Source organism: Monodon monoceros, unplaced genomic scaffold (assembly GCF_005190385.1).
Source record: "Monodon monoceros isolate NGI ecotype Baffin Bay Population unplaced genomic scaffold, NGI_Narwhal_1 Super_Scaffold_3, whole genome shotgun sequence".
In the NCBI taxonomy this organism is placed as follows: Eukaryota; Metazoa; Chordata; class Mammalia; order Artiodactyla; family Monodontidae; genus Monodon; species Monodon monoceros.
Window position 1 is genome coordinate 63,550,642 of NW_021703780.1, and position 50,965 is coordinate 63,601,606.

The following is a 50,965-nucleotide window of genomic DNA, read 5'->3' on the forward strand; positions in this document are numbered from 1 at the left end:
GGGAGAATGTGCCCTTTGTCATTCAGTTTATTGGCAGAAGTTAGATCATAGTGGTTGAAGGACTGAGGTTTCTGTTTTCTTGCTGCCTATCACCCAAGGGTCATTCCCAGCTTCTAGAGGCCATCTGAATTCCTTGGATCTTTGGGTGGTGGAAGATCTCTTCTACCACCTTCAAAGCCAGCAGCAGAGGATTATTAGTACCTCTCACACTTTGAATCCGACCAACTCTCCTGCCCTCCTCTTCCACTTTTAAGGGCTCATGAAATTACACTGGGCCCACCAAAATAATCCAGAATAATCTTCCCATTTTAATGTCTTTAACTTAATTCCATCTGCAAAATCCTCTTTGCCATGGACTGTAAAATATTCACAGACTTCAAGGACATCTTGAGGGCCATTATCCTGCCTACCACAGCCTCCCTAGGAGACACCAACTCCTGTCTCTTCCCAGCCTGCCCTCTCCTGTGTTCCAGAATTCCTTCTTTTCCTTGAAATCCTGACCATCTTATGGTTCATGGAAGAGGTCAAGGTCTCTTTCCCCACCTGGCCCTTGTATGTGCTTATCCTTCTGACTGGAGCACTCTCCCCCTCCTCTCATCACCCCACTCACCCTTCAGGTCCCAGCAGTCAGCCCACACCTGCCCTACTCCAACTGGCTCAGCACAACTCTCTGCAGAGGAATTGAGTTTTTGAGTCTGCTTCATCACCACCTCTACCCTCCCCTATTTGTGAGTGGGTGAGGGAGGAGCCTGTTCTGTTCATCAGCAGATCCTGATGCCTATGGTAGAAGGAAGGGAGGAAGCAGGTGAGGGCCCCTTTGGGGAGGTTCAGCCCTCATCCCACTTCCAGGGGCTTTAGAGCAAGGGCCACTTAGGTGCCAAAGCATGTTTGAGATGTCACAAAGATGAAGGCAGCCAGGGCCCTCCCTCTACCCCCAGCCCCAGCTCAGGCCCCACAGGCTCAACCAGGAGCCCTAGCTCCTGACTCAGCCAGGTGGTCACCTCTGGGCTGCCCTCTCTGGACCACCCACATCTGCCCTGATGGCCAAGTCTTCTCCCACCACACTGGGGGCCCCTGAGGAGCCCCAGAGGAGCAGTTGTATTTATGAGTGGGATCCCTAGAGAGGAGGGGTCAGTTGGTGTGGGCAATGGAGCAGGGTGAGCCAGCCTGGGCCCCACCTGCCCAGCCATCGATGGGCACCGAGGCCTCGATGGGTGTGCTGGCTCTAAAAGTAGAAAAGGGGCACAGGGTCCAGACAGGCCTGGAGAGAATAAGACACACAGACCTGAGCCTGGCCCAGAGCCTCAGGCCATCCCCGCCCCAACAAGCCACCAGGCAAAGAGAGGAGTATGTTGGGTCACCCGCTCTGGGCAGGAGTCCCCTTTATTTGGGTTCGCTGCTGGGAGGCTAGACGCTGCAGATGGCCCTCAATATGGACCAGGAGGGCATCCAGCATATGCAGGACCCCAAGGAGTAGGGCACGGTCTGAGATCGGGGCCCGTCGTTTCCAGGGTGCACAGGGGTTAGCCGTCACCTGCGGATGCTGAGGATAGGACCAAAAGGCAGGAGTGAGAACAGAGGAACAGGACAGAGGTGTGGTGGGAAAGGGGACTTAGGGTGATGGAGGATCGCGGAGCGTCTGTTGTGGCCTAGTATGGTCATGGGGCCCATGGAGGCTGGATGAGGAATAGGGATATTAAAGAGGGAGGATGGGGCAGGGTACTACCCATGGGAAATGGCCAGGGACTGTTGGGTGTGGACAGATGTAGGGACGCTGGGGTGTGAGTGATGGGGCAGGGGCAGGGGGAGGGGTAGCAGGAGGCCCAGAAGACATGAGTGGGAGGATGGGTAGAGAATTATGAGCTCATTGGGTATGAACAGAAGTAGGAGGCTGTGGGGACAGAGCAGTGCCATGCTCACCTCACTCTTAGTGGCCTGTGAGCGCCGCCGTTGCATCACCGCACGGCTGAGCATCAGCATCATGGTAGTGGCGACGGTGACCCCAGCCACTGGGTAGATGCGGTTCACCCCCAGGGCCATCCAATGGCCAGGACACCCCAGGATGCCCTTGCAACCCTCCAGGCTGTTTGGCTGGCACCCCCAGGGCTGTAAGTCCAGCCCCACCTGGTACCACAGGGGCCGTGACCAGGTGTGGGTGCGGACAGGCATTGCTAGCAGAAGCAGCCATGGCAGGAAGGACTGTGCGTGCAGCATGACTGCTGCCAGTACTAGGGGCCGGAACCTGGGCGCCTGGCAACGGGCAAACACTCCTCCCCCAGGGGCAGGTGAGGCAGTAGGTTCCAGCTGGGCCCATGGCTTTCAGGAGGGGTGGCCTGGCCAGAAAATATGGGGCGGGGTGGGTGGGGCGGGATTCCAGGGCAGGGAGGAGGGCAGGCTTGGGGCCCAGGAATGAAAGAATGCCTCCTTCCCCCTCTCCCTCCTCCTCATCTAATATACATCTAATATGCTCTCCACCAGTGGCAGCACCAACCCCAGGCCAACCAAGCTAAGCACACACAGCTGCTCCCTGCTCCCCTATGCCCAGACTCAGCCCCGTGGTCCACATCGCAGCACAGTGAGCACTCAAAAATGTGGGTGCGCACTCTGAATAAAGCCTGAAGGCTCACCCTGGCCTGTGAGGTGCTCTGTGCTCTGGTCTCCCCTCCTGCCTCTTGTAGGCCTCCCTGGTGTTCCTTGAACACACCTGCTGTTCCCTACACTAGGAGCACTGTCCTAGAAAGAGAACTCTCACAGCTGCATTTCAGCTCAAGTGTCACCTGCTCCCTGAGTCTCCCTCCCATGACCATCCTGGGTAACACAGTCCCTTCTCTTTCACGTGACCCTGTTTTATTTATTTATTTGGCCGCATTGTGGCATGTGGGATCTTAGTTCCCCGACCAGGGATTGAATCCATGCGCCCTGCAATGGAAGCGCAGAGTCTTAACCACTGGACTGCCAGGGAATTCCTGACCCTGTTTCATTTTCTTCAAAGCATTTCCAAGTACAGGTATACCTTGGAGATACTGTGCTTTGGTTCTAGACCACCACAATAAAGCGAGTTGCACAAATTTTTCAGTTTCCCGGTGCATATAAAAGTTATGTTTACACTACACTGTAGTCTATTAAGCGTGCAGTAGCATTATGTCTAAAAAAAAGTACATACCTTAATTTAAAAAAACACTTTATTGCTAAAAATTGCTAACCATCATCTGAGCCTTCAGCGAGTCACAGTAGTAACATCAAAGATCACTGATCACAGATCCTCCTAACAAATAATAATGAAAAAGTTTGAAATACTTTGAGAATTACCACAATGTGACAGCGACATGCAGTGAGCAAATGATGTTGGAAAAATGGCACCAAAAGACTTGATTGACTCAGGGTTGCCATAAACTTTCAATTTGTAAAAAACACAGTATCGGTGAAGTGCAATAAAACAAGGTCTGCCTGTATCTGCAAGTTCACGTTTGAGGTTTACCTTCCACTCCAGTACATAGGATCACTTAACCAGTATTTACCAAGCACTTCCTTGTGCCCGGCGCTGTTCCTGGTGTCTGGAGGCAGTGTGACAAAGGGCCCTGACTTCCTGGGCAAGGTTTTGGGGGTGGGGAAAGGACAGATGATTTGCGAACACAGAGCAGGGCAGTGACACAGGCCAGGGTAGAAACAGCCAGGCAAGGGGTGCCTCTGTGACTTGCAGGGCAGGACAGCCTCTGTCCACTGGTCCAGCACAGAGCCCAGGACCTGGTCGGGACCTGCGAATGGCAGGCTCACTTGTTTCGGCAGGTGACGTGAGCCCAGCACTGTTGCAAGCTGTTTGTGGCATTTACTCATTTAATACTCATTGAGGAACCCATGAAGTGGGCACTATTACCATTCCTGCTCTCCTGATGAGGATACGGAGGCCTAGAAAGGTTCGACCCCCCCACCCTGGCCTCCAGTCACTCAGTATTAGCTGGCGTGAAGGCCCATTGCTGCCCACTGGGCCACATGCCCAGATGCTGGTGTTTTATGGTAGAAATCAACACGTGGTTCTTGGCTGACGGTGACCTGCAAAGCCCAGGTGATCTAATTATACAAATAAGCATTTTTCCCAGGTAAATCAATCATGCACATTCTTTCCTTTCTTTTCTTTTCTTTTTTTTTTTCTTCTGGTTGCACCATGCTGCTTGTGGGATCTTAGTTCCCCAACCAGGGATCGATCGAACCCTCACCCTTGACAGTGAAAGCGTTGAGTCCTAATCACTAGACTGCCAGGGAATTCCCATATTCTTACTTCTCAGTGCAGACCGGCAACACCTGTGAATACCCTGTGCTTCCTCAGCTGGTTGCTCAGGTGTTCACACCACACCCTCCAGGGGCTGCCCAGTAGCGCCAGGCCTGCCCTGCACCTCATCAGGGGTCCCTGAGAACAGGTCATTCCTGAGAAGCAGCTCTGATTACAGCTGAGGACACAGGTGCCGAGGGCTGTGCCTGGCTGGGGAGGAACTTGGACCTGGGACGCCCCCCTCCCTGGGCCTAGCCCCGAAGCTCTCCCTCCTGCTCCACACTCCCCCTGCCTGACCCTGCCCTCCCCGAACTTTCCCCCCAGCTTCCAACCCCAATTCCCATTTTGGGGCACAAGAAGGGTCAGGAGCCAGGGCTATGGACTATACCCTTGCCCCTGCCAAGGCCCCACCAAGCCACAGCAGAGCCTGGCATTGGGCAAACAAATCTTTATTCCTGAGGCTAAAAACATGCATGCTCCTCCAACTTGGCCAGTGCCTTATCCCAGGCCTAGAGCACTGAACTTGGAGTCCCAGAACCTCCATCCCTGAGTTATGTGCGTGCGTATGGAGGGGACTCCTGGGTGACATCTGGAGGCAGCCCAGGGGTAGGGGGTCCTCACGGGTAACCGGTCGCAACCTCCAGAGGTGGGCAGTCTCAGGCAGGGTGGCAGCACGGTCAGAGTTTGGTAACCTGGGCAGGGAGAGGAGGAGAGGCTCCTGTCAGTTTCTGAAGGACACGTACTACCCCCTCCCCCGGGAGCAGCTTCCTCTAAAGGCAGGAGGGGAAGGCAGTGGATCCACTGGGGGCAGAGCTAGTCAGAGCCATCCAGGAAGGGTGGACTTCCTGGAAATGGGGTCAGGATGGGACAAGCAGTAGATAAACAAAAAGAGCTCAGCAACAGAGGTCAGCTCACCAAAACAGGGTTGACGGGGCTGGACCTTGGGTGTTGGAGTGCAAAGATGACAGCATCGTGGACAGAGGCAAAGAGATGCTGCTTGGTGATAGATGCATCGAAGAAGTGCCCCGCCTCAAGCTGCGTGACCACGGGAGCTGTAGGCAAGGAGTTGGTCTCCCCTGACCCGCAGAACCCCCAGGAACACCCAGGCACTGGCGGAATGTCACCCTGACCACCACCCCTGAGGCTTATAGCTAAACCCCAACTCTTGACCCTTGACCCCTCCCTCCCAGGACACCTCTGACCTCCAGTTTCAGAGAAAGACTTTTTCCTTGTGCTGCCTGGCAGATTCTTTGGCCAGAATCCCCACCCCCTCCCAGGACTGCTCTTGCTGTGTCCACCCCACGCACAGTGGCAGGCGGCCATGTACACCTCCACCTCGATCTCCCGGAAGTCACGGAAAATCTGCAGCAGAAAAGGGGGCCAGACTCAGAGGGAGGCTCAGGGGCTCCGAAGGGGGACTTGGGCAGGCTGGGGGGGAAGGGAGTTCAGAGGGGGAGCTCAGAGGGTTGGGGGTTAGGCTCAGAGGGCTCTTGGAGCTAGTTATGGGGTCAGGGCTGAAGGGCCTTGTCCTCCCCCAAGGCCCTTCTTAGGGGTGCCCCCAGCCCCTTACATTCTTCAGGCTCTTGAGACACACAGTGTCCACGAAGGAAAGGGAGCTCAGGTCCAGGATGAGGCTGTGGAAATCTGGCTGAGGCAGGCCCAGGGTCTTCAGTGAGGACGTGTCTGGGGCCTTGGCATCTTCTTGACCCCTGGCTGCTGTATCCTCTAGCTCAGTCCCTGCGCTCACCTGCTGGGAAACCAGACACACTGCAAGGGCCGCCCACGGTGGGTGAAGGCAGGGAACATACACAGACGTGCAGAGACACACAGGATCAGACGTGTAAACGGCCACGTATATGGGGCATGCAGTGGACACATGAGGATATGGAGACAGGGAGCCTGTATGTAAAGACAGGAGAGACACATGGGGACACACAGGGGAGGGTGCCCAGACTCCGGGAGTACACACAGACACGCATCTACTGCTCTGTTACTTCCTGGGCCCATACTTAATAGGGACACTTAAGAAGGAAGGGCATCAGAGACCACACCCCATCCTCAGTTAGCCAGAGTGACTGACTGAGGATGGGGACAAACCAAAAGAGACACACGGACACACGCGCACACACAGATATCCTGGCACACTGCCTGAGTCTTTTTTGTGGGGAGGGGGGCGCCGCACGGCATGTGAAACTTCCCTGACCAGGGATGGAACCCATGGCCCCTGCACTGGGAGCGTAGAGTCTTAACCACTGGCCTGCCAGGGAAGTCCTGCCTGAGACTCTAATTGAGATTCAGTCCCCTTTGATCCCAGATTTTTCCCACATGCCCAATCCCTTCCCTCTGCCCATGAATACAGACTGCAGGGTCTTGTAGAATTCACAAATTCAAGTTCTTTGGCTAGGCCTCAGATTACAGACCAGAGAGCCACAAGCAGAACTCTATGGCATATCACTAGAGATCTCCCTGTAGAGCATCTGATCCATCACTCCACTCCACACATGGGCACTCTCATCCCTGCAGCTCATGGTTGGCCCCTCTCCCACCTCCAGCCTCACCTTGGCCTTGGAGCCCTCCACATCGTTGCTCTCAATGTCTGTGACACTGGTGTTGACATTGATGGAAATGGAAGTGCCCTTGGAGGCGGCAGCCTAGGCCAGGAAAGAGGTGTCCCAGCTGTCATATGACAACCAGGCCACACAGGCCTGGTGTCGTCCCCTGGCTTTGGGCAGGCAGGTGGACTAGGAGCTGAAGCTTGGGACCCAGGGCAGCCAGGCTGAAGGCTGTGGGGTTCTGCTACTTTGGAAAGAGGACTGTGATGGTTAATGCCACCATTGGTTTAGGAGGCAGGAGAAAAACAAGACTGCCCGCAGAACCCTGACCTGCAGGGTCACTGGGGGCATCAGGGAGAGAGGAGGAGGGATGAAGAATGAGGGTGAGAAGCCAGGAGGCTGGGAGAAAGGCCGGGTGGGGTCAGAAGGGCCCCTGCCTGTTTCGGGAGCTTATTCTCTTTCTGAAGTCGCTTCAGCTTTAGCTCCTGCTTCCTGAGCAGTTTCTTCTTCTGGGAGATGAGGTGGTCCACGTTCACACCGCACTAGAGCAAAGGGCAGGGCAGGGGATGTGGACACTGGGGAGGTGAGAGACCCTCTGCCCCTCCCCCTGTGGACCCCAGGCCTCACCCTCTGCTTCAGCATGTCACTGTAGAGCTCAGCGTTGGCAAAGTACATGGTGGCCGAGGAGCGGAAGACCTTCACACCCGGGACCTCCCTGGCCTGGGGATAGGTCAGGTTGGGGGTGGCTGAGCCCTCGTCCCTCCTAGCTGCATCTTGCTCTCTTTCTTTCCTCCCCTGTGTACCCCGGTACCTGCCATCATCAACCCTCTGCTTCCCAGCCAACAGAGGCCCAGTCTGTAGGCCATGCCCTCCCAGGAGCTGGTGGGGTCATCCTGACCCCTCAGCTGGGCCTGTCAGAGCTGCTGCTTCTTCCTCCAGGGCATCCTGAACCTCTCCCACCCCATCTCCCCTGTCCTTCTGCCAATACCCAGGCCAGGTTTCAATGGCTCTTAGCTTCCGCTTGGGTCTCCAACCCCAGCACTGGGGTCTGTTTTCTGTATGTGGACAGAGAGACCCTCTTCAACTGCCAGCCCAGCCAAGCCTTCCCCGGGTCCCACCCCGCTCATGACACTCCAGGTCTCTGCTCGGCCTTTGGGCCTGAACAATGTCCCTGTGCCACCCCCCACCTCCCTTTCCATCCAGCTGAGCTTCTCCACTCATGTCCTTCCCTCACTCTGCCTCATCATACTATGCTCAGCCTTCAAGGCTCCATCAGGGAAAATGAGCTCATTTTATCCCAGAGCCCCCACTTTTGTTCCCAGGGCTTGACATGAGACTTCTCAGGAGGTAAAGGACGGAGATTCAGTAACCCCACTGATCAGGTCAGCAAAGAGTCTCCCCTACATCCTCGTGCCCCAGATCCTACCCCTCTACATTCCTGACCCAGGGCTACTCTGCAGGATGGGGCTTGTACTGCTGCCTCTAAGACAGACTCCTCCCCCAGGCCCTAAGGCCCATACTCTTGAGTATGGGGGTCAGAGACCCAAATTCCTCCCTTGAAATTCCAAGGACCAAAGCAGCCTTAGCGCCCCACCCCCGTGTCCTTGCCAAGTACGCAAGGACCTGATAAGGGATGGCCCCGTCTGCCTCTGTCCTACCCCATCCACGCCATCCTCTGGCTTAGCCCCTGCCACTCACTTCCGAGTACTCTGCCACATCTCTGTAAATATCTGTGTCTGGCACCTGCCCCAGGACAGCGTAGTGGGGCCTGTGAAAGAGAGAGTGTGAAAAGAGGGGGGCATTAAGAGAGGGGGCAATGAGGGGGTTCTAAGGAGCCTTGGGTCACCCCCCAAGATGTGGGAAAGCTGGGGGAAACCAAAGTGGACCTCACTCCCTCACCAGCTGGAATGAGGGGGGAACCAAAGGGGTGACTCACAGCTGTGTGCGGACCACCACAAGCAGCAGGGAGAAGACTACCGCAACTGCCAGGCCAAGGTCCAGGTTCAGCAGGATGGTGGCCACAAAGGTCACCAGCCAGATAAGCTAAAAACAGAAGGGTAGTAGTCAACAGAGTCTAGAAGGGTCACTGGGGCTGAAGGCCCTGACCCCACCCCTGGGCTCCCAGGCCTCTCACCAGATCCACTCGATTTGCCTTCCAGAGGGAGCATATGTCGGTGAACTGCATCAACATGCCCTTCAGGTTCACAATGATGACAGCAGCCAGGACTGCCTGCGGGAGGGGGAGGGTCACCAGGAGCTACTGAGAGGTGCAGGATGCTGACAACCCTGACCACCTGGCATGAGCCAGACTGTTCTCAAGCACCTGGGTATGACCCCGAATGACACTAACAACCTCCTGCCCCCGAACCTAACAACTTGGGTCTGACTCTCAAAGGTTCTTACCCCTGACTGTCGACTCCAAATCTCAACCAGAGATCTCAAGCTTGAAAAACAGGGCATGACCCTGTATCCCTCCCCTTCACCCAGGCCCTGACTGACTGATCTGAGTCCCTGGCCTGGCCAAGGCCCTCAAGCCTGGCTGGGTACGGGATGGCAGCTCACCTTGGGCAGGTCTTGGAAGAGTTCTCCAAGTTTGACGATGATAATGAGGATGAAGAGGGAGGAGATGGCTCCAGCCACCTGTACAGTGGGAGTGAACGGGCAGATGAGTGGGCTGGAGTGTAAGGGAGAAGAAGGCGAGAGCAGGGGGGAAGGGGGAGTAGGGGGGAGGGGGGAAAGCAGGGGGTAGGACCACCCAGGCAAAGCAGTGTGTGTGTAGATGCACACCTGCAGCCCACACCTGCAGCCCACCTGTGTGTTGCCCCCGGTGCTCTCCTGTACCAGGCTCCGAGACATAGAGCAGCTCACAGGGAAGCACTGAAAGATGCCCCCGATGAGGTTACTGAGGCCAAGTGCCACCAGCTCCTGAGGGGGGTAGTGCAGGTGTCAGGACACATCACTAGCAGTGCGTGGTCACTGTGTCCAGGCCTATGCATCCCCAACCTCCATCCGCACTCAGTAGCCCCCAAAGACTTGGCCACTGTCCCATGTGTCCTGCTCTCCCACCCTCAGTCCCCCATGTGGCCCCAGCACATCTGTTTGCTGTTTCCCTGTCTCCCACCTGATACTCCATCCCCCCAAGCCCTGGGGTCTCTGTACACCTGCCCGCTCCGTGTCCCACATCCCATTCCCCAGACCTGGTTGCTGTCCACCCGGTAGCCATGCCTCAGGGCGAAGATCTTCCCCAGCGAGATGGCAATGGCGAAACCAACCACAGCGATGGCGAAGGCATTTCCCACAAGCCTTGCGAACAGCTGGGGGCTGGGGGCCACTGGGGGCACCAGCCTGTGAGGGGCATCTGTGAGGCCAAAGGAATGTTGTGGCCCTGGCCACCCAACCCTCCCTGACCTGACAGGGGCCGGAGCTCACCCTGCAGGGATTTTGCCCACGACATCCACCCCAAATCTGTGCTGCAGTCCCACGCCGTAGGAGATGCCTGTGGCCCCGATGAGCTGCAGGGAGAGGACAGAGTCAGGGGAGGTAGGTGCTGGCACCACCATTAAGGGGGATGGAGAAATTACTTTGGGCGTAAAGAGAGAGGCCTGAAGCGAAACCTTCAGAGGGGTGGGCAGAAGTCAGCGATAGGGTAAAAGATGGACACCACCATTTTGGGGAAAGGGAGATGCTGTCAGGGGCTGTCGGCTGTGGTCCCCCCAGTCCTCAGTGCCCACGCCAACTAGTCTTTAACTATCTGGGGGACGCCCACACAGCAGGGACTCCTCACTTGCCCTTCCCCCTGCCCCCCTCCCCCCCACCAGAATTCAAACCGTGAGCAGCTCCCCGGGGAGCGGCATGGGCAGTTGTCGCCGCAGCTTGTCATTGAACAGCTTCACCAGCACGAGAACCACCCCTGCCACAACTGCGGTGACCATGGTGCCGACCACAGTCTGGGGCAGCTTCCAGCAGACCTCCAGTACTGTCTGAGGGGAGGGGGGGTCACAGCCAGCACTCAAGGTCCTGGGCCCACCCACCCTTCCCTCCTCCCACCCTCACTCACATAGATGAGGGACAGTGGCCTAGAGCGGCTGCTCAGATGGAGGCCAAACACATACTTGAGCTGCGAGACGAAGACCTGCACAGACGCGGCTGTGGTATAGGCTCGGACCAGAGGCTCTGACAGATAGGTGACCACAAAGCCGAAATGGACCAGGCCCAGCCCCACCTGTGGGGTACACAGGGCAGTCAGGGGAGGAGAGGGTCCTAGGGGTGGCCGGAGCAGAGCCCAGGGCAGGTGGGAGCAGAGGGGGATGAGTGATGATGATGAGGAAGATGGTGATGGCCAGACACTCAGGGGACCTGGCAAATGGGGTGAGGGGTGGGTCTGGCAGTCAGGGGCCTGTACTCCTGACTGCTCCGCACCTGGAAGAGGCCAACAAGGACACTGAGTGTGGAGGCCACCTGCACCCGAGCAGCATCTCTGGCCGCCACATCAACAGTGGAGTTCGAGGCCTGCAGGAAGGCTTCATCTGGAGCCAGTGATTCTGTCACACTGCCCACCATCACGGACATGACAGCAAAGGTGCCTACAGGGGCAGATCAGGGTGGTCTGAAGGGGAGGGGGCACTGCCCTGCCCTGGAGTCCTGGTCTTAAGGGAGAGGCCAGGAGACACCCAGTTCTAGACCAATATCCTTAGACTTGCTGTGCAAATAGAGGCAGCGCTAGCAGTCAGGTATGAACTCTAAGTTCAAAGGCTCTTGAGCGTGGCTAGAAATGTTGGCCCTGCATCATCTACCTTGTCCCACCAGTATCCACTGGCTCAGGACCACTCCCCCTGTGAAAAGTGGAATGGGGAAGGGGGCATGGCCTGCCTCAGGCTCTCAGGTCTGTGCCAAGTCTGGGCCCCTTGAGATGCTTCACCCACCCATATCCTCCTGGGCCAGGGCCTCTAGGTAACCTGAATCTGTCTCCACGGTCAGAGGCCCAGTCCTGCCTGGAATGACCCTTGGGCCAGTCTCCCACTGGCCCGGCGTCGATGCCTCCCTCCCTGTTCCCTGCCTTTCCTTGCCCTGCTCAGCCCTCCCTCACCCTGTCCTCCGTGGGGAATGTGGGCATCCTCCTGGCTCCACTCACCCACGGAGATGTGCCGGGAAGTGCCGAACAGGAAATAGATAAAGACAGGATAGAAGGAGCTGTAGAGGCCAAACACGGGGGGCAGTCCAGCCAGGAGGGCATAGGCCAGGCCTGGAGGTGGAATGGTAGCAATGTAGACTTGGAGGCCAGGGTCTTGAAAGGATGAGGAAATCCCAGCCCTGGGTCATGGGCCATAGTTCCAGGGGCAGGGATCTTGTTTCTGGCTTTTGGCGGAGGGGTGGGGGAAGGCGGGGGCAGGCAGTGGTTCACAGATTACAGGCCAGGGCCTTGAAGGGTCGGGGTTATCATCCAAGGGTTAAGGGTACAGTCTCCAGGTCAAGGGTGGCTCACCCTGTGGTAGCTGCATAATGGCCACACTCAGGCCAGACAACAAGTCACCCAGAAGCCAGTCACGCACAGGATACTGGGGTAGCCAGGCCAAAACTGGGAAGTACTGGAGCAGAAGGGCTCGGGCCCGAGCATGGGAGCACCTGGGGACACAAGGGTAGGTATCACAGACAGGGGCTACCTGAGTCCTGCCAGTGCCCCCAGTCCCCCCGACCTCAGCCTTACCGAAACCAGGTTCGCCATTGGAGGGTCCCAGTTGCTGAGCTCCGGCTCCCCAGCTCCTCCAGCTGTTCTTGGTTCAGCAGTGGCCGCTCCACATGGTAATCTCGCCTCCTCAGCTCCATTGCCTGCGTTGTGGACAGCAGTGCCTGTGTGTCCCTCTGTCTGGGTGGTGAGGCCAGAGACACAGTGAGGGCACTCCTGGCCCAACCTCCCCTAGACCTCCACCTGGGACCACAGAGTCACCCACCTGACTTTTCTAGGTCCCAAGATCTAGGTAGGTCCAACCCCCCAGCTGGCTCCTGCAGGCCCTATGCCCAGGCCCAGGCAGTACCTGAACTTTGGCTGGTGGAAGACTCTTGCTGGGCCAAAGTCTCCCACAAAGAGGCAGCAGGATGAACACAAGCCACACTTCAGTCCAGCCCTGAGTGTTCACCAATCTAGGTTCCAGGCTGACTGTCCCTCCCAGCCCCCTCCCCCCAGCCCCAACTCTTCTCCAGCCAATCCCAGTCCAGTCCGAGTCCTTATCCAGCTGCCCCACGAGCCCAGCGCATGCTGTCTGAGAGCACACGCAAAGAAGGAATCCAGCAAACCAGGCAAGTCTCTCTTCACATGAGAAGGCTCTATGAGAAGGAAAGTGTTGGGGCTAAGATTGCCCCCGGGCCTCCAGCCACAGGGTCCAGGTTGTAGACCTGGACAAGCTCAGGCCTAATCTGGGAAAGCCAGGGGATGGCTCTCACCGGGAGGGAGAGTTTTCCCCCTGGAAAGAGAAGCCCCCATTTCAAGGGGGGACAATCTCACCTGGGAATAGATCTCCAGGAGGATCTCGCCTAAGGAGAAGCTCTCACCTGACAGGAAAGTTTTCACCAGCTAGGTAAGTTCTGTCCTGGGGAGAAACTCTGATCTGCCCAGTGGCTACCACCTGATTAAGGGAAAAGGTCTCACTTGGGAATAGGAGATCTGGAGGGGAAGGGGGGACAGTTCTTACCTGGGGGAAGCTGTCCCAAAAATAGTTCTCACTTGGGAATAGGAGCTCTTGGAGGGGGAGCGCTTACCTGGGGGAAAGCTTTCACTAGCAGGGAAAGTTTTCACCTGCCAGGAAGGTTCTCGTCTGGAGAGTATTCTCACCTAAGGGAAGCTCTGACCTGGGGGAGGCTCCCACCTGTAATGGGAGAAAACTCTCACCTGGGAATGGATCTCAGAGGGGGTAATCTTACCTGGAGGGAAGCTCTCCCCTGCCGGGAAAGGCTTCACCTGTCAGGAAAGTTCTGATCTGTGAGAAGCTCTGACCTACGGTGAGGTTCCCACCCGAGGGGCAGGAGCTCACCTGGAAAGGGCCCCTAACCTGGATGTCCCCGTTGGAGGATGGAGTGGAGTGGGTGCAGGGACGATCCTCAGAGACTCTTGGCATTGCCGGCTCACAGAGATCTTTGAGCCCCGTGGCCCCTCCTCTGTGAGTCACTCGAGGTCTTTAAGGGCTCCCACTGCCGCCACCCCTCCCCCTCCCCCCGTCGAACCCGTGCTTGGAGGGAGGGGCTTAGATCCTTGACCCCTCCCTCTAGTAGGGCCCAGCGGCCAGAAGGGCCGGAGCGCACATTCCCGGACCAGTTGCATCCCTGGGTGGACCCAGGCCCCGGCTATGGACACTCTAGCAGCCACGTCCCGGGCCCCAACGCGCCGCACCGGCGCACCTCCTGGGCCGAGGCTCCTCTGCACACAGCCGCCGGGAGGCGGCCCCCGCTAGCCCTCGGACGGCGCTCGAGCGGCTTTCCGCACAGCCCGCAGGGGCTGGGGTCGCGCCGGCTCCCGCCCCATCCCTCGCTACGGTTGGGCAGCCGCCTGCAGAAAATCGACAAAGCGGTAAACCGAGGCGCGGCAGGCGGGAAATGCCTGCTCGGGACTCGGCGGTACCCCTTCCGAGCTAACCCAAGCCGGTCGCCTGCTCGGGGGCCAAGGGGTGGCCCGCGCCTCGTGGACTCGAACACTGGGAACCGGGGCCGCGCCCTGCACTCACCCCGGTGCTTCCGACAGCCCCATGGCGGGTGGGCAAACCGAGAGGCGGTAGTCCTCACAGCTGGAGCGAGAGGCCGCTGCGGCCCGAAAGGCGGGGCCGGGACGGGGGCGAGGCCTGAGGCGCGCTCCCAGGGGCCAATCCCCGGGCAGGACGGGGAAGGCTTGGGCCAGTCAGCGTGCCGGGGCGGAGCCTAAGGGGCGGTCTCCCGGCGCTGAGAACCCTGAGGAGGGAGATTTAACCCCTTCCTCCCCCTGTGGCTTGGCTTGTGCTCCCCCTCGTGGCCCGCCTAGCTCTCCTGCCTGAGCCGGTTGTTATCGCAGAAGTGGGACTAAGGACCCGAGCTGGCCTGGCCGTAGCCACGGCCCCAGGTCCCTGAGTAGGGTGGGGCCGATACTACCAGGTCCCGGCTTCTTGCGGAGGGTCCCCGCGGGACGCGGAGCAGGATGTCTAGGGTTGTGGCTGGTGACCAGAGCCTTATCTCTCCGTGGGGTATCCGGGTCCATGGGGCCTCTCAAGCCTCCAATTGAGGGCGCCACCCTCACTCAGGCTTTCCCCCTGAGACCTGGCATGTCTCTGAGACCGAAGGGGCTCAAAGGCCTCCCTTCAACGCTAGGCACGCAGACCTTAAAGGCTGCAAGGTTCCCCTCCGCCGCACATAACACTGGTCCGGCAACAGGCCCGTTCTGCCTGAGTTCTTGAGGAAGCAGCTCCAAGTCTGAGAGGCTGGCGGGGGGTCAGTGCTGTCAACCGGCTGAGGGCAGTTCCTAGGGTCGGTTTGAAGGCCAAGGCAAATGCCAGGTCAGGGCTGCAGGCCTTGCGGACTGAGGAAGCCATCATGTTGCTGCCTTGACCAGGCCTTACTCTCAGCACCTGTTCTCATACTTCAGGCCCAACCTCAAGGCGAAGGGACAGAATTCAGGATGAAAGAGATAGAAACCTGGTCCAAATCTCCAATGAAATGAGCTAAAAATAGCCGAATATTCTTGGGGAGGGGGGAGGGGGCAGTGCTCAGATTTCTCCCAAAGGTCAGCCCAGCCTGAATCATTCATAGCCACCCTCCTACCCCCCACCCCCAAACAGAATGAGGCAATAACCATTTTCTATAGAAGTTTATTCCCAAAACAGAGCGCGGCTTCACGGAACAATTTACACAGACAGGAAAAGGAGCCACTGGGCTGGAGGAGGGGGACGACCCCCAGAGAGGGGCATCTACAGAACCTAGGACATAGCAAGGACAGCCCCCTCTCCCCACAGCAGGCCCCTCAACCCTTCAAGGGCTGGGGTCACTCTGGGTAAGGAGAGCTGGGGTCCTGGCTGGCGGGATTTGGCACCAGTCAGTAAAGTGGAACTTTTAATCTCCTTGGAAACTGCCCCCCAAGAGTATGCATGAAGGAGGTGGGTGTCTGCAGGGACCCTCCACAACCCTGCATGGCCACTGTTCCTAGTGGGAAGAGGATGCCTACTCTCGAGGCCTTCTAGGCCTGCTGCTCAGCAGGAGACTCAGGGCTGACCTTTGGCCTGGGGCTAGGGCTAGGGGTTAGAAACCCCTCAAGATGGCCAGGCTCAGGGTCCTCACAGGTGGGTCCTCCAAGCCCCTCTCCCACTTTCTCTACCTTCACTTGTAAACGAAGGGAAAAAAACATTCTCAACTGTAAACAAAGTGTAAAAGTTCAAAGTTTTAAATTGTAAACAAAGTTGAATGTTTTAAGTCTTGACCTGTAAACAAAGTAACAAAATTTAAAAGTCCCCAGTTCTGGACATCAGACAAAGTAATAAAGGTGAGAGTTTGTGAACAGGGTCCTAACAGTCATTTTTCCCTTTACAAGGGAATAAGGGAGGGATGGAAGAGTCACTTCCTGCAGCCCGGGTGCCTAGGGCCAGGGAGGCTCCTGTAAACATGGGAGGCAGTGGCACCTACATTCTGAGTCTTTAATCCCCTTGTTTTTGCTCCCCTTGCTCCCCCTCCTACCCCACCCTTCAGAATAAATTCTAGCAGGGGGCAGTGTCAGGGAATTAAATGGCACCACACACAACTTTTGTTCACAGCAGGGGCAGGGGCTGTGACCCCTCCATCCACCCTCTGCAGGAATGTCTGAATAGAGGCCTGAGCCCCTCCCCACGGGAGAAAGGGAAGCCTTGATCTGTAAACATGACATCTGCTGCTCCACCAGCGATCCACAGCATCAGTCCTGGGTCATAAGGCAGTAAGTGGCAGGGACTCCACATAATAAACACACACATCCATGGGGAGGGGCGGCATGAGCGAGCCCCTGTGAGGAGGTCAGAGGACCCCTGTTTCCAAGACCAACCCCCAGTCCCAAAATTTTGGCCTGTGGGACATCCAAGAAAAAGCAAAGACTAATTCTGCACTTTGGGCCCTGACAATATTCAGATCAACTGGGGAATGGGGCGGGGGGAGCATTTACCCCTCCTGTCTGAATCCACCCTAGTAAGATGAAAGAACAATTAAATTGCCAGGGACCCAAATGGGGCGAAACTCTGCACCTCTTTCCCTCTGTCCCCCTCCCCCTCCCAGCCCAGCCTCAGAACCCCGGGAGACAGAAAAGCTGAAAAATAACATAAGCATATCTCTCTGGTTACAAAGGTACAAAACGTATAAAAGTCCTCCCTTCAGCTCCCTCATTCCGTGCACCTGTTACGCACTTGCTCACATGCTCACAGACAGGCATGGACAGTCAGCACTGCAGCAACAGAGAGAGCTGGGGGGCGGGGGTATAGGAGGCTGCCATGGGGTCAGCCCCCAACTCCTGGAGTCTCTTCTGTTAGCCCAAATCCTCCACCGCCCTTGGCTGGTCCTCAGCTGCACGTCTGCCCCTCAGGAGTGACCCTCACTTCTGGGAACTCTGCAGAGATGAATGTGGAGATCGAAGGTGGTTGCTGAGAGTCAGGTGCCTCTGGACTCCCCCACCAAACCGGACCTGGGCCACCTCTCCCATCACCTTCGCCTCTCAGTCCCTAGCGTGCTTATGCCCATTCTGGGGTTCTCAGAGCCCTTCACCCATTGTGGACCCCCAGACTCACCAGCAAGGCCCCTTGGCTGGCCACCAATGTCTTTTCTCTAAGCACTTAGTGAGCACCTACTATGTAAAGACTCTGTTAAGCACCTAACAGATTTTGTCTCAAAAATCTCCACACCTCAAAGAGTTTGCTACCACAGACATACTTTGCAGATGAGGAAACTGAAGCTCAGAGAGGTCAAGTGTGAGTCCAGAGCCTGAACCCCTGCTCAGTTACCCCAGCCCTCGCCCAACAGTCGGACCCTAAGGCTGGGCTGCAGGAGGATCCAGGTGGTGCTCACAGCTCCCTCTCATCCCCACCTCAGCATCCTTCCAGAGCCCTGGGCACCAGGACCCCAAATCTCCTGCCCCTCTTTCCTTCCTGTCTTCTCCCCCATCTCTGCTCAGGTTTTTTGTTGGTCTCCTGCCCCAAACCCAGGGTCTCCTTCCCTCCACCTACAGAAAGCCTTCTCTCACCCTACAGACCTCCACAGAGCCTGACCTAGCTGTTCCTCCTCCTTAAAACCCAACTCTGGGGGCTTCCCTGGTGGCGCAGTGGTGGGGAGTCTGCCTGCCGATGCAGGGGACACGGGTTCGTGCCCCGGTCCGGGAAGATCCCACATGCTGTGGAGCGGCTGGGCCCATGAGCCATGGCCGCTGAGCCTGCGCGTCCGTAGCCTGTGCTCCACAACGGGAGAGGCCACAACAGTGAGAGGCCCGCGTACCACAAAAAAAAACAAACAAAAAACTCAACTCTGCTTTTGGCTTCCAAGACCTGGTAATTCCTGGCTCCTCCCCACTCCGTCTCTGACTCCTGTACCCAGCTGCTTCCCAGGTATGTCTGCCATCCCCTACTCTGAGATGCACCGGGTCCCAACTCATTTCCTGTGTGTCCTACCCCACAGTGCCCATAGGCAGGAGAAACTTAACATTGACTGAAGGCGTAGGTGAATGAATGATTTCCTCTCAAAGTAAGTTCTTCAGCCTGGCATGTAAGGCACCTACATCCTGGCACTACTTCTGGTCCCTCCTTATCCCATACTACACCCTAAGCAAAGACTCCTCGCCTCCCTGCCCCTTCCACATACCAGGCTACCTCCCGCTTCTAGGCCTTGGCTCCTGCCTTCCCCCCTCCACTAGCTCAAGCCCTTTGGAAGGCACCTCACTCTCCTCCTTAGTCCAGGAGGTGCAGGCCCCAGTCATACAGCCAGCAAGTTCTTGCTAATCACCCCATTCACTGCCAAGATTTCTGCCCTCAGGCTGTGGTGCCCTGGCTGCGCAGCGCCTAGGGTAGCCCATGCTCTCTGCCAAACCCCACCCCATTCTGTGGCAGGATACAGAGCAGGGTGCGTGGGAAGTTGCCCTAAACTGATGGGGGTCTGAGCAGGTGGCCAGACCCTGCTTACTCTGAGTCGGGTGACAGCTCCGAGATGCTGTGGGATGTGGCAGAGCATGGCGTGGAGGGCCCAAGCGCAGAGGCTGTGGCAGAAGGTGTGGCAGCGGTGTGAGGGCCCGAGGGTGTGCTTGAGGACTGCACGGCGGCGGAGGAGAGAGCTGAGGAGTTGAAGGAGGCGAGGATGGAGGAGAGAATGTCCAGCTGTTCTGTGGAGGGGCCGTGGCTAGGGCCACTGGCTGGGTCTCCCCTAACTCTGAGCAGCTGCGGGGGTGGCCCAAGGCCTTCTCGCGAGGGGTGCCGGCTAGGCACGTGGTCCAGCCGCTCCCCTGAGTTCGAACTCTTGGACAGAGAGTCCAGGGGCCGGGACGGCAAGAGGGGGTCCCTTGAGAGTTGCCGCTGGGGAGACAGGGGCAGAGGTGGGGCCTGTGGGTCAAGGTCCCGGGCACCATGGGGCGGGGGCAATGTGCTCAACCACTCGCAGGGCGCCCCTAGGTCCAGCGTATCCCGTGACCCAAAGCGGCCAGCCATGACACCAGGGTAGTCCCTGGGTGGCTGCCTCCGTGGTAGGGTGCTGCCCCGATCCCTGGGCTCCAGACGGCCTGGCACGGCATCCAGGCGTTCCTGGGAACCTGGCCGACTCAGGGGACGCAAAACAGGGGCAGGGGCCTCCTCCAGTCGTTCACGGCTCAGCTGCCGCCTGAGGAGTAAGTCCAGTTGTTCTCGGGAGGAGTAGCGGCTGGCTGGCTGTGAAAGGCTGCCAGTGCCCCCTCCGGCATAGATGCGACCATAGGAGGCAGCTGGCACAGCACGGTGGCCCAAGGTGGCTGCACGGCACCAGGACAATTCAGGGGCGCCCCGGGTCTGTGGCACCAGCGGGTACTGCGATCGGTTCTTCAGGATGCCTGTGGGAGGAACGAACGGGGGACAGTGTGTGTATGGGGGCCAGGAACTTCCTGGGTTTAGGGATGCAGCAGCCTCTGGAATCCCTATGACACAGGGTTGGGGGCAGAAACCCTTCGGGGAGGGGGTACAGAGGCCGTTCCTGGGAATCCCAGAGAGGCTGCAGGATAGGGGTAAGAGTGAGGCAGTAATCCCCGGGGTCAGGACAGAGGCAGTCCCCGTGGTGCAGGGGTAGGGGCAAACCTCCCCCCAAGGTCAGAGGAGGGGCAGCCCACAGGTCTGGTAATGCAGGCCAGGGTCAAAGAGGCAGGAATCCCCAGGGTGGGGGCAAGAGCAGTCCCTGGGGTCCCTGTGATACAGGGGTGAAGGGAGAAACCCCTTGAGTTGGGACAGGGACAACCCCTTGGGGCCCCTGTAAAGCAGGATAAGGTGGCAGAAACCTTCCAGGTTAGAGCAAAAGTTCTGAGATCTGGGGCAGAGCAGCCCCTATGGTCCCTGCAAAGCAGACTGGGGTTGGGGGAGGGCGAGGAATCCCCCAGGTTGAGGCAGGAGTGGCTTCTGGGGTCTCCGTGGTGCAGGCCAGGGTATGCAGGGCAGTCAATTCTCAGGTCAGGATGAGGCAGTCCCCTGGGACTGTGAAGCAGCTCAGAGGAACAGAAATGCCCATATCAGAGTGAGAGAAGCTCTCAGGATCTGTGTGAGGCTATTTGGATTAGGAGGATGAAATCCCCTGGCTCAGGGCATGGGCAGTCCCCAGGGTCCTTGAGGCACAGGCCAATGTCAGGGATCCATACCTTTTCTCTGGCGCTGGGCCTGACCCAAGGAGGTTTCATCTCCACTGGTCAGGGCCAGGTCCAGCTGGTTGTTGTTGGCTGCGTCCTTGCTGGTGTCCAGTCCCAGGCGCCTTTCAGAGCCCCAGGTCTGCAGAGCACAGGGAGCAGCCTCACATCCCCCCAGGGCTGGCCAGTAGGACAAGAGATCATTGCCATCCACATCTGTGGAGCCAGGGCAGATAATAGGAGTCACCCCAGTGACTCACAACCCCTGTGATCCAGACTCAGTGGCCCCCTAACCCTAATGACTCCTGAAATCTGGGTCTCTCTCATGAAGCAGAGGTAGGAATAGCAGAGTGTGTCTCAGAGATCAATGGAATCATCCAGCGCGGGGGATACTGATAAGCTCCCCCTACTCTTGACTGGAAGTGGATAGAGCCTGGAGGTGGGGGAGCCTGACGGCTGAGGGGTCAGGAAGACCAGGCTGAACCTCAGCCCTCAGGGAAGAGGAGGGGCTGGAGAGATGACATGTCACCCTATAACATCCCTGACCTTGTTCTTCTGTTGCCTGGGCCACTCCTGGGTCTCTAGCCAGCAGAACTCTGCTGGGAGGCTGGATGGGGAGAGGTATGTGGGGGACCAGTGATGACCCCAGGTTCCCAATAAGTCGGTCCCAGGAATCTTCAGGGGATAGCAGGCTTTCTGAGTCACACCAAATGGAATATGGGGTATCTCTTGGTCGCCCATGGGGTCAGAGGGCCCCATCACCTTTGGGGTGTGTAAGGAGCCTCTCACTCTGGGCTGCCCGGCAGAGTGGACGCTGGAAACGCCCCCGCGTCCGGCCATTGTCCTCACTTTCTGAGGATGGGATGGACAGACTTCTCTCCTCCTCCAAGGACAGGTCACTGTCAGAGTCAGAGTCTGCACCTGGAGTTGGGAGATCAGGAGGAAGACACAGTGGTGGCCAGGGGAGGTGAGGGACTTGGGGGTCTCGAGGAAGGCTATGGCAAGGGGGCTGGGGCCTTGGGGAGAGAGCTTGGAGTGGGGCTAGGGACAGAAGGGCTGGGACTTGCCAGGAGAACCAGGCCTGGGTGGGTAGATGCTTCCTGGGGCCGTGACCTCAGGGGAGCTCACCCCAGCATAGTCAGCTGCTGCTCCCAATTTGGGGCAGAAGAATGAGGAATGGGGGAGAGACCCTCTACCTCCCTCCTCCTTGGGCCAGGCTCCCACCTCCAACAGCATCTCGATGGAATATGGCCACATCCAGGTCAGTGGGGCCAGCGTGAGCCTGGAGGCCGTGGTCAGTGTGGTCGGCAGCCGAGCCATGTCGAACCAGGACGTTGTCCCTGGAAATGCAGGAGCCCCCCCATCAAAGAGGGATGGGATGGGGTGCTTTGGACACAGGTGTGTCCGTGAGTAAACAGGTGCATGTGGAATGGCTCTGAAGGCACCCCTGGGTGTGTGGCAGGAGGTATCTGGGGCAGAGGCAGCAGCAGAGGCCCAGATGGCTGAGATGGCTGGAGCCACCCCAAGGACCTGGTAAAGTGGGGCTGGTCTGAGCTGTGTGCCCCCCTCACGAGGAGGCCCCTCCCCTCACCTGAGGTAGCTGCGGCCCCGCTGGCTGTCTTGGTCCTGGGTCCGGCCAGAGCGGGCACTGCTCACTGAGGAGATGGTGGAGGCGCCCAGAGTGATGCGGATGAGGCCGCTCTCCTCGAAGAGGGCCGTGTTGTTGTAGGCCCCGGGGCCCTGGGGAGGTGGTGAGGACAGGAGTGTGAGCCAGCCTGGAGAAGCCTCAAACCCTGGCCTCCCAGGACCCCCACCCTGACTCCCTGGCCCTGAGAGCCCCTCACCGTCCCAGGCGCTGGCCTGGCCTCCTGGGGCGCTGCCTTCCTGCCCAGACAGGCTGGTGTCCAGGCAGCCCGAGCATCTGCGTTCAGGACACAGAAGAGCAGCAGCACCGCCAGGCCCTGCGGGTCAGCAAGGATCATTGAGGGGATAGTAAAGGTCAGTGAGAGGTCAGAAACAAGGCAGAGGTCAGAGTAGGGCCACAAGGGGGTCAGCTAGGGCTGGTGTAAGTCACTGTGGGTCAGCAAGTGGGATCGGTCATTGCAGATTAGAGTGAGGCAGTGAGAAGCCCAAGGGGGGACCCAGGAAGGGAATCAGGGAAAGTCAGCAGACGCAGTGAGAGGTCAGAGTGGCATGAGTGACCGGGGTCAGTGAAGGTCAATGTGGACCAGCAAGCGGCCAGGAGCCTCAGCACTGGTGAAGGTCAATCCAGGATCAGCAGTAGTCTGGTGTCAGTCATCAGGTGGGAGTCAGCTCTAGGCCTGGGGTCAAGGCCCTGGGCCCCACCCTACTGAAGCCCCATCTGGTCCAGGGTGAGGGAGGGGTGCCAGAGTTACCTGGAGCCCACAGAGTCCAGCGTGGAGGTAGTGGAAGGCCAGGATGCTGTGGTTGACCGCCAGGAGGCCAAAGAGCCAGGAGGCACTGACCAGTAGAAGGAGCAGAAATGAGCTGCGAAGGGTCCTGCCGTGGGAACGTGAAAGGACACAGGACATGTGAGGGTCACGCAGGGCTCACACGGGAGACATGGGAGGACACGCAGGGTCACGAAGAGGACACCCAGGGGACATGGAGGGAAAGAAACTCACACAGAAACATGGAGGTCTCAGGAGGGCACTAGGGGAGTCTGGAAGTCACAGAAAGAACCAGGAGAGTACTCAGGGAACCATGAGGGGACACGGGGAAAGCAGACTGAAAGCGGGGGGTGGGGCATAAGAGAAGCATGGAAAGTAGGCGGAAATGCACGGGGCAAAGGGCAAAGTGAGCCACCAGGCCTTGGGAGATACTGGAGAGACAGCAGGGCACAGACAGACCTGTGGGGCCAGAGTAAGGCAAGGGCGCCAGAGAGGGACTGCAGGCCAGGGCAGATGTGACTTCATCCCCCTACCCAGAATCTGGAGCCCAGCCTGCACCAGGGATGCTCTGGGAACCCCCAAACCCCACCCAGGAGAGGGCTGCCATTCTAAGATCCCCCACTTCCTCCAGCCAGCCAACTCACAACGCAGAGGTCTTCTTGGCCTCCCTCTGTCCAGAGGAGCAGGATGTTCGGGCAGCGAGGAGAAACATCGTCCCATTCATCTGGACCCGTGGCCAGACATGTGGAACAGGGGCAGGGCAGAGAGAGACAGAGATAGTGAGAGAGACAGGGACAGAGAGACACTAAGACTCAGAGAGAGAGGCAGAACCAGTGAGAAACATACACACACACACACACACACACACACACACAAAATACATAGATCAAAAACAAAGAGAAACAGAAGAGGGGGGCTTCCCTGGTGGCGCAGTGGTTAAGACTCTGTGCTCCCAATGCAGGGGGTCTGGGTTCGATCCTTGATCAGGGAACTAGATCCCACATGCATGCCGCAACTAAGAGTTGGCACGCCACAACTAAGGAGCCGGAGAGCCACAACGAAGGAGCCTGCAAGCTGCAACTAAGGAGCCCATGTGCCACAACTAAAGGAGCCAGCGAGCTGCAACTAAGGAGCCCGCCTGCTGCAACTAAACCCAGTGTAACCAAATAAACAAATATATTAGAAAAAAAGAGAGCGAGAAACAGAGGAGCTTAGAATCATAGAAAAAGTCAGAGATAGGGAACCAGAGAGGGACTGAAAGATGGAGGTGGAGAGAGAGACAGATGTGGGGAGAGGAAGCCGAGTCTCTGACCCCACACCTCCCACCTCCATGCCAGTTGGGCAGGAACAGAAATGGAGGCTAAGCCCAGGAAGCCTGCAGACTGCCACCTGGCACCCTTCAGCTGATACCACCACACCTGCTGCAGGGCGGCCTCCCGCGACCCCCCACCAAGGGGAGTGCAAGGTGGCACTGAGTGGAGGGCACTCACCATGATGACAAGGACAACAGGGCCTGCAAAACTCCAGATGAGGGGCTCGTGGATCGAGATCCAGCAGAAGTCAGGGTTCCCGTAGCCCTCAGGATCCAGGCCGACAGCCAGGCCTGTTGGGGAGAAGAGATAGGACAGAGGGGATGTATTCTAGAGCTGCTGACTCTCTCACGTATGGCGAGAAGCTGGGGTGGCGGCAGAGCAGCCTCCTCCCTGAGCAAATGGCAAGGGAGATTGAGGTTGGGGTCATGATCAGGATTGGGGGCAGGGGCAGGGGTCAGGCCATGTGATGGATGGAGGTCAGGGGTCACAGGCCTGGTTGAGGCCAGTGAGCAGGGCCCTCACCCAGCAGCACAGCAGGGACACCCCAGCCCAGGGCGTGGTAGAAGCGCATGGCGCCGCGGTCCACATTGCGCGGCTCGACCTGCATGCGGTAGAGGTGCAGCCCCTGCACGAGGAGCCACGCGAAGGTGCTGAGGAAGAAGTAGTGCAGGAGGATGGCAACCGCGGTGCACAGCAGCTGAAGGCAGGGTTGGGGGGCGTCAGGACCTTTCCTGCCACGCCCCACCTCTGACCCCTAAACCACTGCACCTTACCCCAGGATCCTGCCCCAAACCCTGGCCCCAACCTGAGCACCCCTGATCTCTGACCCTGAACTCTGGCCCCAGGCCTTCCTGGGCCAGGTGAGGTCATCAGGACACAGGTCCCCTGGCCCTGACCCTGCACCTGGTTTTGGGTCCTGTGGATCCCCAGCAGGAAGAGGAGCTCTGCCACTCCCAGGGCAGCAGCCACATTGGCATGGATCCCACGCATGTTGGACTTGAGGCTGCGCAGGCTCAGCAAGACGGCTGCAGTCAGCAGCAGCGCGGCCACAGACACTGCTATGACCACATGGGTGAACACAGCCAGCAGCTCCAAGTCACCCTCCAGCCGCTGTGGGGACAGGGATGGTCACTGGGGTATTGGGCACTCCTGCCCTTTGACCCTCCCACTTCCTCAGGACTCTGAACACAGCCCCACCTCACGGGGAGAGGCATCCATGAGGACCCCGAAGGTGCCCGTCCGGCTGCAGCGACACCGTGCGTGAGACCCGTTCCTGTGCACCAGCTCACAATCCCGTGCTGTCCACATGCCGTGCTGGTCCGCCCTGTGGCCACAGGGTAGTCAGACCTACCATCCCCTCTGGGGAGTGCCCCATCGCCAGGCAGGGGTTTGTGAGAGGCAGTGGGAGGGGCCGAGGGTGCCTGGAGTTGGGGAGCAGCATTCCTCATGGGTCTGGGTGCACAGGGGCATTGGTGGGGGCCCCAGGGGCAGGCTTGGCCTCCCAGGGGCTACCAGGGGGACCAAGGGTTTCCAGAGTGGAGGTCCTCACGGGCCAGGCGGGTCCCACTGCACGCAGATGGCCTTGCTGCGATTCGCTGTCTGTAGCAGGCGGAACTCCAGGCTGATCGGGGACTCTAGGACACCCCTTAGGAAGTTGCGTCCATGGAACACAGCCACACTGACCACCGGGGAGTTCATAACAGGGTTCTGGGGAAGCCTGAGGAGACAGCCCACCTGGGCTTGGGCACTGCTGATCTCCCCAGGCTCTGGCTGCCCACCTCACTGTCTTCATGTCACTTGCCATGGCCCACCCAGAGTCTGAGATGCCCTAGAGTGGATGCTGTTTCTGAGAACTCTTTTAGCCTCTGTTGGGCTGCTTCAAGGCCAGGAGTCCATGGCCTGGTTCTGCAGAAATGCAGCTGAGAGGCTTCAGACCCACTGCCCACACTGGAGTCTGAAGCCCAAGCAGCTACAGACTTTGCCTCTCAGTGCCCTCCCTTCCACCCCCGGCTGACCTCCTTCAGTCAGCCAGTCTTTGCCTATCTCCATCAGCCAGTTTGCCTGTCTGTCTGGCTCCTGTATCCTTTATGTGCCTGGCCCCAGCTGTGGCTCTGTGTCTATCTCTTCATTTGCACAACTGCCCAGGACATGATTCACATGGAGCCCAGCATGGACAAGGCTCCCAGAGTCATGGGCAGGAGCCTCTCTGTATGATTGTGAACCTGCTCATCTGTCCACCAAAAAAGGGGGTGCTAGGCTGGGGAGAAGCTTGCGGGAAGCCCAAGGGTGAGGAGCCTGGGAGTAACTCTACTCATACCTGGCACCCCGGCGCTCGGCCTGGAACTGGGCAGGGAGCAGCCCCCCTAAGGTGCGGTAAACCAGGAGGATGACGATGGAGATCCCAGGCTCAGGCTCGGGCTCTGGGGGGGCCGGCGGGGGGGCCACACTCGAGGTGGTGGAGTTCTCCATGCTGCTGCCACTTGTGGACAGAGCTGCCAGAGGAGGGGGAGGAGTCACTGTCAGTGACCCCTGACCCCAAGCACCCACAAACGCAGCTCTGAACCCAACCCAGCATCAAGCATGGGAATCTCTTCCCTTTGCAGGTCCAGAACCAGGGTGGGTGCAGAGAGCAGAAGCCCATGAAGGACACATGGGTCCCCCCAGCGCTGGATCCTGACTATCAAGGCCTGGGCGAGGTCACCTGTGGTGAGGGGGAGGGTCTGGCAAGGGGAGAATTGACAGTAGGGCGACATGGCATCTGGCTTGGAGGGCAAGGAACCAGGATCTGGCCCATGGGTCACCCCAGGGCTCTTACCTTCAGGTGGGGACAGCCGTGGTGCCTGGGAAGGGAGCAGCACGTGTGTGTGAGGATCCCAGGCATCCTGGCCCCGGAAAAGGTTGCTGTGGTAACGAGGGTAGCGACGGGTCCCCCGGCTGGGACTGGGGTGCTCCATGCGGTCAATGCTGAGCACTGCCCGGGAGGAAGAGGGGTGAGACCCATCAAGGATCTCCTCCCTGTGCTGAGGGTCCCACTCCCTCCTCCTCCCATCCTGTACCCAAGTTCCACAACCCATAGCCTCCTTGCTACCAGCGCAGAGCCTGTCCCTGCGAAGCGCTGAAGGTGGCAGCACAGCCTCCTGCCACTAATGTTGACATCAATAGCCCCCAGCCCCTCAGACCTCCAGGTCCTTGCCCTTTCACGGCCCCCTGCCCCGCCCCACCCTACCCTCCACATACTGATGTTGGGTGTCACCAGCCCCACGGGATTCAGGTACGTGAGTTCCATATTCTTCGCGAGCGTGGCTGCGTACTCCTCCAGGTGCTGCACCAGCCCGGCGCTGCCTGGGGAACCCCCAGGGGCCCGCTGCCCCAGCGCTGCCCACAAGTCCCCAGTCTCTGGAGCAAGCAGTGCAGAGCCGGCCCACAGCAGATTCTGGGAGGAGGGAGGTGAAAGTGGGCCCAGCCAGGTGAGGATGTGTGAGGGGACAGGGCATGCCTGAGGGGTCTGGCCAGGTGCTCAGAGAGGTCCCAGTAGGGTATGGCTCTGGAGGGGACAAGGGGAGAGAGAGAGAATCCAGGGCCTTCACTTCCCCGGGGTTGGGAAGGGCCTGAGCAGAGGGGCAGGGGTCAGGGCCAGGGCATCGGGAGCCCAAGGTGTAGCCCCACCTCATTGAAGTGGGCGTCTTGTGTGGCTGTCAGCCCGAAGCCCTGCTGGTGACTCTCAAAGGCCAACAGATGGGCCAGCAGGCGGGCAGTGACTCGGACATCTTGGCTGAAGTAGTGGTCAGTGTGGCCAGTCACCTCCCGTAGCCTCTGAGCCAGCTTCTTAGCCTCCACTGTATCCAGGACTGTCTTGTTCAGCTCTAGGCCATCCAGCTGCCAGGACAAAGATGGGGATGGTCGCTCTGTGGTCACTTAGGCCTTTCTCAAAAGCCTCACAAGAAGAAGAGTTTGGATTAAAGGGCAACTGGGAAAAGCCCAGGAGGTCAAGGGCTGGGGCATGATGTCTGGGGCCCAGCACAGGCCTAGGGAGACAGGCCAGGGCCAGAGCCAGGGCTGGTCTTGAGTGCAGGGCAAGGTCTGGGCAGTCTCACCAGCAGATTGAGTTCTCGAAAGGCAGGGGAGGTACAGTTGAAGAGGTCAGGCTCCAGCCAACCCTGGTCCTCGTCGCATAGCCGCACAGCAGCTCCTGAAGGCAGTTGACCCCTTGTCAGGCCTGGGGCCTGGACACCTTCATTGAGGAGGTGACCATAGCACCCTCCCCTACCCCAGGGGGAGCTCTGAAGCAGAGACCAGGTAGTAGGCATCCACGGCTGGACCCCTGGATAGAAAAGCCCCAGCCCCCAGCCCAGATGGGCCCCAGGCGCTTGTCAGTCAATTCCTGAGGGGTCTGTGGACCGTTTCGAACCACCATGACATAAAGAAGAACACAAGGGCAGGACTGTGTGTGCATGTGCACCCAGACACACACACACAGGCCAGGACAGCTTCACAGACATGTGGCCCAGGGCAAGGACACAAAAACCAATGCTCACACCTGCACACGAGTAGATGTGTGGCCCAGGACAAACACACAGATACACAGTGCACCCCCAGGAGAATTCTGTGACCAAAATGAGGTGGGGGTGAAAGTTCTCACACAAATTTTAACTGCCCCAGTGGTGACTTTGCTGCCAACTCTCCCTTACCTGTGAGATTGGAATTAGAGTTGAATGAGAATTGACCTGGGCCTTAAGAGAGCTTGTAGCCACCAGCAAGAGGCCCCCTGACTTAAACACAGAACCCCCTCCCCAAAAGACAGACACAGACGCGTGCACAGGCACAGAAAGACACGCACAAGAGCATGCACACGCAGACAGTCTCTGTCCAGCCACTGCAGAGACCTCAAGCAGCGGGAAGGGTTCTGTGAGGACCTCAGGCAACAGAGAGGAGTCTGTGGGGTCCTCAAACAGAGGGCAGGGGTCTTTCAGGACCTCAGGTAGTAGGGAGAGGCCTGCAGGAACCTCAGGAACTGAGAAGGGGTCTACAAGGACCTTAGGAAGTGTGTGTGTGGGGAGGGGGTGTCCTCAGGCAGTGGGGAGTGGTCTCTGAGGACTTTAGGCATCGGAGAAGGGCCCCCAGGGTCCTCAGACAGTAGGAAGGGGCCTCCAGGGGCTTCAAGAAGCTGGGAGTAGCTTTTAGAGACCTCAGGCAGTGGGGAGGGGTCTGCAGGGACTTCAGGCAGCAAGAGGGATCTGTAAAAGCTCTGGCAGTGGGAGGGGGCAGCGCACCTAAGCAAACACGTACCCCTTACCTGCACCCCGCAATCCTGCCCAGAAGCCAAGAGAAACAGATGGAGGCTCAATGAGGATGTGGGGAGGAACCCAGAGCCCCTAAGAGGTAGGGAGGGGCCCACATCGACCCCTACCCCACTCCCACCTCTTTGTAGGAACAAGGCCAACCAACTCAGGAAAAGAGGTGGCTCCAGCAAGTCAGAGGTCAGGCCTACCCCGACCCTCAGCTATTTGCCTGTCCCCCAGGTACTCACCCAGAGCCCCCCGAGGACAGGGCACTGAGGCCAAGACACCAAACTTGGTCTGAGGCCACCACACACCAGATCTCAGGGACTTGGGGCAGGCGTCATAGAGCACTAGGGAGGAAGGAGGCACTGAGCCAGGCAGCCAGGGGCTGGAGCAAGGGACAGCTACATCCACTGCCCTCCACCTACCCCAGGCCCACTGCCTACCACTCTGCTGCTGGCCTCATGGTAGCTGGCCCATCAGATTCTGTGACAGGTCCTCAAAATACTTGGGGCAAATGTGGGAGTGCCTGGGTGTAAGTGGTCTCCCTCAGAGAAGCCTCCCGGAGCCCCTACCCAAGAAGCCAAGCATGCCATGGGACTTGGTGACAGCGTGCCAGAGCCAGCCCTCTATATGTGGAGCTGGGTGGAACCTGCTCACCCCGGCAGCCGCTGGCTGTCACCTCTGCAAAAGGACTGTCACAGCTGTTGCACTGGCGGCCAAGGGCTCCTGGGCGACAGGGGCACTGCCCGCTGTGGGGGGCGCATGAACGTGAGGTGGAGCCCACAGGGTAGCAGTCACATGGGAGGCATGAGTCGCTGCCCCGCGGTCGGTAATGGAATTCCTGTTTGAGAATGGGTCAGGGGCCTGAGGTCAGAGGTCAGGGCTTAAGGTAGGGGTCTCAGGTCAGGGCTTGGGGAATGAGTGGAATCAAGGGCAAAGGGTCAGGAGAACAGTGCTCACAGGCCAGAAGGAAGACTGGCCTCAAATGAAACATAAGAGAGGGGTTAGATGTCAAGGACAAGAGATGGCAGTTAGGTCACGGCATAGGGGTAAGAGGTCAGGGGCTGAATCAGGTGGCAGAGGTCAGCAAGCTGGATAAGAATCACAAAACATGTCTACAGAAGAGTTAAAAGGTCAGGGGACAGGGGACAGGCGCACCTTGCAGTGACACTGCCCATTTGTCTTGTTGCAGTTGGGGTCAAAGCCCTTATGAACGTCGCAGTTGCAGGGGCCACACGTTGGGCTCCCCCACCAGCCCCGTGGGCACTGTTGGTCCATCCTGGGGTGGACAGCCACGTGAGACGCCTCCACCACATCTCAGTGACCCTCCCTAACTCCCACCAGCTCTTTCCATCATCTCAGCCCCCAGCCCCTTACCTGTGCTCACAGTGGTGCCCAAAATAGCCACCTACACAGTCGCAGGTATAGCCATGGGGGGCCCCAGGGAGGTGCCGGCATGACCCCTGATTCTGACAGGGGTTCAAGAGGCAGGCGTCCACACAGCCCGGGCCATAGTAACCTGCAGGTTGGGTCAGGGAGCTCAGGACACTGGCCACAGAGCATGGGAGGAAGCAGGCACCTGTCCTTCTCAGTCCCTGCCTCCTCCAGGCTCTCCAGGTCCCCCAATCTTCACCACGAGCCCCAAATCACCCTGCCCCCACCCAGGCCCCACCTGGCCAGCAGGTACAGGAAAAGGTCTGCCAGAGGTCTCGGCAGTCAGCATGGGGTGGGCAGGGCCCAGATGCACAGGCGTTGGTCACGACACAGCCAGGTTCCACGTTCACTCGGTGGCTCGGGGGAAGCAGGGCTGGGGAGCCCGAAGGCGTGGAACCAAGCCATACTCCCTATGGACACAGCCAGCAAGGGGTGAGACCCATGGCAAAGCACCTTAGCCCCAAGTCCAGCAGAGCCAGCCACCTGGTCTGATGACCCCTGACATGCAATTTCCCTACAAACCCTAGACCCTGACCCAATGGTCCCAGTTCTGTGGCCCCATGGGACCCCTAATCATGTGTCCCTGACACAGGCCTCTAATGGCCCTTGATAATCTAAGCTAGACTCTCACCTCCAACAGCACAGAGAGGCTTGATCTGTCTCTGATGGCTCTGGGTCACCACTACCCCTATGCCAACCCCCATGTGAATGCAGCATTTCAGGTCCCAAGGCACCTCTGATCTCTGACCACTCACCCTACTGCCCCATATCATGTTCGCATGCTGACGCTCACCTGAATACAGCCAACCAGACCCTTAGAAGCCTCCTCTTCACTGCTGGGAGGCAGGCCTCCCACATGGAGTCGCTTTACCTTCAGGCCCTGCAGCTCACTCCCCACCGCCAAGGTGTCCTGGAGGAAGAGGACAGTCAGCACTAGGGGTGTGGGGTGGACCTGATGGACCCCTGCCCTACCCCAGTGTCAGTTTTGGCTTTATCCTAGGCCTTATCCTGCACCACCATGCTCTGTCCCTCTGGCCCAGAGGACTGGTCTGGAAATGAAATGCTCCCGAGTATGGAGGACCTGCTGGAGCATGGGGGACGGGTGACAGGAAGTTTTCAGTCCAGAGCTGGGCTCAGACTGGCCCTTCTCTCCTGGACCCAGAACAGACCCTAAAATTCCATGACTTTGAGCTGGGAGGATCAGGAGACCAGAAAAGGTTTCCAGAAGTTTGGCAAAGTGCTAGCTGCAGAGGTACCCCAAGAGTAGGCCAGAAATCTGCGTAGCCTCCCTGACATGAGGAGGGTGTAGCAGAGTGGGCTCAGAGCGAGGACATGAGGAGGGGGACTCGGGGGAGAATATCAGACTATGTGCAGTGGAGGGAAGTGAGAGGACTAGAGGTGGGGTCAAATGAGGTGGGTCTAGTCGGAGGCTGAGAATGGACCACCCCAGGGTTAGAGGTCAGACCTGGAAGAGGCTAAAGTCCAATGAGACCATGAGGACATGGTGGCCCCGCCGGCCACCTGGCTCCTCCTGCAACTCCAGCCGCAGATCATGCCATCGGCCATCACTGACAGTCACCTGGTCCAGGAGGAGGTGGGCAGCACGGCCCGAGCCCCTGGTCACTGTCACAGACAGCAACCCCCGATCCAGCTGTGGGTAGAGAGGCACAGCCCTGGGGTCAGAGCCCCAAGTTTGGCTGGGGCTAGGAGTATCAGGAGGTGAGATCTGAGGGCTCAGAGGTCAGTACAGCAGGGACAAGGCTATATTTGGCACATAGGGCACTGTGCCCAGGGACACTATGCAGCAGAGAGTGACGTTAGGGGGCAGAGGTCAGGACGAGGGGTCATGGATTAGTGCAGGTGGCACAAGAGAGCTATGCTGGTATGCTGCACCTGCAGAGGATATGATAGTGGGGAAGAGGGTCAAGGGCCTGGGTCCAGAGCAGGGTCAAGTATAGTCAGTACACCTGGCAGAGAAGTATGCTGTGTGACCAGGCCTGAAACCACAGGAATGGTGCTGGTGCCTTAGAGATTGAGAGCTGAGGGTCTAGGGAGGGGTCAGGAGGACAGACACACCTGACAGAGGAGTGTGCTACGTGGCCCAGCCTGGACTTGCATCAGGACCCCCTGCTTCGCCCGTGTCCGAAATGCCAGCCCCAGGTACCACGGCACAGATACAGCCATGTCATTTCCAAAGTCCCAGCTCAGTGTGCCGTTGCCACGGAAATGGTGGGGATGGGCCATAGCTGGTGGGATAAAAGGAGGAGGGTCACAGGCCTCACCTCAAGAACAGAATTTACCCTGCAGGCTCCTCCTGCCCCAGGCTGCCCACTCACTGAGCCGACAGTCTTTGCCTCCGAAGCCCACAGGGCAGTCACAGCTGAAGCCACCCCAGCGCTCTGAGCAGAAGCCGCTGTTCTTGCAGGGGCCTGAGTCACAAAAGTGCAGCTTGGCCTGGCAGCCTGGGAGAGGAAGGTACATAGAGGAGGTAAGAACACAGGGTGGTGGGGGGCGCAAAACACAGAGGTCTGGGGGGCTGAAAGTGGCCATGATCTTAGCCCCATGTTCTCTCGGGGGGTAGAATTGGTAGGACTCAGGTCCTAAAGGCTAGGCTACAGCGTTCTGCTTGCCAGGAAAGGAGACAAGGAGGAGGTCAGATTTTGAGTTAATCCACATAGCTTTCCACCCTTTCCCTATGATGAGGACATGGCCTACCTGCCATGGTGCCGTTGTTTGCGACAAAGGATGCCATGTCCACTCGACGGCCATCAATATGCAGGTCCCGCATGCAGCCAACAAAGTCCTTGTGGGACACGGGGAAGTTCTCGGGAAGGTTGGGGACACCCCCCAGGAGCAGAGGGCCTGTCAGGTCCAGGGACCTGGGGGTCAGAGGTCCAGGTCATTGGTGGGACTGGGGCCAGGGTAGGTTTGCTCCTGGTGAGGGGCATAGGAAATGGAGGGGGTAGGACTCAGAGGGTATGATGATTGAGCAGGGAGGGTAAGATCAGGCTGAGGAAGGAACTGGAGACTTACTTCAGTTGCAGGAGTGCAAAGGAGAGTTTATGATGGGCAGATGGTCTGGGGAAAGGTGGAAGAGGCTGGGGTTGAGGATGAGGATGAAAAAGGGAGGCATTTGGGTGGCTGGGGGAGGGAATGGGGTCAGGTGGGCTGTGGGGCATTAGAGAGAGTGGAACCTTTGGGGGAGTGGAACCTTTGGGGGAGTGGGTGCCTGGGACTGTGTGGGAGTGGGCAGTCTGGGCAGAACACAGAGAGGGAGGTTAAGGTGAGATGGGGTTTCAGCATCCTTGTGGGGAGAGGGAAATACGGTGGTTTGGGGAAGGATGGGGAGTTTGGTAGGCAGTATTGGAAGGCTTGGAGTGGGCTTTGGCAGGCAGAAGGCTTGAGGATCAGGGGCTGGGGGCCTCACTTCTTGGAGCTTGTTTGTGTGCCAGCAGCCGCGCATGAGTAGTTGCCAATCTCAGCACCAAACTGCAGAGCCACAGCCATGTCGCAGTCATCCACGCTCAGCACAGCCACCTTGTCCTTGGAGGGGCCCTGAGCACCCCCCAGGGCATCTGTCCGGGGCTAGAGACCCAGGCACACCACTCAACAGGACCCCCAGGGTGACCCCTGAGGGGCAGAACCTGGCATCCCAGCTCCCCCCATACTCCCATGCCAAGGGTGGTGCCCACCTTGTTGTAGTATCTCAGATGCACTGTGTGCCACTGCCCGTCATTCAGGCCCCCTGGAACTGTGGGGCTGACCACTGTGTTGGACTCACCTGTGGGGTGGATGTGTGTGGAGGCTTGTCTGGAGCTGCTAAGTCCCCCTCCTCCTCCCGCCCAGTCGTGCAGGCACTACTACTCCCAGGGTGACCCTGGATGCATCAGATAACTCTCCCCACTGGTGGCCACACTGGCTGGACCAGAGTGCCTTTGGACAGGTAGGAGAAGCACACACTTCGTGGAGAGATGGGCTTTCCCATAGGGAAAGTGGTCCTCACTGTTGTCTGTTGGGCGTGGAGGTGTGTGTTCGGGTGTGCCCGTGGGGCTTGCACCCCTCATCCATCTCACCCATACATGCACCCACTCGCGCCCATACTAGTCCGCGGGGGCACCCACCGGTGGAATATGTGAGTCTCACTTGCCCAGCCACGAGCTCCAGGGCCAGGAAGTCATGCTTCTCGTTCAGGCGCCCGTTGTAGAAGAGCAGCCCACTGGGCTGCACTGTGGCGAACCTGGGGGGGTGGGGCGCGTCACAAGCCGGACCCCTCCTCACACCCACCATCCCTGTGACAAGAAGGTTTGAGGGAGCTCACCCAGGCTAGGGTGAGAGAGGAAGTGGTGAGAGAGGGAGGGGAGGGGGCGGTGTCCTATGGGACGCCAGGGTGGGGCCGTCAGGAATCTGGGTCTTGAAGGTAATGGGGACCGCGTGCAGGCGCGCAGATGCGGGCGGGCACCTACGAGAGGGACAGCGTGAGGTGGAAGCGCTGCCGCAGGCCGCGGAACATGACGAAAGAACTGGGCGGGAAGGAGCGAGCCGCCACTTCGCAGCGCGGACCCTCGAAGGCGCCGCCCGCCGGGCACTGGCAGCGAAAGCCGCCGTCGGGCCCGTTGGCGCAGGTGCCCCCGTTGCGGCAGACGCCGGGCACGCAGCGTCCGGCCTCCGTGTCTAGCTCGCAGTCTTCGCCTAGGGGTCAAGCCGCAGTCAGAGGCGGTCAAGACCGCGCCCGCCAAAGCGCCAGCGGGCCCCGCCCCTCCGAAGGCCACGCGCTCCAGGCGAGCGCCAAGACCTCTGAAAAGTCCAGCTCCCTCAAGTGGGCAGCCCCTAGTTATACCTGACCCCACCCTCCCTCCCCGCCTGGCTGCGACCACGCCCCTCCCATGGTCCCGCCCTGTCCACTACCGCGGACCTCAGGGCCCCGCCTCTGCCTAGGGCCACGCCTCCTTCGCTACCTCGGCCCCACCAAAGCCTATTTCTTCGCGGCCTTAGGCTCCCTCTGGGCCAGGTTCTACCGCTTCTGGACTAACGGCGCCCAAATCGACCCCGGTTGGCTCAAGAGTGATGCCCAATCCTCACTTGCACTGCAGGTTCACCCAGCCCCGCGCCCTGCTCACCTGTGAAGCGCGGGCGGCAGACGCAGGTGTAGCCGCCCTCGCGCCGCGCGCAGGCGCCGCCATTGCGGCAAGGGTTGGAGTAGCAGAGATCGAGCTCCGTCTCGCAGAAGTCTCCCGTGAAGCCTGGGGGGCAGCGGCAGCGCAGGCCTGCGATGGGCTGGATGGGTCTGAAGAGCGTGGAGGCGGAGGCCAGGAAGGGCGCAGAGGAGTCAAAGCGCAGCACGGACACACATTTCATGTAGTTCTCACAGGGCTCGCGCAGGCATACGTTGTCGTCGAAGGGCAACACGTCCAGGAGAGAGCGGGCGGCAAGTGCGGCTCGGCGCACGTACAGCTGCTCCTGCAGCTCCTCGGAGCTGAACCAGGGACCTGCAGATCCAGCCCCGGCCCCGCGTGGCGCCAGCGCTGAGAAGCTCACGTTGAGCACGGTGCCCCCCACGTCTGTGTCGTTCTGGATGTTGAAGATGAAGACGTCCTCGGCGGGTGTGGCAAGTACTGCGGCCACGCCTTCCAGGAAGTGGCCTAGCAGTGGCGAAAGGAAGCGTTCCTGCCACATGTTCTCAAGGCGCACGGTCAGGCTGTTGGCCAGCAACTCCTCCGTGATGATGATCACGCGCAGCACACACTGTGCCGTCACACTATGTAGCCCATCTGCAGGCGGAAGTGGGGGAAGTGGTCAGTCTGGGGTCAGCGGCTGCTCCTCCCTGGGACATAAGAGGGCTGGGGCCAGTGACTGCTCAGTCCCCCAGCACCTCTGTGTTAGCAGGCTGACCATGCCAGGACACAAGGAGGTCTGAAGCTTGTGATCACCAACTCTCTCAGCATCAAGGTGTCAACAAGTTGCTGCTTCCTCTTGCCTCCCTCCAACACAGGGAAGGGCCTGAGCCAGGGATCAACCAACCCCGCCTCTGCCCCAACAGTGCCCATGGGTCAGCAAGTCATTCCTCCAAAAGCACACAAGAAGGTCCCTAAGTGATCAGTAACCCACCCTTCCCCAAGTTATCATGGTCAGCAGGCCAATCAGGACAGAAAGAGGAACCAAGGCCACTGACCACCGACTTTCCTTCCCCTCATCCCCCAGCATTGCAGAACCAGCAAAACATGCCCTCCAAAAATATCCCTCTAGGTCAGGGATCACCCATCCCCTATCTCTGGTCAGTCAACTGCTTTCCCAAGGCACTAGAAGGGTCCCTAACCCTGTGACCACTCAACCTCATCCCCCAGAACCCTGGGTCAGCAAGCTCCCTCTCTCCAGGAGGGCCTTGGACTCTGGCCTCCTCCTCAGCATCCTTGAATCAGCAAGCTGCCCATCACCCCAGACCTGGGTCCTGTGATTTCAGTGCCCACCCCCAGAAATGAGCATGAGGTGCTTATATGCCTTGTCTCCAGACCCTAGTACATACTGGGTGGCCAACAGCGATGGTTGTCCAGTGAATTGAGGGATGAATGTGCCTTCGTTGGCAGTGCCAGGAGTCCATGCTCCAGAATTGGGGAATAAGCACTGGTAAAGTCTCTCCCAACCCCTTCAGCCTCCAGTATTCAGGACTGCAAGAGCTTCTCCTGCCTGCGCTCTCCTATGAGGAAACAGCTTGTGAAGGCCTGGGGACATGGCTGCAGAAAAGAGGCAGGTGGACCTCTGGACATTTCCCCAAAGGGCAGGGCCTTAGTCAGCCCCTTCAATAGCAGCCAGGTCTGCTCTCTGCCTGAGGCTGCCAGAGTAAACTGCTGTTCCCAATCACTAAACTACTGGCCTCCCTCTCCTCCACAGATGGGCTGAGGGTCATACCAGACCCAAAGTAACCCTTCATCTGAACAAGGATGTGGTGTGGGCTGACTGGTCTATGCTGGCTTTTCCTGGGACCTCCAGAGCATTACCCCAGGACCTCTAGCCTTTCAGAGGGAGGGGAGCTATCCCTAGATTAACAAGCAGACAGTTCTTTACAGTCAGCAGACAGTTCTTTACAGTCTTTATGGGGTCTGCTAATGCCCTAGAATCTTTGGGGTTCTGTGGAGACTGCCCAAGACCCTAAACAGAGACTATATGACCCTAACCTGTGAGGCAGATCCTGTGGGGTGCAGGAACCCAGAGCTTAAGGGATTCTTGGAAGGCTTGAAAAATCCCTCGTTGGTTTGAAGTGCCTTGTGGGGCCCCTGAGGACCTGACAGGCTGAGGTCACTGGCTCACTTGATTAACCCCCGCCCCTCACCTGTGACAGTCACCAACATGGAGGCCACCAGTGGGCGGTTGTTGTCTAGCTTGCGGCTGAGTCGAAGCTCCCCGCTGGTCTGGTTGACCACCAGCAGCTGCAGCTCATTGCCCCGCTCAAAGGAATAGAAGAGGTGGTCAGAGACATCAGGATCGTAAGCAGGGATGCGCCCAATGATGCCTGAGGGGAAAGTGTCTGAGCGGTTGGATACATAGTTGTTGAAGAGGATCTGGAAGTTGTTGAGCACAGGGCTGTTGTCATTCTGGTCAACCAGGCGGACGTGCACAGTGGCCCGACTGACCAGAGGGGCTGATGTGGCCTGCACAACAATCACATATTCTTGGCGAGCTTCATAGTCCAGGTCAATGAGTGCTGTCAACTCTCCAGAGAAGATATCCATTTGGAACAGCTCAGGGATGTTCCCCTCCACAATCTGGTACATTATATGAGCATTGGGGCCTTCATCAGGGTCCACTGCAGTGATCTGGGCTACCACCGAGCCCACAATGCTGTTCTCCTTCACTCGCACCTCAAACTCCTCAGCTGGGAAGACTGGTGCATTGTCATTAACATCCTGCACCGTCACCTGGATGCTGACTGGAGTCCGAAGAGGGGGCACACCTCGGTCCACTGCATAAGCAGTCAGTTCATACACTGGTACCGCCTCCCGATCTAGCCGCCTCACTGTGCGGACAATGCCAGAGGTGGGCTCAATGGTAAAATCTCCATCCCCATCTTCCCCATTCTGGAAAGTGTACTGGACCCGGCCATTGGCATGAGCATCCCGGTCAGTGGCTGAGATCTGCAGGATACTGGTGAAAGGTGGGGCATCCTCAGAAACCAGCCCTCTGTAGTGGGAGGCCACAAACTGTGGAGGGTTATCATTCACATCATTGACCATCACCTCCACATAAGTAGTGTCTGCCTTCTGTGGGATGCCATTGTCCCGAGCTGTAATAGCCAGTGTGTAGGTCATCTGGTCCTCATAGTCCAGTGAGGCCTGCAGAGTAATGGCCCCTGAGTCTGCATCAATGCGGAACTGGGGCAGGTTATCCTCCAGGAGATAAGTGATACGAGCATTCTCACCCACGTCATCGTCAGAGGCACTGATGACCACCACGGTGCTACCCACTGGCCGATCCTCATTCACACTCACTGAGTAGTGGGCACTTTGAAAGACAGGCCGGTGAGTGTTGGCATCTGTAATGTTGATGTGCACATAGCAGTGATCATGAAGGGCACGGTCAGATGCAGTTAGCACCAACTTGAAGTAGCGTTCCTGCTTGTAGTCCAGTGGCAGAGCCAGTGTCACCAGACCTACACCGCCCTGGGAGCTGATGGCAAAGCGATTCCGAGTGTTGCCTCCTGTGATCTGGTAGCTGATGGCACTGTTGGCATCACGATCTACAGCAGTCACACTCACCACACTGGTGCCCACGGTCGCATCCTCATTCAGTCGTAGGTGGTACTCCTTCATAGTGAACTCAGGGCGATTGTCATTAACATCCAGCACAGTCACTGTGACGCTGGCTGAAGCTGAGAGTGGGGGTGAGCCATGGTCTCGGGCCTCCACACCAAAGAAGTAATGCTCCACAGACTCACGGTCCAGGGGACCACTCACAGAGACCCAGCCAGTGGCACTGTTTATCACAAAGGGTGTATCAGATGCCACACCAGTTAGGGAATACTCCAATCTGGCATTCTCTCCATGGTCTGCATCCACTGCCTGAATGTGGATGACTGAGTGGCCCAGGGGCGCGTTTTCCAGGACAGAGACCTGGAAGGGCGTGCTGACAAAGATAGGAGTATGGTCATTGACGTCGACCACCTGGATGCTGGCCAGGCCTGTGTTGTTGGACAGTGGTGGGCGGCCTGCATCCTGAGCCCGGATGCGCAAGGCATACTCTCGCTCTGCCTCAAAGTCCAGAGGTGCCACCACCTGGATCTCGCCCGTGAGGCTGTCGATGGCAAAGTGGCCACGGCTGTTGCCACTGATGATGTTGTAGTGCACCAGTCCGTTGGCGTCCTTGTCCCTGTCGGTAGCCGAGACGCGTAGCACCACCGTATGGGGGCGCACATCCTCGCGCACCTGCGCCACGTAGCGTTTCTCGCTAAACTGGGGCGCATTGTCGTTCTCGTCCAGCACGGTTATGTGCACACGTACAGTGGCAGAGCGCGGCCCGGGCTCTTGTCCCTGGTCGCTGGCCTCCACCACCAGCTCGTAACTTTCCATGTGCTCGCGGTCCACGCGACCGCTGGTGCTGATGAGCCCTGAGCGCGGATCAATTTCGAAAGCGGCAGAGGCGGCGGCGCGCTCAGCTGGCGGCCCCACAAAGCGGTAACGCAGGTTGGCGTTGGGGGGCGCGTCACCGTCTGTGGCACGCAACTGCAGGATGGGGTAGCCCTCCTCCACGTTCTCGCGAAGCGTCTCCCGGTATTGCGCCTGCTCAAATACCGGCGCGTGGTCGTTGCGGTCGGCCACTGTCACGGCCACCATGGTGGTGGCCGAGAGGCGCGGCGAGCCATGATCCTGAGCCGTCACGCGCAGGTAGTGGCGATCCATGCTCTCGCGGTCCAGGGCAGCCTCTGTGCGAATAAGGCCGCTCTGCGGGTCGATGCTGAACAGTTCCAGAGAGCGGCTGTTCATGAGCGCAGCCAGCGAGTAGACTAGGCGTCCGGCCTCGCCGATGTCCGGATCCTGCGCCACTACACGTAGCACCGCGGTCCCCGCCGCCTCATTCTCGGGCACCAGTGCCTGGTAGTTGTACTGCGGAAACTGTGGGTGGCGGTTCGCGGCGCGACGGGGGCGGGCCCGGCTCGCTGGGGGTATTCTCCAGGCTCCATGCTCGGTCGGGCCCCCAGCGGGGCGCGGCCTCGGGCGCTGAGGGAGGAAGCGGCGGCGGAAGAGGACGCGGGAGCGCATGCGCTCGGGCGTTGGCTCGGGAGCTGTCCGGGACTCTCGCAGTGCTGAAACAGATGCGGAAGCTGTCCTCTCCTTGCGAGGTGCTGAATCCAGCCCGGGGCCGGATCCCACGGCCCCGGGAGGGCGGTCCGGCCGGGGCCCTGTCCTCCTCGCTTGGGATGTCGCGGTTCTCTCGCTCTGACCCCTGCGCCCTGGCGCCCACAACTCCCCGCAGCAGCGCGTGGTTCCCACTTTTTTGGGGGCGCCTGTCCCAGTATTCCTCTGGGAGAACACCGGCTGGGAACCACGGGGCCGAATCCGAAGGTCCGAAGGGAAGGGAGAGCTGTTCTCTGGTCCCGGTACCCCTGGGGAAAGGCGTTCTGGCGACAGACTATCTCTTTGCAACGGCCCTGTCCGCCCGCAAGAGGAGACCTCTGGACGCCAGCATAACAGAGACCCTGGTCCTTGTCCTGTCTCCTGCCCGCGGCTGCCAAATGTCTTGACTCCATATTCCGCTCCCAACCCCGGCTGCTCAGGGGGCCCTCGACCGCTTTGGTCGCTTTGCCTTCCCCCTCGGAGCCCCACGAACACAGGTTTCCTGACTCCCAGGTCAGGCTTTCCATCCTCTCGGACCCTGGGCGACTCGGGACAAAGAGCTAAGGCTCCGCCGCCGATCCGCGCCCCTGGCCCCGTTGCAGCAGCTACCCCCGGGTCCCAACCTTGGCCCCCGCCGACCCCCAGCTCCTCCCGGCTAGGAGGGAACAAAGAGAGGAGGAGAAGGAGCAGGAGTAGCGGGGTGGTCGGCCCCCTGAGACCCCACCACGGCTGCCGCCTCGCCATCACCCCCTACTTCCCCACACGGCCTCCACTGTCCTCCGCCTGGGTCCAGGCCTTGGGCCCGCCTCGCTGCTCGGGCCCCCACCCGGGGCCCTGACGCCGCCCTGGTCCCCCGCCTCTAGGCCTGTCGCTCCGCGCCGCCGCCACCCTCTGGGCACCATCTACTCCGCGGCCAGAGTCCCTTTGGGGAGCGGCCCCGGCTTTTGCCGCCCCCACCACAGCATCCCCGACGCTGCTGCCGCCTCCCGCCGCTCCAACATGGCTCCCGGCCGCTGCGATGGTTCGTTCCACCTCCGCCCCGAAGCCCCAAATCCGATGGTACAGGCTGTCGCGCATGGCAGCTCTGGATATCGAAGTTACTGCCGCCATCTTTATTGAGGGCGGAGCGTAAGTGCTAACCGCGGTCCTGAACCGGGCTTGGTGCTTCACTGCCCCTGGTTCCACCCTCCTCGTGGCCACCGCCCTCACCAGCATCCCTCCCACTAGGGCGCTGTCTCAGCTCCGTCTTCCAGATTTCTGCTTGCGGATCTCCCTTCCTGAGCACTAGTTTCGAACCCTCTCCCGGATTTTGGTCTGAAAATTTGGTGCCCACGATGTGCAGAGAAAGCGTTCTCATGACTCTTGGGCGGTGACACCATGTGGAATCCTGGGGTCGGAGGGGACGATGGCTGGACGGGGCCTGGGGTGCCAGCAGGCCAAACAACAGCCTTAACTGTTCGATCAAAACTTCGCTTTGTTTTTTGTTTTTGCTTTTTCGGCTGCGCTGGCTGCGGGATCTTAGTTCCCCGACCAGGGATCGAACTCGTGCCCCCTGCAGTGGAAGCGCGGAATACTAACCACTGGACCACCAGGGAGGTCCCTAACAGCGAGTTTTAACTCATGAAACATGTCGCGACCATCTGTTTGTTTGGAGGGCCCCAACGGAGCAAACTTCCCTGCCTTGCTGGCCGCCAGCAGTCTTCCGGGTTGGGGGCTCTTCCACTGGAAGCTACACTCCCGCCTCCAGACCGTGGGTCTCTGGAGTGCTCTGGAATGCCATGTGGAAGCCGGCATTGCTGCACGGCGGCGGCCCGGCTTCCTAGGGTCCCCGCCCCTCGCCCGCTAAGACTGCGTCCCTTAACCCCTTGTAGGGACTAACGGAATCTCAGTTTTGCCCGCGCTATGCTGCTCGGCGCAAGTCGACCCAGGCTAGCCAATGGGCAGACGCCGCGGAACAGACGTCACAGAGGACGGGCGGGGGCGGGGGAGTGGTGAACGAGAAGCGTTCCAATCAGAAAGCCACTGTTTCTATTGGCACAACGGGTGGCTCCGCCCCCATGGCAGACTCATTGTCTGGGGGAGGAGGCTCCTCCGGTTCCAGAATAGCCCGGAGAGACAATCCAGGCGGTGCTCTACGGGCCAGCCTGCAAAGGCAGCAGCGACAGTGGGCTGCAGCGTCACGAGCAGAGGACGCAGGCGTCCCTGGACCGAGGAGGGGTTTAGGGCTGGGACACGGAACGTTCCAAGGGGTGCGGTTTCTGCTTGGAACCAGCGGAGATCCCCCGGCTAAGGCCCCTGGCCCGCCCCAAACGGTACCTATGACATCACCACCAACCAATCAAATGGCGCATTCCTAGCCGCCCCCCCCCCGACTTCTTCGCTTCCAGGAGGCGGGGTTCCCGTGGGTTCCTCCTTCAAGCGCCTCAAGTGACTATGGAGAGCGGGTGGGTGGGCTCCAGTGGTGCCCTCTAGTTTCTCCGAATCTGAGGGCCACCTAAGGTCAGATCCGGATGTACGGTCTGGGTTCCTATGGGCGTGAGAATGAAGCATCTGCAGAGGCGCCGAAGGCGGAACTCGGTTGGATGGGGGCTCATTCGGCGTAGGGCCTGGAGGAGGGAAGCCAAAGACATGGTTCTGATCGCACACCCACCCTCCGGGTCCACAGTCTAGCGAATGGAGGGCAGAAAACTTTAACGAAGGAGGGAGACAGGTGGAACGCTAGGGAGAGGGATGCTGGGGTCCCAGAAGAGGCATCTGAGCCAATGTAGCGCTCTGGGAAAGCTATCTGCAGAAGATGCCCGTGCAGAGCTCTGAATAACCAAGAGATGGAGGAGCCACCCTAGGTCATGGAGGCTGTGTGGACAAATGTGCTGACGCTTAAAGGGACCATGGCCAAAGGAAGTTACGCCCTGCTCTCTCCACTAGGGTTAGCACTGCCCTCAACTGATGCTCCTTGTGGAGAGCAAGACCTAGAGCTCTCCTTGACACCTCTGTTGACTGCAGATGACTCTCCGTGTCACTCCCTGCTGTTCTGCCTCCACCGTAGTCCTCTTTGTGGCTGCTGTTCCATGGAAGCCTCTCCCTCTCCATCTGCACTCACCTCTGTGCCCCAGCCCAAGTGGCAGCTTCTAATGCTCCCTGTAAAGACAAACCAAGGTAGTTCCTTTTTCCAAGTCCTCTTTCCACTGCCCTCTAGGACATCTCAACCCTTCTCCTTGTGCCTTTTCCTCCCTACCTTGTGTTTGTCCCCTCCTTCCTCCAATTCAGGGGTACCTTGCTGGGAGAGCAGACCAGAAAACCTGGCCAACTCATCCAGCTCAATTATCCAACAGTTCTTTCATCTCACTAAGACCTCCAATCTGTCACTTCTCACCTCCTCTCAGCTCCTTACCTTAACCATTAGCCAGTCTTATAACAACTCTCCTGCCCTGCTCTTCTTAGACAAACTCACTGGGCTAAAATCTAACTCCTTAAAATAGATTACTTGGGGCGGGGGGGGGGGGTCTTGCTCTTGCGCGCCTGGCTTTTGCCTAGGTTATTGGCGCAAGGTTATAAGCGCAAGATCGGTGGGCTCCTAAGGTTTCTGCTTGAAAACTGGATGATCTAGCCTGAGACTATTCCTTATCAGAGCCTAGGGCCGCTGGGCCCCTTCACTCAGTACTTGCTGGAGCATCATCACACCCTCGTGCACAGTTGGTATTGGCTTGCCTGGCTGATTCACGTGGGAGAGTCCTTGTATGCCATTGTATTGTTCAAGTCTAAAGGCATCACGCATAGTTGGATTCAACTACTCTGGTTCCTGCAAACATTCCTTTTTGGGATGGCATCTATTACTTGATGGCTTACAGACCAAGATGCCAAAAACAAACTTAAAAAAAGATATCCAAAAAAACTGAATCACTATTTTGTACACCTGAAACTAATATAATATTGTAAACCAACTATACTTCGATTTTAAAAAGAGAGAAAATACAGCTAAGTTCCTAGGAGAAAAAAAAAAAGATTTTCAAAAGCTTCCTCTACACTTTGACATTCAGCCTCACCTTTTTTGGGGGGTGCTGTGTTTACTTGATCTTTCTAGAAAGTTACGACCCTCTAGTTATTCATTATTTCTTCATCTGCTCTGGTTAAACTTGAGTAGATAGTAGGAAAAGATTTTAGCTTTCCAGTTCTGCAGACTAACCTATTCGACAGAGGGCTTCCAGCTACCTTCTTGCGGTCCTTGGCTGTGTTGGCGTTCTATCACCTGGTTTAAGCCACGTACTAAGTTTGCTTGTTGGGATATCATTGCTCCCGCCTTCTGATTATAACACCTTACCCTTACCACCACCATCTTATTAGCTCTCCTTTCCCCAAATTTTTTTCCACCCACCTGGACCAAAATTGAGTGACACTTCCGTAACACATCAATTCCACCCACATTTGTTAGACACCTGTGAGGTGGGATCTTCTCCCAGGCTTCCATTTCACATTATGGGGAAAGATAAGGAAGACAAGCAAGTGCCTGGAATGGGGCGGGCCAAGCGGTGACACAGAGGCACAGAGGACATCCTGGGAACCAAGAAGGAACGACTGGGGAATGCTTTCTCTGCTGCTGCCAGCCAGAAGTGATGCTTCCCTCCACTCGGACCCTCCAACATAGTGCTCTGTATGTGCGGGGTCAGATGGCCACCTTCAAGTCAGGACCACATCTTAAGACAGCTTCATTTTGTTCCTCTAGCACCTGTCCCATCGCTTCACACACAGCTGTTCTATCAGTGTCTACCGAACAAAGGAGGGAAACTCTGATTTCACTTTGACTTGTTCAGCGTCATTCCAATTTTTATCTGAAAATTGCAGAACCCATTCAGTGTAACCTTGTGTCAGAGAAAAGCACAGGACTGCCCTTGACTGGTACCACCATCTTTCTGTGGGTCCCCTGGTGGGAAACCTGTATCTTTTTCACACTTTCCTATTCTTGGTCACTTTTTCCAGACACTGTAGATGTCTCCCTCCAGTTCTGACTCACTCAGCCATTCCTGTTCTAGGGAGTCTAGACCATGGGTTCTCCAGCTAGTTACTACCTCTCTCATTCACCTGGTTATAACTTAACTACTGACTGGTTGGGGCAGGAGGGTTACTGTCACTTCAAGGAGCCTTTAGGGCTCCTTTCCTGGAGGATCCCCTGCTTGTTCACTAGGGACTAGACCTTATTTTCCTTCCACGTAGGTCATGTTATTTGTTTTAAGCAAACACTTATGAGAAACAGCCCCCTCGCCCCAAAAATGAGGCCTCAAGTAAAAGCACAACCATGAAAGATGATGGACTATGAATTAGTTTTGGTGGAGATCAACTTCTACACATAAATCTCAGTCTTTCCCTCTGTTTCTCTTGTGATTAAGGGGTTATTAATGGTGCCAAGGATAATATGGCTGATTACTGAATGAAATGTATTAACTTGAATAAAATGTTGTGAATTGTGAAAAAAAAATAGACTACTTGTGAATTCCTCACCTCTGGAGCAGCAGAGCATTGCTAGAGGAAAATATTTCACATTCTTGACAACAAGCCTTAATATTATATTGGAGGGCTTCGCCAGCACAGTAAGGCAAGAAAAACAGTAAAAAGGTACAAGGATTGGAAAGGAAAAAAGAAAACTTAGTCACAGGCAACAGGAATGTGTATGTAAAAAATCCAAAAGAACTTATAGATAAGTTGTTAGAGTTTAGCATTCATTGGATGCAAGGTCAATATATAAAAATCAGTTGTAATTTCTATATATCAACAAGTGAGAAAAATTTTTTTCATGATGTGATTTACAGTAGCATCATGTAAGGTAAAATGCTAGAATAAATATAATGAAATATGTGCAATGACTCTTCACACACACATACACACACACAATAAAACATTATTGACACTAAACACTGCGATAATCATTTCATGATGTATGTAAGTCAAATCATTAGGCTGTATACCTTAAACCTATATAGTGCTATATGTCAATTATATCTCAAGAAACACTGGAAGAAAAAAACATTATTGAGAGAAATAAAGACATAAATGGAGTGGAAAACTATGTTCAAAGACTGAAAGATTAAATACAGGCATACCTCGGAGATACTGTGGGTTCAGTTTCAGACCACCGCAATAAAGCAAATATCACAATAAAGTGAGTTACACAAATTTTCTGGTTTTCCCGGGCATATAAAAGTTATGTTTAGACTAGAGTCTATTAAGTGTACAATAACAGCATTATGCCTAAAAAAATGCACATACCTTAATTAAATATACCTTATTGCTGGGACTTCCCTGGTGGCGCAGTGGTTAAGACTCTGTGCTCCCAATGCAAGGGGGCTGGGGTTGATCCCTGGCCAGGGAACTAGATCCCACATGCGTGCGGCAACTAAGAGTTCACATGCCACAACTAAGGAGGTTGCCTGCCGCAATTAAGGAGCCCATGAGCCACAACTAAGGAGCCCACCTGCTGCAACTAAGACCCAGTGCAACCAAATAAATAAATATTTTTTAAAAAAGAGAAAATCAAAACCTAAAAAGGTGGGGGGACCACAAAATTTTTTAAAAAATACCTTATTGCTAAAAAATGCTAACCATCGCCTGAGCCTTCAGTGAGTTGTAATCTTTTTGAAAAGTAACACCAGGGAATTCCCTGGTGGTCCAGTGGTTAGGACTCAGTACTTCCACTGCAGGGGGTACGGGTTCGATCCCTGGTGGGGGAACTAAGATCCCGCATGCTGCATGGCGTGGCCAAAAATAAAAGAAAAACAACATTAAAGATCACTGATCACAGATCATCATAACAAATATAATAATGATAAAGTCTGAAGTATTATGAGAATTACCAAAATGTGACACAGGGACATGAAGTGAGCAAATGCTGTTGGAAAATTGGCAACAATTAGACTTGCTTGACACAGGGTTTGCCACAAACCTTCAACACCTTTCAATTTGTAACAGATGCAGTTTATCTGTGAAGTGCAACAAAATGAGGTATGCCTGTATTGCACACATGCTAATTCTTCCCAAAGAATGGATTCAATGCAACTCCGATAGAAATCCCAGCAGATACTGTGTAGTGTGTGTGTGTGTGTGTGTGTAAACTGACAAACTGGATTCTAAAACGTACGAGGGCCAGGAATACCCAAGACAGTCCGAAGAAAACCCAAGTAGGAGAACAGCTTCGTCTATAGGAGATCAAGAAAGCTACAGCTACAGAAACCAAGACTGTATGGTGCTGGTGCAGGAATAGACAGATGAATGGAACAAAATCCAGAGAGGGGTCTAAAGATGTGTGGAGACTTGAATTTTGACAAGGGTGGCTCTTAAGAGCCAACACAAAGGATGGGCTTTCCAATAAATGGTGCTGGGTCGATTGGACATCCATGCAGAAAAAAATTACATGAGACCCCTACTTCATACTACCTTCATAATCAATTCCAGGTTTGACATGTGAATATGAAAGGAAAGACAATGCAGCTTTTAGAAGAGAACACAGAAGTTCTTCATGACTTTAAGCAAATATATATATATATATATTTTTTTTTTTTTTGGTGGGGGGTGTTCACAGGCCTCTCACTGTTGTGGCCTCTCCCATTGCGGAGCACAGGCTCTGGACGTGCAGGCTCAGCGGCCATGGCTCACGGGCCCAGCCGCTCTGCGGCATGTGGGATCTTCCCAGACCGGGGCACGAACCCGTGTCCCCTGCGTCGGCAGGTGGACTCTCAACCACTGCGCCACCAGGGAAGTCCGCAAATATATATTTTTTAAATAGGATACAAAATGTACTAACCATAAAGGAAAACACTGAAAAATTGGATTACATTACAATTAAGAACTTCCTTTCATCAAAAGATGTTAAGAATGGGAGAAGATATTGTAAGATATACAACCCAAGGACTCATATCCTGAATACATACTACAAACCAACAAAAGATAGACAACCCAGTTGATGAATGTGCAAGAGATGTGAACAGGTGCTTCACAAGAGAAGATCCAAATAGCCAGTAAACTAATGAAAAGGTGCTCAACCTCTTTAGTCGTCAGGGAAACGCAAGTGTAAAAGTAAATACTACGATACTACACCAGAATGACTAAAATGAAAATGACTGACAATACCAGGTTTTGGGAAAGATGTAGAGCAGTTGGAACTCAGGCACCAGTGGAGGAGAGCACACTGGTACAACTACTTTGGGAAACTATTTGGCAGTTTCTGCCTGTGACCCTGCAATTCCACTCTTGAGGATATACCTCCTGGTGCAAGGCATATGAGCAACAAGAAGACATGTACAACAGTGCTCCTGACAGCACGATTCGTAATAGACAAAAATTGGAAACTGAAATTTATCCACAGTCGTTAACACTGTGGATAAATAAATGAGGGTGTAACCCACACGACACTGGGAATGAACAAACTGCAACCACATACTATGACATAGACAAACCTCAAAAACTTGGTGAGTGAAGAAGCCAGTGTCTATATGATTCTATTTATATAAAGTTCAAAAACAGGCAAAACTTATCAGTAATTACCTCTAGGGAAGAGGTCTGGGGAGAAGGAAGGAGTTGGTGATTGAGAGGGGTGCACAGTGGGCTTTGGGAACTAGTGACACTGGGTGGTGACTACATTAGCATCTTCTGTCATAATTCATTAGCTGTACTCTTTGCATACTGTAGCTTTCATAGCATGTTATTCTTCCATTAAATAAGAGAGAAAAAGAAAAGGTTATCCTCACATACTTGGAGCCTCAGTCTGTATCTTTTGGGGACTGAGCAGGCAGGTGGTCTTCACCCAACCCCTTACCCTGGAGTTGCCTTATGCACGTGTAGCATGTTGTACTCAGACATGTCCCACAGACATGGTACCACACCTGTAGGGACCCACTTCTAGCCCAGAGGTTGGCCCAAACGCCCAGCCCTCACTGCCCCTCAAAATTTGAGTTTTCCTCAGCCCCACCCTGTCACTCCCTTCTTTGAGTGCCTTAGTTTTCCCTCTCTTTACCCTTTCCCCTGCCTAACCACATCCACGTCTACCATCCTTCCAAGCAGTCAGAGGTATTCTCTCAGGCAGTTCCTTCCCTGAGGAATTCTCTGGCTAGTCATTGTCCTTGGTAGCTTTAATTCTGTGCGGTGAGACACCATCAAGGTGTTTATTGACGGTCCTGGAGTCCTGGCCCTTCTGAGTGTCTCCTTACAAACACATGCAAGGGTCCCTTGGACGATCACACAGAAGTGGGCAGGGGCTCTATCTTCCAGCCACGGGGCTGCACTTCGTTTCTCACAGGGGCCAGCACTAGGACAGATGGCATAGCACTGCCCTGCTTTTCCCATGAGGTCAGTGTGTGCAGCCTAACAGCAAACAGAGCAAGGCACAGAGGCTATCAAATGTTCCTGCCTCAGCTTCCTGAGGACCTGTGCTTATCACTGAGTTACTCGCTCTCAGGAGGAGAACCATGGTTCTCCGCCTTCAGCACTCCAATGAGAAAGGAGCTGTACCTGGAAGTCAGTGTTGTTGATTCCGTCTGTGGAAGGCAGGCAGAGGCCTCCAGGATGAAGTGACCAGGTTGTACCACACAGAGCTCTC

The 50,965-nt window shown here is 57.0% G+C and overlaps 3 protein-coding genes across 14 annotated transcripts; all 3 read right to left on the bottom strand.

Annotated features, from left to right (window-relative positions):
* Window positions 1–1,335: 1,335 nt before the first annotated feature.
* TMEM89 (transmembrane protein 89) lies at window positions 1,336–2,221 on the bottom strand. Its single transcript, XM_029241639.1, has 2 exons — window positions 1,921–2,221; window positions 1,336–1,543 (listed from the first exon to the last, which is right to left on the bottom strand). The coding sequence occupies exons 1-2, from the start codon at window positions 2,212–2,214 to the stop codon at window positions 1,358–1,360; spliced, it is 480 nt and encodes a 159-aa protein (XP_029097472.1). The 5' UTR covers window positions 2,215–2,221; the 3' UTR covers window positions 1,336–1,357.
* Window positions 2,222–4,561: 2,340 nt separating this feature from the next.
* On the bottom strand, window positions 4,562–14,614 carry SLC26A6 (solute carrier family 26 member 6). 12 transcript variants are annotated; one of them, XM_029243359.1, is made up of 21 exons: window positions 14,532–14,614; window positions 13,573–13,679; window positions 12,524–12,682; window positions 12,302–12,441; window positions 11,951–12,061; window positions 11,239–11,402; window positions 10,877–11,041; window positions 10,647–10,799; window positions 10,249–10,331; window positions 10,017–10,164; window positions 9,631–9,744; window positions 9,382–9,459; window positions 8,954–9,049; window positions 8,756–8,862; window positions 8,518–8,587; window positions 7,447–7,539; window positions 7,257–7,361; window positions 6,826–6,918; window positions 5,838–6,017; window positions 5,183–5,319; window positions 4,562–4,959 (listed from the first exon to the last, which is right to left on the bottom strand). In XM_029243359.1, exons 3-21 carry the CDS (start codon window positions 12,640–12,642, stop codon window positions 4,650–4,652), a joined length of 2,466 nt encoding a protein of 821 aa, XP_029099192.1. In that variant the 5' UTR covers window positions 12,643–12,682; window positions 13,573–13,679; window positions 14,532–14,614; the 3' UTR covers window positions 4,562–4,649. The 12 variants fall into 12 exon arrangements, with proteins under 12 accessions (XP_029099192.1, XP_029099188.1, XP_029099190.1 ...); XM_029243362.1 differs by lacking the exon at window positions 13,573–13,679 and adding an exon at window positions 5,575–5,629 and having other exon boundaries at window positions 4,704–4,959; window positions 14,532–14,603; XM_029243363.1 differs by lacking the exon at window positions 13,573–13,679 and adding an exon at window positions 5,575–5,629 and having other exon boundaries at window positions 4,708–4,959; window positions 5,838–6,014; window positions 14,532–14,554.
* Window positions 14,615–15,629: 1,015 nt separating this feature from the next.
* On the bottom strand, window positions 15,630–42,129 carry CELSR3 (cadherin EGF LAG seven-pass G-type receptor 3). The gene is made up of 35 exons (XM_029243351.1): window positions 38,388–42,129; window positions 36,181–36,831; window positions 35,527–35,752; window positions 35,185–35,300; window positions 34,756–34,844; window positions 34,491–34,648; window positions 33,779–33,942; window positions 33,400–33,525; window positions 33,140–33,309; window positions 32,529–32,714; window positions 31,857–31,973; window positions 31,302–31,473; window positions 31,007–31,148; window positions 30,788–30,908; window positions 30,287–30,470; window positions 29,875–29,976; window positions 28,442–28,536; window positions 28,014–28,223; window positions 27,585–27,780; window positions 27,163–27,318; window positions 26,665–26,839; window positions 25,897–26,064; window positions 25,545–25,671; window positions 25,251–25,457; window positions 24,870–25,044; window positions 24,525–24,637; window positions 23,679–23,758; window positions 23,020–23,143; window positions 22,468–22,584; window positions 22,215–22,363; window positions 21,848–21,963; window positions 21,386–21,544; window positions 20,639–20,839; window positions 18,955–19,846; window positions 15,630–17,395 (listed from the first exon to the last, which is right to left on the bottom strand). Exons 1-35 carry the CDS (start codon window positions 42,127–42,129, stop codon window positions 17,368–17,370), a joined length of 9,954 nt encoding a protein of 3,317 aa, XP_029099184.1. The 3' UTR covers window positions 15,630–17,367.
* Between the last annotated feature and the right edge of the window lie 8,836 nt (window positions 42,130–50,965).

Bases quoted from the DNA above. Each gene is read 5' to 3' on its own strand.
- TMEM89 (XM_029241639.1), bottom strand. From the start codon at position 2,214: ATGCTGCACGCACAGTCCTTCCTGCCATGGCTGCTTCTGCTAGCAATG. The intron at 1,544-1,920 runs GTGAGCATGGCA...TCCTATCCTCAG, and splicing joins CACAGGCCACTAAGAGTGAG to CATCCGCAGGTGACGGCTAA.
- SLC26A6 (XM_029243352.1), bottom strand. From the start codon at position 14,554: ATGGGGCTGTCGGAAGCACCGGG. The intron at 11,403-11,950 runs GTGAGTGGAGCC...CTGCCCCTGTAG, and splicing joins TTCCCGGCACATCTCCGTGG to GCACCTTTGCTGTCATGTCC. The intron at 10,165-10,248 runs GTGAGCTCCGGC...TGCCCCTCACAG, and splicing joins GTGGGCAAAATCCCTGCAGG to GCTGGTGCCCCCAGTGGCCC.
- CELSR3 (XM_029243351.1), bottom strand. From the start codon at position 42,129: ATGGCGAGGCGGCAGCCGTGGTGGGGTCTCAGGGGGCCGACCACCCCG. The intron at 35,753-36,180 runs GTGAGCAGGGCG...CTTGACCCCTAG, and splicing joins CTGCCGCCCGCGCTTCACAG to GCGAAGACTGCGAGCTAGAC. The intron at 34,649-34,755 runs GTGGGCACCACC...CTGGGTCTCTAG, and splicing joins ATCTGAGATACTACAACAAG to CCCCGGACAGATGCCCTGGG.